General features: G+C 33.9%; 3 protein-coding genes and 1 long non-coding RNA gene across 4 annotated transcripts in view; all 4 read left to right on the top strand.

Annotated features, from left to right (window-relative positions):
- The window catches only part of LOC123665480 (cathepsin K-like), an 11,824-nt gene extending 11,687 nt beyond the window's left edge, over positions 1-137 (top strand). Inside the window, exon 13 of the mRNA XM_045599778.1 lies at positions 1-137. This exon is cut by the window's left edge and continues 806 nt beyond it. The gene's annotated coding sequence lies outside the window, so the exon portion shown is untranslated.
- A 12,232-nt stretch (positions 138-12,369) lies between these two features.
- On the top strand, positions 12,370-17,497 carry LOC123665521 (procathepsin L-like). The gene is made up of 8 exons (XM_045599812.1): positions 12,370-12,379; positions 12,564-12,651; positions 13,055-13,132; positions 13,461-13,690; positions 14,545-14,671; positions 15,039-15,144; positions 15,658-15,839; positions 16,881-17,497. The coding sequence occupies exons 1-8, from the start codon at positions 12,370-12,372 to the stop codon at positions 17,059-17,061; spliced, it is 1,002 nt and encodes a 333-aa protein (XP_045455768.1). The 3' UTR covers positions 17,062-17,497.
- Positions 17,498-26,509: 9,012 nt separating this feature from the next.
- Positions 26,510-28,604, top strand: LOC123665443. The gene is made up of 2 exons (XR_006745039.1): positions 26,510-26,843; positions 28,373-28,604. It is a non-coding gene; the product is annotated as an uncharacterized LOC123665443 (long non-coding RNA).
- Positions 28,605-37,794: 9,190 nt separating this feature from the next.
- Positions 37,795-49,933, top strand: LOC123665620 (pancreatic lipase-related protein 2-like). Its single transcript, XM_045599895.1, has 4 exons — positions 37,795-37,944; positions 46,486-46,633; positions 47,818-47,958; positions 49,255-49,933. Exons 1-4 carry the CDS (start codon positions 37,845-37,847, stop codon positions 49,931-49,933), a joined length of 1,068 nt encoding a protein of 355 aa, XP_045455851.1. The 5' UTR covers positions 37,795-37,844.
- The last annotated feature ends 22,156 nt before the right edge of the window (positions 49,934-72,089 follow it).

Genomic DNA, 72,089 nt, shown 5'->3' with positions numbered 1-72,089 from the left:
GTATTGTTGTTTCTTTTTTTTTTCTACGCGCCAGTATTCTGTAGAAGTGAAAAACTCAAAGCGTCGAGCGTAACAATTGATTCGTCTTTATTGTAAAAATACTAAGCGTAAATAAATTCTTAACGTGCAATCATAAAGATCTGGTTTTTTTTCACTACCACACGTATATAGTCATTGAAGTATTTATCAATACTAAATATGTTTATCTAATCTATCATCATCATTACAACCTATACAGTCCACTGCTGGACACAGGCCTCCACAAGTTTACGCCAAAAATAACGTGAACTCATGTGTTTTGCCCATAGTCACCACGCTGGGCAGGCGGGTTGGTGACCGCAGTACTGGCTTTGTCGCACCGAAGACGCTGCTGCCCGTCTTCGGCCTGTGTATTTCAAATGTAATCTATAATATTAGATAATTTTAAGAGATTTAAGCTGACAGGGATACGAAAAGATTCTATTATTAATACTCTAATATTACGGTTACTTGCTAATTACATCATCTAAATATTTATAGTATTTGTAAATAGACATATATAGTATTAGTATGAATAGTGAAAAGAACATTTATAAATATGAAATAGATATTTCTATCACTGTAAACCTCTCTGTCTTTTTCTCTATCCATCTAGCCTATCGCAGTCTACTGCTGGACATAGGCCTCCCCAACTCCGCACAAAACATCCTGGTTTTCCAAAATCGTCATCCAACCTCCACCCACCGCGTGCCTTTGCTTATTATCTCATTATCATAATAGTATTACTTTGACAAACGACGGCTAGGGTAAAATTTTGACCTAATATAGGCAATAATTCAAGCTTACATATTTATACTAGCAGCCCCGCAAACGTTGTTTTGCGATATATGTTATTAACCACCTTACCCCCTCCCCTCACCCCGTTGCAACTTAGGGGTATAAAAAATAGTTGTTGACCGAATCTCAGACCTACCCGATATGCACACAAATTTTCATAAGAATCGGTCCAGCCGTTTCGGAGGACTAACATTGTGAGACGAGAATTTTATATCTAAGACTAGCTGACCATGCAAACGTTTCTTTGCTATATATGTTATTAACCCGCTTAATCCCCCCCCCCTTATAACTTAGGGGTATGAAAAATAGATGTTGGCCAACTCTCAGACCTACCCGATATGCCCACAAAATTTTATTAAAATCGGTCGAGCTGTTTCGGAGGAGTTCAATGTTTAACACCAGGACACGAGAATTTTTATTATTATTATTAAACGGTTTTATTTAGCTCACCCCGTTTGTTTTATTTTTTATTATTCTTGGGTCAAATTTAGTAATTCAAATTTCACCCTCTTCCTGTCAACCGATTAATCTGAAATTTTGTATACACTTTGGATTTTGGTGACAATACAATTAAGTTTATTCTTTATCATTATAAATTCAAGATGGCCGCCGCTACAAAATGGCGGATAATTTATGTTTTATTAATCCCATCAATATGGGTATCAAATGAAAGGGCTCAACAAGCAGAATATAATATACTATAAAAAATTGAAATCCAAGATGGCGGCCGCTACAAAATGGCGGATAACGTAGGTTTTATCAATCTCATCAATATGGGTATCAAATGAAAGGGCTCAACAAGTAGAACAAAATATACCATAAAAAATTGAAATACAAGATGGCGGCCACTACAAAATGGCGGATAACGTAGGTTTTATCGATCCCATCAATATGGGTATCAAATGAAAGTGCTCAACCAGTATAATCAATGTACTATATAAAATTAAAATCCAAGATGGCGGCCTCTACAAAATGGCGGATAACTTAGGTTTTATCAATCCCATCAACATGGGTATCAAATGAAAGGTCTCAACAAGTAGAATACAATTTACTATGCAAAATTGAAATCTAAGCTGGCCGCCGCTACCAAATGTCTGATAACAATTTTTTATCAATCCCACCAATATGGGTATCAAATAAAAGGGCTTGACAAGAAGAATACAGTGCACTATACAACCTCAATATTTAAGATGGGCCTTGCAATAATGAAGCACTAAATGAATTAAACAGAATGCGAAATAAAAACTAAAAACTAGAAAATAAAAATAGGTAAAAAAACTTTTTAAGTTAAACGGTTTTATGTTAAACATACATTGCAATGTTTAAGATAAATGTACTAAAAACCAAAAAATAATAAAATAGATACAGTCGTGGGAATTATAAACATATGCATAGACTTGACTAAAATAAAACCGTGGGGCACGTCAATTGTCTACAAATTATCGACTTAATGTGCGATAGAAGAATCGTTTAATTCGTCGTTAAAATAGGCAGTTGGCCCGCAGACGGTGAGGAAATTACTTACTATTTTCTTGCTCATGGAAATTCCAATAGTTATACACTCCATGTAAATAAAAGAGATGTTTCAACTAGTTTATCGTTGGAAATTCACACTGCTGGCTGGCGAGGAATCGTTTCACTGCTCGTAGTTTGTCTTTAATCGACAAAACATATGATAAAAGTACTACTCGCTCACCACTATGAATCCCTAAAACTCGCTTATAATCGAGCTTGCTAGCTTGTTTCCACATTCTAGCCCTACTTATCACACGTCCATCGTTGTCGGTTGAACAACTGCCTAATTATAGTGTAACATTACAAAACAAACATTTTAATCAACGATTGTAGACAATTGACGTGCCCCACGGTTTTATTTTAGTCTAGTCTATGCATATGTTTATAATTCCCACGACTGTATCTATTTTATTATTTTTTGGTTTTTAGTACATTTATCTTAAACATTGCAATGTATGTTTAACATAAAACCGTTTAACTTAAAAAGTTTTTTTACCTATTTTTTATATATTAGATTATACTGCGTTGATTCTTTATTCAAAATACAAGTTATCTATCAGGCATTTTTTCTAATGAAGTATTCCAAGTAACTCTTGAATTTTGGTTCCGTTCATTATTAACTTTATTGTCCCTAATTATCTTTAATTTACAACAACTGTTAAGTAAGTTTTGTCAAAAAAAATTGTAATAGATTTGTACACTTTTTTAAAATGAAATTAAAACGATGCTGCAATTATTTGTCAATTTCAATCAATCTATAGTTACGTAAAATTATAGATATAAATAGTTAATTAATTTTAAGCCATTCATTTTCCTTTAAATTGAATATTTTTAAAGTATTGTGATCCGCTGTCTGTCTCTAATTTGATAAACAAATAACAAATACAGTGGTCTCGCAGTGGAGCAGCGTGGTGGATTAAGCTTTAATCCTTCCCCTACATGGAAAAAGAGCCCTATGCCCAGCAGTGGGACGTTACGGGCTGAATACAATAATCTTACATGAACACTTAAATGAGCTGAAAAACGCCTCCCAAAGCACAGACAGTCGGCGTTATTGAGCGTCAGCGTCAGTTGTTTCAGATGATTTCACTACCAATTTTTTTATACCATGGGTCTTATAAAATTTCTTAAGTAGTAAATTCCAAAAACTAATATATTAGCGCTGTTGCGCTGGTAGTAGCGGAGTCGATTCCCACACGTGGCAAAAATTTGTATTGGTCATACAGATTTTGTTTGCCACGGTCTGAGCGATTGTGCATGTGTCTTTTGTGTGTTTCCTTAGTACCTACATTGTAGTGGTTGAGTGTGAAGCATTTATTTATTATTTATCATCATGTATATTAATACGCTAAGGTTTAAGATGTTTGCCTCCCTTTTCTGAAAAAACCTCACAATCACTCCACATAAATTCTATATCATTTCATAGATAATTACTTGCTGTACCGGCGACATCAACTAAAAAATTATTATTGCTACTGTTTTTGTAAATTAGTTTAAATATTAAAATTGTATATATGACGGCTTTAATTTTGAAACAACGCGAACATGATTGACGGTCGGTAAATTTTTTACTTATTTATCGCGAATTATTCGCACGGGTGTTGCTAGGAAGACAATTGTATAATGACTCAAGTTTTCAAGCATACTCGAATATAATAAATTTTGTTCTGGTCTTCAATTAATTTAAAATATTTCTAAAAATAACTGTACCAATGTAAAAGTTTTGATAAAATTTTGCGGCCCCTGTAACTTATCAATTAGTGCAACTGTATTTATCAAATAAAATATCGATAGCTCTAAAGGCAATGTTCACACTCCAAACAGGAAGTGTTTTTAGTACATCAAAATTATTGATTAATAAATATAATTGTATTATAAAAAATCATAGTTTTAATAGTATTGAAAATATAGAAAGAGACTAACTTTTTAGCACTCCATAGATTCACCGTGCGGGTGCCGGGTCCATCGTGTGGCAGAAGGAGAAACTCAGAGCAGTTCCCAGGACTTGCGACCCAGGTGTAGGTTTAAGGAGCCCCCCTTTGAGATGCGCATCAACACTCACCTTCACTGCTCGAGTTTCCCGCCCTGCCTAGCAAAATTTGGTAGGAACCTGTTAGTGCAGCCTAGACACTCGTTCTAAAATAGAACTTACTGTAGTTCTCGATAGGCCAAGGTCTTTCAGAAGATTGTAGGGAGATTTTGCTGGTATACCTCTCGCTCCTACTTCTACCGCATATAAATGAACCACATAACTATTTTTTTAAGTTCGTTTGTTAGGTCGTAATATTTATTTAATTTTATTGTGTGGTCTTTAGGGATGTTACAAATCATGTGTCATGTCATTAATCTTACAAAGTCGTAAAAAATTATGAAAATATAAATATCATTATTACTATTTTGCATACGAACTTGAAGTATGACATTTGTATATTCTTGAAAACCCCTCTCTTCCCGTGGGTGTCGTAAGAGGCGACTAAGGGGTAACACAGTTCCGCTACCACCTTAGAACTTAAAAAGCCGACCGGTGGCGGGATAACCATCCAACTGCTGGCTTTGAAATACACAGGCCGAAGACGGGCAGCAGCATCTTCTGTGCGACAAAGCCAGTACTGCGGTCACCAACCCGCCTGCCCAGCGTGGTGACTATGGGCAACACACGTGAGTTCACGCTATTTTTGGCGTAAACTTGTGTAGGCCTGTGTCCAGCAGTGGACTATATAGGCTGTAATGATGATATTCTTGAAAATTCTCAAATATTATATTGAAACAACTTTTGCCGTTGACTCCCTCCCCCCTTGACCATAGTTTTTGTAAAGTATCCGAAACGTCGAGCATCTAAACCACGATAAAATCCAGAAAAGGTTGTTTCATTATAATGAGTGAAATTCGCGTAAACATTAGGAAATAAAGAAAATCTCAAATATTGACACATATTGATGCCTTTATTTAAACCACTTGCTAATTAAAACAAATACTTTTGCATAGTAACACACTAAGCTATTTTCAATAAATGTAGTTATATGTGTATATCACTTTTTATTCAATTAATTTAACAAAATAAGTATATAAATGCTTATCACAAAAATTAGCTCGCTAGAAAAGTTCGGTCATCGGGAGCCGTTATGGCGTCCCTGTACATGTTACTGCTATCAGCACTTGCCTTTAAACAAAATTTCGCCTTTGTTTTGAGTAAGTGTTTTTCAAGTACTTTCTAATTATCGTAATCTAAGTTGACTGAAGTAAAACTTTCTTAGCTCCTACAGTAATATACGAAACGACTCTCTCTCTCTACTACTCTATCTCTTTCTATCTTCATTAACTTATCACGCTTTTCGTAACGCTCTCGTCACGCATTCATCAGCTTACTCCCCAAGTAAAGCGCGAGTAAAAAAGTTTAACTTCAAAAATATCACGGATCAATGCACTCTAAAATCTCAGCATAACCTTTACTTAGGAATAGTTTTACTTATTTCTACTGCTGTTCTGTTAATGCATTTTCGAATACACGAAGTTGATATAGCATTTAACTTGGGATTATGAGCCACAGTTACTTATAATTACAGATATGTATAATGAGCTTCTTGATCTATCTATACATATAATAAAATGGTAGGAAAGTCAAAACTGTACATTGAATATTTTTTTTAAAGAATACTAAACTTGGGGTGTGATCTACAATCGATACCGAAGCCAAAAATATTATTATATGTTGTTATTATGTTAATAACCATGCTATAAGCCAGCTGCACACTATAAATAAAGACATTCTGTAGTATATTTAGTATCAGCATTGCAACCGTGCAAAGCCGGGACAGGCCGCTAGTATCGAATAAATTAAAACTATAGAAAACTTAAATTTATTGACTTAAGAGACACAGGAGAAAATATCTATTTGGAACAGCCCGACTGGGGAAAGACCTTACAGAAGATCACAGCTAAATAATTATTGTTCTGTTCCTGTGGTAAGTTACCAGAGCTCCTGGGGAGGGTCGAGGAGAGGGTCGGTAATGAAACAAACCAGTCGTTAGATCTCGATGAAAGCTAGCGAGCATTGCTACTCGTGTCGCAGGCGTCCATAAGCTACGGTATCCACTTACCATCTGCGGACCGTTTGCTTTTTTTCATCTCTTTCTTTTCTTCTTTGACAATGATATGTGTTTTTGTTGCGTGTATATTGAACCCCTACATAAATTTATGTTCTGAAGCCTTTGAGTTTTAGGTATTTATCCATTAATTTACATAATTTAGAATATCTTTGTTTTTTTAAGGATTTTGCTTGTTTTAGACAATAAACCAAAATTGACATGGGCAGCCGAGTACCACGCGAGGGGAGAAACGGTAAATCTATATACCGGGATCATAAAACCATTTGAAATGTGGTAAGTTTCGCCAATTTTATGACTACAAAATTGTTTTTTATTGTCAATAAAAACCCATACACCGCAATACACTCACTCTGTCCTGGTCACTTTGCTCCTCATCAGCGCAAAAGACCATTTAAATATGTGTATAGTATAATTTTTTGGACTGTAATAAAAGTTAGTTACTAGCCCACTACTGAGCGAAGGCCACATTTCCGTATAAAAGAACATTTGTTAATAATTGTGGACAAAGGGTTAAGTATCACCGGCAAAGTTGGTCTGACTCAGATTAGCGGAAAATTTCCCCATAAAAGGTCGGCCGGTTTCGATTATTATGACATGAATGTGATAGCAACTGAGACCGGCGGCTACGTGATTTTTAAGAGCAATAACCTACAATGGCAGATACTCAAACAAGATGTGACTATTTGATGTAAGTAAATCCATTTGATCTAGGAAATATCAAATAAATTTTTGTTTTTTTTTTTACACACACACACACACACGATCGTCGGTTCCTAAGGTAAGCAACTTAATGCTTGTGTTATAGGTAAAATCCGACTGTTATAGATAACTTTTTTTAAATATACATAAAAATAACACATATATAAATACAAATATTACACCCAGACTCAGGCGGGAATCGAACTCACAACCTGCGGAGCAGAAAACAGGGTCAATACAAACTATGACAACGGCCTAGTCTAGTTAATAAATGGCATATTTGAAAAAGGATAAGTCTTATACCGCATAGATGGAAAAAGACAGAAAACCTACAAAATCAAACAAGTCTGTTATTTAAGTCAAAGGTTTATTTTCATGTCAAATTATATAACCCGATAATAATCGTAATTTAGAAGATTACCTAATTTTTTTAAGAATTTATTTCTAATTTCTAAAAATATCTGAAAAGCGTCTGATTTGTGCCTATTACTTTTAGGTACAGCGCCGAACTCAATAAGTCTCGCATTGACTTTTATAATGGTATGGTGAAAGTTTATAGTATTGGAGATCAAAAACTTGGAAAGAAATATAGTGTAAGTTATAATAAAGTAGCTTTTGTCGCGTTTTTTATTATCATTATTACAACACCGATAAACCTCAATGTCTAGGTAGTCTACATGAATAGCACTCTTATGTCTAATCTAACAATGTGTTATAATTTATCTTAGTGTTGCTAAAGTATTAAATATGCAAAAATACATACACACTTACACGCAAATACGCGCGCGTAGACAAATATACCCTACATATCGCGTTCACACACGTATACAATATCGGTGTGTAATTATATACATATGTAGGTGCGTGGATTAGTATCCGGTAAAGGAATTGTTTATATAATTCTGTTTATTTTAGTTAAGGATAACTCGTCATTTCTCGATAAAATTTGAATGGGTCCACACGATAAGCACCAGCTTCGAATTTTAAAAAAAATAATAAAATCGAAAAAATGTATCGAACATCTAGTAAAAAGTTACGATACTCCTTTCCTACTTTTATTGAAGTCGAATAAAAATAAAATAAATTTAGTAAAGTAATAGATTTTTACTCCTCCCAAGACAGGATGTCCATTCTATAGGACACCGTTTTGTGTAAGACGTCTATACAAATTATATGTGTATATTACGCAGGTCCATCCAGTAACAACGGAAACTGTGACGAACCAAATATTCTGCAACCCAGAAAAGCTGAAGAAATTTCATAATTTCTTCCATAGGGCAGAAGAGTATGATTACCATGGTATGTGCATTTAAACTAACTTAAAACAAAAAACTAATTGATTTCTAGAACAATTTCAAATGATAATAACGAGAGCTAGATTTGTTTTATCTAAGGCAGTTGACAATAACGACAGTTGAGCAAAATTAAGCAAAAGCCGCTTTGCTGCTAAAGAAAAACTGTTGAATTGAAATCCGTCATATTGCTCCCGTCAGGTATATATCTCAAAATGTCTTCCTGGAAGACATAGATTTTCTTCCTAGATTTTCTTTCGATGTATTTTGTTAGCAACAAAACGATGTCAGTTTCAAACGAAAATTCAGCGCTTAGCACGTTGTTTGCTGGCAATAAGTTTGAAAACAGAAAACTTGACTGTCCTACGGTGAGGATTATTATTGTGGTATGTTTAACTGGGTCATTTCCAACAACAATCCAAATATATGCTAATGAATTATTTAGGAATGTACCAATATGACAAGAAGATACTTGATTCTAAAACTACTCGTACAATAAATACTAATATTTCTTTATTTATTGTCTGTTACCAATCGTCTTTTTGTAGTCATAAGAATTTAAATGATCACAACAACGACAAAAAAAAATTAAGAGATAATAAACCAGATAAAGAGACACGATATTGAAAAGATACATTTTGGTTAATTTTTATTTCGAAAAAACAAATGACAAACACTTCGAGCCAGATCTCCTTGTGTGCATTATTTTGACAGCAATGGTACGGCCGGCAAGTCGCTTGTTGCTCTTGGTATTGCAGATGTCTATCAGCTACAGTTACAACTTTATGCTGACCACCGTCACTCTAGTGGTCTAAATATTGTTTCTACTATAATTCTCTTAAATCTTCATCTTACAGGAGACACGATTTACAACAACAAAAATGTTCAAATTTGGAAAGTGGTTAGGATGTATCAAAATCAACAGAAGGAAGAAGAAACAGTGTACGTTTATAAGATAAAAGATGAAACCAGTGTACCAGTTTTGTAAGTAAATAAATTCATTCATTTTCACACTTCTATCACTTCAAGTATACATAAACGATAAAGTTACAAAGACCCGTACCGTACTACACTTCACGTAATTCTGGCGCCCCTATATGACTAACAAAGCGAATCTAATTCATTAATAATTGTGTTTACTTGCAAATGAAAAAAAAATGACTTCAATTACATTGATAAGTAATACACCGTAAGTAGACAAAAAAAAATAGTCAAGTAAATAGGCGTTATCAAAGATTACTCGAAAAGCTGTCATTAGATCTCAATCAAATTTAGATGGAATCACATGACAAAATCATTCGATCGAAACAAGAATTATTAAATGAGATATTTAATTCTAAACATTTTCGAATATCATATCAAAAATTGACCGCTCCAGCGGGGTTCGAACCCGCGCTTCGACTGACCGTGCCCGACACGGATATGATTGATATAATATTCAAAAATGTTTAGAATTCCTAATGTGTAGGTAACACAAAAATATAACGTCAGATTACATAAAATAATTTTTAACAAAAAAAAAAAACCGACTTCAAAAAGGAAACTAAAAAGTGAAAAATAAATTTACTTAGTACAAAGTAATTCGTATTTTGATTTAGTTAATCAGAAATGATTAAATAAATATAATTTTGAAGTCGGTGCCAAGTAAAACAATAAATACTCTAGTATCTACTCGTAAGTTGTATTCAGTTTTTTTTTCATAATTTGTTTCATTGACTATTAGGTTGAATACTGTTATTATTCTGTTATTGTTTTGACATATCTAATAATATTTTTTGTACTTGTTTGTTGTGTGTGTGTGTTGTTTGTATTTGTTATTGTAGCCAGGTTGTTGTAGTATTTACTTGGCACCAACTTCAAAATTATAAAATATTTATTTAATCATTTCTGATTAACTAAATCAAAATACGAATTACTTTGTACTAAGTAAATTTATTTTTCACTTTTTAGTTTCCTTTTTGAAGTCGGTTTTTTTTTTGTTAAAAATTATTTTATTTTACAATTTTTAGTGATGGGTAGACCTAACAAGGATGCTTTTTCTCTTATGTCGGGGGTTCGGAAACATACACAATACACAAGCACAAACACCCAGATCATGACAAACATCTATAGGGCCAATACAAATGTCTGTCGTGCGTGGGGATTGAACCCACTAACGCCAGCGCAACAGCCGGTGCTGTGACCGCTGCGCTAACGCGTCGACATACTGTGAGTAAAATTCGCTATCAGGTGTACGTAATAACAACCGGGACTGACAGCCTAGCGTTTTCTCCGAGGCTAGGTTGGGAGATCCACAAAGATTAACAACTAGACCGAAAATAAATATTTGTATAAACATAAATATCCACTTCGAGCGGGAATAGAACCCGCGACCGTCGGTGTTTAGGCGCCGCCGACACGGCACATGCACCATTATATCAAAGCGGTCGTCAAACAGCAAAAGGTAACTGCTGTAAATTGTTGAGAAATTCCCTCGAGTGTTTATGGGCTCCATCATCAAACCTGGTCCTGCGACACAGATGATCACACAGCAAGTAATTGCTATAAATCGTTAAAGAGTTCCCTCGACTATCTTTCGTCTCCATCATCAGACTGAAATGGCACTTATAACTCATACATATGCAAAATTCTCATCAATAGAAACGAATTAAGTTCAAACAGCGGGTAATTGCTATAAATCGTTAAAGAGTTCCCTCGACTAACTTTTGTCTCCATCATCAGACTTTAATGGCACTTGTAACTCATATAGGTGCAAAGTTCTCATCAATAGAAACGAATTAAGTTCAAAAAGCAGGTAATTGCTATAAATTGTTGAAGAGTTCCCTCGACTATCTTTCTTCTCCATCATCAGATCGACTCCAGACCTTTATTAAATAGTAGTGCTTTATAGTACTTAATGAAAACATGATTAAATTTACTAGTCACCCTTACGATTTTTGAAAGTTTCCCTCGATTTCTTTGGGATCCCATCATCAGATCCTGGTTTCCTTATCATGGTACCAAACTATGAATATCTCCTTTCCAACAAAAAAAGAATTATCAAAATCGGTTCATAAACGAAGGAGTTATCTCCGAACATACATAAAAAAAAAAAAAAAAAAAAAATATATATATATACGGTCGAATTGAGTAACCTCCTCCTTTTTTTGAAGTCGGTTAAAAATCGTACATATTAAAATATTTAATTATCAAAATCGGTAAACGCAGTGAAAAGTTGTGCGGTATTTATATAATGTAGGTCGACGAAAAAGTAGTCAAGTAAATAGTTCAAGTCAAAAGTTCTGAGTTAACATACATAAAATAGTAGAAGAAGAAGAAGAAGAAGAAATATACTTATTGTGCATAAAAGTTAAAGTGCATAGGTATCTTAAAAAATAAAAACTCACAAAATAATAATATGCAAAAAGGCGGTCTTATCGCTAAGTAAGCGATTTCTACCAGACAACCTTGGGGTAAAGGAGATTTTAAAACAAAACAGAGTAGGGTCATCAAAAAGGCAAAAAAAAAGTGAGTGTGTTCATAATAATAAATACACAAATAAATATATACATATTATATTATTTATTAAGTAGGCAATGGTTCACCATAAATATAAAATAATAAAATAGATAAAAAAATATGATCGATTTGAGAACCTCCTCCTTTTTTGGAAGTTGGTTAAAAAATCATTAAATTAAATTTGTGAAAATAAAGTGTCCAATAGCCTGATTTGACTACGAAATTTACGTAAAACATATTTTTTCACAGTCGTGAAAAAATAAGGAAAAACCTGTGGACGGGTGGAATAAACGGGCATGAAGTAAAACGATATTTCGACTTCGGACCAGTTCAAGCTGAAGACCTCGATATTTCACGAGGTAAGAAAGATGGTAACTCAAATAATACTTCCAAGCATCTGCTATTTATTAATTTTTACCAGATTATTCCTAGTTTATACAGCTATGGAAATTGGTGTTGCCAACAAATCGTATTTAACTTTACAAATTTTAGTGTAAAGAGTTTTCAAGCTACAAATCTTATCCTATATTATACATATCCTAAAGATATAGTCTATAAAACTTCATGCTACGCTCATTTCAGACACTATAAATGTTAACTTCGACTAGAGTGACTAATTATATATTTTATTTTTCAGTTCATGAGTGCCATTTAAATCCATTACATTATAAAAAACTTGTGACCCAGACTCAACCCTTTGTAGATGAAGATGATAATTTTCTAAGGTATGTGGTTGTTAAGTTTCGTCCTTTCTAGGTGTGGTTCGATAACGATAACTCAAATAACGAATCCTAATGCTAAAGATATATTTCTTTTACGAGTTCAGTACTTATTTCTAGAAGAATGACATTCAGATTAACATAATGTTATAGAACTATCAGCTAAGCTTTTGCTCAATTTTTTTCACCCTATCACTGTCCACATTAACATATAGGTATCTTCTCCGCAATCCACCTTCAGACTAAACCGGCGATCTTATGTGGATCGATAGTCCAGCGACTGAAGTGCTGCCCACAATGCGTCTAATGTATATTTATAGGAATAAGATATAGCATAAGATATACCCAAATTTTGATATAATTCCATGAAAAAAAAAAACAAACGTTATGAAATAATTGCTTGTTTCAGCTATAAAATACAACATAAAAAAGAATATACGGGAGATGAAAAAGAAGTAAGAAAACAAATTCTTAACGAAAATCTAAGGTAACATTTAGAAAAATAATTTAAATGATTTCATATTCAGTAAGAACTCAGCAGAAGAAGGAACAAAAGAGTGAGAAATTTATTTGTCACTTCTTACACAAAAGAATGATCGTTATCATACTGCAGGAACGCCTAGTGTTTACGCAAGCAGTTTGTATTAATATCTCATTTGACATGTACTAAAAATAGTATTATTATACAACAGCATGAGGTTTCTAATGTTATGTATTTTGTCCATAATTCGGTACAACATTTTTAATTAACTTCCTTAGGGTAAGTTATGCAATTTTTTCGACCTTATTCCATCAATATTTACTTATTATTCCAGGCAAGTAATAGAACATAACCAAAAGAATCTCGACTACAAATTAACATTGAACAAGTTCTCCGATCGAACTGAAGACGAGCTTGCGCATCTGTTCGGAACAAGACCTTCTGATCCCTTGCAGCATGGTTCGATTAAATTCCCCCACACTGAAGAAGAAGTAAATCGTTTAGCAAAAAACTTGCCTTCGAATTACGATATGAGATCAGGAGGTTTCGTCACCCCCATCAAAAGTAAGTTACTCTTATAAGATCTTGAGTTTTTGTTTCAATAAAAATTAAATAGATAAAATAGATAAAGCTTATTATTCGGTGCAGGATTAATAGTTGGTAAAGATGTGTGGACTTAATGACGCTGTATTTCATGCAAGATAATAATTTTGTAGTAAAACACAGTTTATTTATTATTTTCAAAGCAGTAACTGCGGAGTTTCTTGCCGATTCTTGTCTGCAGAATCTATCTACATTCCCAATCGATGGTAGCTTTACTTTTACAAAAATAATAATCACTTTAAAATCTTAATTTGTAAAATGACGATTCGAAAGTGCTCTTGAGGCCTATTTGAATAAAGTTGTTTTTGATTTTGATTTTGTGTACCTAAGCTAATTTTACGACATTTGGAAAACACATAAGCAGATTTATTGGCGTAAAAGTATCTGATGAAACTCAATTGTTTTCGCCATATGAAGAAAGGAAAAATGAATGACGTGACGTGGAAAAATGACTTGACGTCATACCGATGGAGGCGTGAAAATCGTTGTACTTTTTTGGTGTCTGAAAGCTTATTGATATCTTCAACTGCGTCTTGAGTACTGGAAAGTTACGTAGCTGTACCAAATATACAACAGCAGGCGAAGTGTTTAAGCTATTATACATTCGGGCAGTGCGTTGACACAGCACAGCCTGTTGCGCTTGCATACTTACCCGCTCATGACAAACATTTGTACTACCCATATATAGACGTTTGACGTGGTCTGGGGGTTAGTACTTAGGTTTTATGCGTATCCGAACCCCTGACACAAAAGAAAACGTTACTGGGGGTAGTTGATCGTGAATCGTTTGTTATTGTGTATTATTATTATTTTAGATCAAGGAAGGTGTGGCTCGTGCTGGGCATTCTCCACCGCGGCGGCGGTAGAGGGCGCGCTCGCTCGTACGAACGGCGCACGTGGTTATGATCTCAGCGAGCAGTCGATCGTCGACTGCGCTTGGGGGTAGACCTATTTAGTGTTGATTGACATTTTCTAAATCTATTTATCTGTTTATTTATAAATATATTAAAACGTGACTCAAAAACTTTGTAACCCTTTTTACGACAATTGCGCGGACGGAGGTGTATGAAATTTCGTACACTTATAGTTTATATGGAAAAGGAGTGCAGAATGCTAATATTTTTTTTTAATTATGCATAAAAATACATTAAATCAATAAAAAACGTTCTATAAGCTACGTCAATCTTACCATCAGGTGAGTCGTACGCTTGTTTGCCGACCTAGTGATATATATATCAAAACACATCAATCTTAGTATGATATTTAATGTTTTAAAAACAAATAACTAAAAGTAACTTTTTGTGTGCAGATTCTCTAACCATGGCTGTAATGGAGGTATCATAAGTTCCGCTTACAAGTATATCTTAAAACACGGTATAGCCTTAGAAAAGGACTATGGCTTGTACCTGGAGGAGGTTAGTATAACATGTGAAGATCACAGCTGAATAACAATATTCTCAAGCGCTGTTGCGTTTCTGCACATCTGAGTAAGAAAGTCAGTGATTCTAATGCTAGTGTTACAAACGTCTATATGCTACGATATTCGCTTACCATCAGATGGACGGTACGCTTGTTTGCTACCTTTATGTTATAAAAAAAAGTTATTGAATTAAAAAAACATGGCTTAAAACGAGTCAAAGTATCGACACATATAGCAAAAAAGAGCTTTGCTAAAAAAAAACTTCTTTTATAGTACGGTCTACTAATCATTTTCAGATGATTTAATTTACATCCATAAATAAGGTTTTTGACGTCAACAGATTTTTCAAAATCCTACCGAGGGATCTTGAAATGACTGCCTTCAAACAAAAATATCTAGTACAGAACATAATATATTTTTAATCTGTCGAAATGTAAAAGTTTTTTTTGTTTGAAAAACACGCCTAATGGTAAAAAATGCATTACGTTATATTCTGACGTATTTTTAGAATGGTTACTGCAAAATAAGAAACATGACCACTACCTACCGCATCAAGGGTTTTATCCGAGTACCACGGCTCAACGTCAATGCGATGAAGGTAGCTTTACATAAATATGGTCCAGTGTCCGTCGCGATCAACGCATCACCTCTGCTTCATTATTCCAATGGAATATACAACAACCCTAAGTGGTAAGGAACAATAATTATTCACAAACAATAAAACATGCTTGCTGTAACACATTTAAGATTCTGTGACCTATAATGTGACCTAACGAGCCATAATAGGGCTCATCAAAGAAATAAGTCATAACTACCCGGGTCGAGGAGGACTATACTACCTTCGACTTTTAATTTATACCTCAAAACTAATTTATAAAGATCTTTATGAAGTATAAATTCCCTTTTTTCTTTAACATTTTATTTTTATTTAAGGACTTACCTACAGCATATAATAAATATTAAATTACATTAGGTTATTCTTATCATTTAAAACATACTTCAACAAATATTTTTTTTACCTATAACGAATTTTTTTTATCTATATGTATAAGATATTAAGCTCTCCCGGTCATTTTCAATGATTTTACATATACGAAACTTACCGCGATTGTGATATTCCACTTCTGGGCATAGGTCTCTTTCCCCATGTACGAGAAGGATCAGAACTTTATCCGCCACGCTGCTCTAATGCGGGTTGGCGGATATATTCCCTACTATGAGTAACGATCGCTATCAGGTGTACATGATAACAACCGGGACCGACGGCTTAACGTGCTCTTCGAGGCACGGTATGGGACCCACAAGGACTGCACAAACACCCAGACCACGGCAAAAACCTATATAGCTAATAAAAATTGACAGTTGATATTGTTAATATGTACGATTTTATTTTTTGTGTTACCCTCACATTAGGAATTCTAAACATTTTTGAATATCATATCAAAAGCTTAAACCGAAAAATAAAATCATCATATCAAAAATTTCGCTCTAGCGGGTACATCGTTCCATAGCTTAATTGGCTAGAGCGCCGACACGGTCAGTCAGAGACGCGGGTTCGAATCCCGCTGGAGCGGTCAATTTTTGATATGATATTCAAAAATGTTTAGAGTTGATATTGTTTACTTAAATGTTCGTGTAAGCTTAAAATAATTTAACAATTTTACATAATATATAATATACATTAATTTAATAATTTAACAATCACCAATTATCGTGTATTTATATTTTCAGTAACAACGCGAAAGCTAACCACGCGGTGACGGTGGTGGGTTATGGTGTCCGAAACAATACCATGTATTGGGTCGTCAAGAACTCTTGGGGCGAAGACTGGGGACAGGACGGCTACTTCCTCATCTCAGCCAAAAACAACACATGTCACCTTTTAGAAAATGCCTACTATCCTCTTGTTTAAATTTGTAATATTGTTTATTTAGGTTTGTTGTATAAGTGGAATAAAAATGTATTTAAATAAATGACAATCACAAAAAAGGTTTTACTGATAATTCCAAATTCAGAAGATAGAGTTTACAAAAAAAAAAAATACTGGTTTGCATTTTTTTTTTAATGATGATTTCGAGACATTTAATAAAATTAGTTCTGCCCGAAGGATGTTCAAAATTCTTCCACTCCTCATTTTCTCTGACTCCTTTATCTCTTTTTGTAAATCTACAAATATTATGACAGTTATATCGACAGTTGCTATGTCTTCATATTGTACGCACTTCATTACAGTATTCTGAAATGAAATGAAATGATCTGATGATGATATGAAAAATTTAAAACGACGATTATAACGCTTGGTAATAAGTAATACTAAGCGTAAATAAATTACTAACGTGCAATCATAAGCATTCGTTTTCCTTTTTTGCCTCTAAAACAACTATTAAAGTATCGATAGCTTCTAAATTTGAAGAACATAGTTGTGATAAGGTTAGGGTTATAGTGTAGTAAAGTTATTTTAGAGGAACACAAAACAAAAGACAAAATGTTAATGTAAGTAAAGTTATTTTAGAGGAACACGAAACAAAAGACAAAATGTTAATGTAAGTAAATTTATTTTAGAGGAACACGAAACAAAAGACAAAACTGAAATTCATTTTTTAAAAATTGAGAATGTACTCTTGTGCAAAAATAAAAAAACAATTAAATAACGTCTATCATATTTAAGCAGATTTTTTTTTAAATTAACCTTCGATCAGCAATCATCACTTTAGTCAATTTGGTCATTATTCGATATTCGCATACTGAAATTTGATATCGCTGATTCCTTAATTTTAGCTAATAGACGTTTTCTATATTTATTCCTATTTATTGAAAAAAATAACTTTGTAATATTTTTTTGTCAATGTGTAAAGACGCCCAAAAGGATTTGAGGATGATTTTGTTACTGTCTAGTCAATAGAACACATATATAAAAAAATCAGATGAAACTATTGGTATCAAATTGTAAAGGTATTCCTAACACAAGCACGGCATAATATGAATCTGATTTGTATTCAAGTCCATCTTTTGATTCTAACTCGCCTTAGGGCTCACTCTTTTATTCGATATTCACAATGCTTCTTTTTAATCTGGAATCTTTAAGGCCAAGGTTACTTTATAACAAAATCCTTCTCAAATATAAAAAAAACTGCCCTCAATTAATCTGTTTAATAATTACATTACTACCAATACCTCTCAACTATGAAAGACAGTCGGAATAGATAATAATCTACGTAAATAAAAACGGGTCTTTGAATATAAACGCAAACTCAAAACTCAAAAGTAGTCATAAGTTTTCTACTATGACGAAAGTCACTGCCGAAATTTGAGGAATTCAAATTGATCAACAAACATAATAAAAATCCTGTCAAACATAATTAATATCCAGTTTACTTACATAATATAAATCCTAGCGCTAATCATCGGACCTATTTACTTAATAAATACCAAAAAAGCTAAACTAATATTGTATGCAATTTGTTCCTTTACCTATTTATGTCATCTTATCAGCATTTCTCTATTGAGAGAGATTGTCTATAACAGATCACAATTAAGACAGCCTTTGCACATTAGTTTAAGTTAAAAGATTATTTTTTTCTTTAATATTATTCTAAATATAATCTAATAACGCATTAAATAAATAAATAATTAATAAGAGCATTTTGATGACTACAAAAGCCTAATTTTCCATGTTTAGTAAGTCAATCTATCTAGACTTCGCTTACGCTTCGAAACGAAGACGATTCGAAAGTGCTCTTGGGGCCTATTTGAATAAAGCTGTTTTTTTGATTTTGATTTTGATATAGGACTATTTAACTGCACGCGGTTGACAGCAAGATAGAACAGCCTTTGACAGCTTAGCCACAGTAACAGAGTTGTAGACGAAACAATTAATTTTAAATAAATTTGCTTACGACTTATTTAGTTTTGCAAGTGAATTTTCATACTCTAAATAAATAAATACTTTAAAACACATGCGAATTTAAACAGACACAAATCAATTTAAAAATAATTTAGATTTATTATAAGAAAATTATTACATTTCATGTCCATTCGCTTACCGTGGAATTTTATTATTTATATTTGTATGTGACAATATATAAATATAAATGCAAGTGTATAAAAATCATTGATCATTTCTCAACCAGTTTCTGAGTAAGTGTTTAAGAATATACATATTATGATTACGTTTATTCTTTATTTGATTTTTTATTACTGTGATAGGTCTCCGTTAAAATGTTACCTTGTTACAGTTATATATATATACTAGCTGTGCCCGCGGCTTCGCCCGCGTTGAAATCAGTGTGTCACAAAAATTTCCCGGCAAACTTTCAGTGAAACTCTCATCAAAATCGGGTTAGCCGCTCCGTAAACCATCCTCTTGAAGCCCTCTCTCTATGGGTGAAACCACATGAAAATCCGTTCAATAGATTTTGAGGGAATCGATTACATACACTTTTGGGGACTTTGTTTTATTATACACTAACTGTTGCCCGCGACAACGTCCGCGTGGTTATAAAGATATGCGTTTCTATTAAGATGTTTAACGCAAATTACTTTTTTATTTCAGTCACTTGAAATGCTTATCAGACTGAGTAACTTTTTAAGAGGCACAATTTTGTATAATTTAATAGTTGTTTTTATAAAACCTCTCTATACACCACATTTTTAGTTTTATTTTCCGGCTGCAGTATAAATAACCTATCAGGCGAACATATGGGCTGCTACATATGTTTCATACAAACTATCAACCCCAGTTATCACCTTAGTGGTGGATATCGCAAAATCCGCTCTTAGCGGACGTCTACTAACAATAATCTACCTCTCTGCCAAATTTCATCTTTGTCCATCCTTGATGGATCGACCATCCAGCGGTTTTTGAGTTCTCGTGATGAGTGAGTCAGTAACCTTTCTCTTATATATATATATAAGAGAAAGGTTATAGGGACATATATATATATATATATATATATATATATATATATATATAGATTACGATGCATTATTTGGACATCTCCTTACCAAGTTTGTAGCTGTTATAGTTTCGGAGATTTCGTGATGAGTGAGTCAACCTCCCGTCCCCCGTTTTAACCCCAAAAGGGAGTTGATTTCTAAATATACATTATTTGGACACCTTTTCACCATCGATAGAGCTTACATTTTAAATTTCAAGTCTCTTACTTCAAGAACATAGGACATTCATACAAACATCCAACCCCCAAACCTACCTGCCAAATTCCAAGTTTGTGTTATAGTTTCGGAGATTTCGTGATGAGTGTCCTTTCGCTTTTATATATATATATATAGATGTATATATATATATGTTATCTGTATATAATATGTAATAATAAATCCTGTTCTATATTCTATTCCATTCTATTCTGTTCTGTTCTATTCTGTTCTATTCTGTTCTATTCTATTCTGTTCTGTTCTATTCTCTATTCTGTTAAGTTTTGTTCTGTTCTGTTTTGTTCTTGTTCTGTTCTTATTCTGTTCTATTCTATTCTGTTCTATTCTGTTCTATTCTATTCTGTCCAATTCTGTTCTGTTCTATTCTGTTCTATTCTTTTCTGTTCTGTTCTGTTCTATTCTGTTCTATTGTTTTCTTATTCTGTTCTATTCTATTCTGTTCCATTCTGTTCTATTCTATTCTATTCTCTTCTGTTCTATTCTGTTCTGTTCTTATTCTGTTATATTCTATTCAACATCCAACCCCCAAACCTACCTGCCAAATTCCAAGTTTGTGTTATAGTTTCGGAGATTTCGTGATGAGTGTCCTTTCGCTTTTATATATATATATAGATGTATATATATATATGTTATCTGTATATAATATGTAATAATAAATCCTGTTCTATATTCTATTCCATTCTATTCTGTTCTGTTCTATTCTGTTCTATTCTGTTCTATTCTATTCTGTTCTGTTCTATTCTCTATTCTGTTAAGTTTTGTTCTGTTCTGTTTTGTTCTTGTTCTGTTCTTATTCTGTTCTATTCTATTCTGTTCTATTCTGTTCTATTCTATTCTGTCCAATTCTGTTCTGTTCTATTCTGTTCTATTCTTTTCTGTTCTGTTCTGTTCTATTCTGTTCTATTGTTTTCTTATTCTGTTCTATTCTATTCTGTTCCATTCTGTTCTATTCTATTCTATTCTCTTCTGTTCTATTCTGTTCTGTTCTTATTCTGTTATATTCTATTCTGGTCTTATTCTGTTCTATTCTGTTCTGTTCTATTCTTTTCTATTCTGTTCTGTTCTGTTCTATTCTGTTCTATTGTTTTCTTATTCTGTTCTATTCTGTTCTGTTCCGTTCTGTTCTATTCTATTCTATTCTATACCATTCTCTTCTGTTCTATTCTGTTCTCTTCTTATTCTGTTATATTCTATTCTGGTCTTATTCTGTTCTATTCTGTTCTATTCTGTTTTGTTCTATTCTTTTCTATTCTGTTCTATTCTATTCTATTCTGGTCTGTCTATTATTTTCTATTCTGTTCTGTCCTTATTCTATTCTATTCTATTCTGTTTTCTATTCTGTTCTATTCTATTCTTTTCTGTTCTATTCTATTCTATTCTGTTCTCTATTCTCTTCAGTTTTGTTCTGTTCTGTTCTTTTCTATTCTGTACTATTCTGTTCTGTTCTATTCTGTTCTATTCATTTCTTATTCTGTTCTTTTCTTTTTCTTTCTGTTTTGTTCTTGTTCTGTTTCTATATACAGATAACAGGTATATAAAACATGTAAATATCTTCAACATACACACACGGTCGTCTATTACTAAAATAGCTAAATGCCTGAGTGTAAGAGTTGCTTATAAACGCTTAGGGAAATCACAAACATTTTAGTTATAATTAAACATCTTTTTTCGGATTTTATGAGGACCAGTCCTCCCGTGACCCATGGTTGCTGTAAACTTGTAAAGTATCCGAAACGTCGAGTATCTAAAAAACTGAATAAAACGCGATAAAATCCGAAACAGTTGTTGCATTATAGTGAGTAAAATTCGCGTAAAACTTAGATATAACAACATTTTAGTCATTAAGTAAATCAAAATATTCATTGTATATAAGACTATTTGACGACTGCTCTGGTCTAATGGTACGTGTGCCGTATCGGTTGCGCCTAAAAACCGACGGTCGCTGGTTCGAGTCCCTCTCGGAATGAATATTTGAGTTTATACAAATACCACCAGTGCCCGCGGCTTCGCCCGCATTGAAATCAGTGTGTCACAAAGTTTTCTCGGCAAACTTCCAGTGAAACTCTTATCAAAACCTTCCTCTTGAAGCCTTCTCTCCATTGGTGAAAACGCATGAAAATCCGTTCAGTAGATTTTGAGGGAATCGATCACATACACTTTTGGGGACTTTGTTTTATAATACACTAACTGTTGCCCGCGACTACGTCCGCGTGGTTACGAAGATATGCATTACTATTAAGATGTATAACGAAAATTATTTTTTATTTCAGTCATGTTATCACACTGAGTAACTTTTTAAAAAGCACAATTTAGTAAAATTTAGTAGTTATTTTTATAAAACCTCTCTATACACCACATTTTTAGTTTTATTTCCAAACTGCAGTATAAATAACCTATCAGACGAACTTATAGCTGCAGTATATGTTTCATACAAACTATCAACCCCAATTAAACCCCCTTAGCGGTGGAATATCGCAAAATCCGTTCTTAGCGGACGTCTACTAACTATAATCTACCTCCCTGCCAAACTTCATCTTTGTCCAACCTGGATGGATGGACCATCCAGAGGTTTTTCAGTTCTCATGATGAGTGAGTCAGTGACCTTTCTTTTTATATACATCGTAATCTATATATATATATATATATATATATATATATATAGATTACGATGCATTATTTGGACACCTCTTCACCATCTATACATCATACATTTTAAATTTCAAGTCTCTTACTTCAAAAACCTAGGACTTTCATACAAACTTCCAACCCCCGTTTTACCCCATTAGGGATCGAGTTTCGTAAAATCTGTTCTTAGCGGATGTTAACGCACATTTTAAATTTCAAGTCTCTTACTTCAAAAACATAGGATTTTCATACAAACTTGCAACCCCCGTTTTACCCCTTTAGGGGTCGTTTTTTGTGAAATCTGTTCTTAGCAGATGTTTGCGCCCTATAAGGAATCTACCTGCCAAATTTCAAGTTTGTAGGTGTTATAGTTTCGGAGATTTCGTGATGAGTGAGTGACCTTTCGCTTTTATATATATTATAGATATATATATATGATTTCCGCCTGAGTCTGTGTGTAATATTTATATTTATATATTCATATAGTTATGTAGTATTTCTATGTATATTTATCAAAAAATAAAGTATTTAGCCATATCGGCCGGGTGTTACCTATAACAAAAGCACTAAGTTACTTACCTTAGAAACAGACGACCGCGTGTGTATGTTATAAGACATTCATTTATCATTACATAGTAAAAAACAAAGTCGTTTCTGTATGCCTAGATCTTTAAAACTACGCAACGGATTTCGATGCGGGTTTCTTTAGTAAATAGAGTGATTCCAGAGGAAGGTTTATAAGTATAAAACATGCATAATATAGTAGAGGAACACTGATAGTTTTTGCAACCGTACAAAGCCAAGGCGGGTCTCTAGTTTATTTATTTAAATATGTTATAATAGCTATGGCATATGCCGGTATATATAAATATATTTGCCTTCCATTCCCTTGTTTGTTTGTTTGAAGGCACTAATTTCAGGAACTACCGGTTCGAATTGAATTCTTGTTGTATTGGATAGTGCTTTACCGAAGAAGGCCTCACTGTCTATAGGCTGCATAATATTTTAGTTACGTTTCTTCCTTAAAGTAAAGCAGGTGGAACCACGGGGCATGGCTAGTTACTAAATACGATTATTACAAAGTTATAGAAATTTTAATCTTTTTTTTTAGAATGAAAAAACACCTAACGCTGATGTTAGTCGTAATGTTAGCCGTGGTATCGGCTCAAAAGCGCCGTCTTCCTGACCCGACTCCTACAACAGAGAGTACTACCTTTTTGGAGGTATCAAGCGAAAAATGCGATCTTTTCACGAATGACTTCTGCGGTAGTGTCGAGACGACATCACCACTACCTTTAATTCAATATGGATAATAAATAAATTATGGCTGATATTATTTATTTCATTTATTTTAACATAACTAGACAACAGAACCTAACTGAGGTAGGACACAGTAGAAAATTTCTTACTCAAAAAATGGAACAGCCCGACTGGGCTAGTACCTCGACCTTATAGAAGATCACAGCTAAACAATACTGCTTTCAAGCAATGTTGCGTTCCTGTTGGTGATTACGATGACGGTAAGCACCTGGTGGGATTTGGGGGCAGGGTCGGCAACGCGCTTGCGATACTTCTGGTTCTGGTGTTGCAGGCGTCTATAGGCTACGGTATTCGCTTACCATCAAGTGATTCGTACGCTTGTTTGGAGACTTAGTTATATAATAATTGTGTTTGCTCGCAAACGAAAAAAACCAACTTCAATTACATCGACGAGTAATACAACGTAGATCGACCAAAAAATAGTCAAGTAACTACGCGTTATCAAAGATTACTCAAAAAGTAGTCATCAGATCTCGATAAAATTACCACATTTTATATGTGACCACATGATAAATATCGGCTTTCGATTAAATTAAAAATTATCAAAATCGGTATACCCAGTAAAAAGTTATTGCGGATTTTCGAGAGTTTTCCTCGATTTCTCTGGGATCCCATCATCAGATCCTGGTTTCCTTATCATGGTACTAAACTAAAAATATCCCCTTTCTAACGAAAAAAGAATTATTCAAATCGGTACATTCAGTAGAAAGTTATGCGGTATAATACAATATAGGTCGACGAAAAAAGCGTCAAGTAAAAACGCATTATTAGATATAACTCGAGAAGTAGTTGTTAGATCTCAAATAAATTTAAATGGGACCAATTGGCACACACCATCTTTCGATTAAAATAAAATTTGTCGAAATCGGTCTACCCGGTCAAAAGTTCTGATGTAACATACATAAAAAAAAAAAAAATACAGTCGAATTGAGAACCTCCTCCTTTTTTGGAAGTCGGTTAAAAAAAAGGAAAAAAATAAAAAAAAATTACACAATAGTAAGTAAATAAATAAATAAACAAGTAATGGAACAAACAATAAAAGTTACAAAGAAAATATATTCATACCTAGTAAAAAAAATTCTTTATTCTTTCATAATGTTTTATCTTAAGATAAGTCAATTTCAAAAAGGCAAATATTAAATATGAACATAATGCCGTTATATTCAAATAATTAATTAGAATTAAAAAGCTCTCCTTCTCCTAAATGGGGAATGAGGCCTATACACATCTGTGGGATATTACAATTTTCTAAAATATGGTGGTACAAAATTCTTCGGACCAGCTAAGTATGGCTTGTACCTGGAAGAGTATAACAGCATAAAGTGTGAAGATTACAGCTAAATAACAATGCTCTCAAGTACTGTTGCGTTTCTGTAGTGTGTAAGGTAGTCGGTGATTCTGGGGAAGGTTGGTGATTGGGTCGGCAAAGCGCTAACAATGCTAGTTTCGCAAGCATGTGTATGGTATAGTATTCGCTTAACATCAGGCGGACGGTACCCTTGCTTGCGCCGACTTCCAAAAAAAAATTTTTTATGTATTTTACATCAGAACTTATGACTGGGAGGACCGACTTCGATGATTTTTATTTAAATCGAAAGGTATCATGTGGTCACAAGTCAAAGCTGTCCACAAATAATCTATTTAATAACTGCATTACCACCAATATCTCTCAAATATGAAAGAAGCGGAACAATCTACATAAATAAAAATGAGTGTTTCAATATGAAACTAAACGCAAAACTCAAAAGTGGTCATGAGTTTTCTACTGTGACGAGAGCCATTGTCAAAATTGGAGGAACTCAAATTGATCAACACACATACTAAAAATTCAGTAAAATATATTTAATATTCAGTTTTTCCTAGATAACAAATCATAGCGCTAATCATCGGACCCATTTACTTAATAAATACCAAAATAAAGCTAAACTAATATTGTATGCAATTTGTTTCATTTACCTAGCTATTTCATCTTATCAGAATTTACTCTAATGACAAAGATTGTCTCTAATAGATCACAATTATTGTTAATACTACCTTTGTATTTTTTTAAAGTTAAAATGTTTTTATTTTTACGTATTAAATACAAAAATATCTAAATCATTAATAAGTGCATTTTGATTACAACAAAAGGCTAAATTTCAATATTTAGTAAGTCAATCTATCTGGGCAATTTACATTAACTACGGCATGGCACAGTGACGGCTCAAAGTAATCAACATCATCACACCACGTGCTCGTAGTCCCATACTGACCCCCCCCACTTCACTTTGTTATTCCACTCGCTTGTCACTCATCATTAATAGTAATAGCATCGTAAATTGGGCACACTCAAATGTTAGTTGCCAAAGTATTTATTTGTTTGCTGTGTCTAAGTTTCAAGACAGAGTTGAGGATATCGTAAATCGGGTTCATTTTATTTATAGTGAAAAAGAAAGTGCATTAAAATGAATTAGTGCGATGTTTAGAATTGTCAAGAAAATGCTCATCAGTTGACATTGTTTAATTAAATGTTCGTGTAAGCTTGAAATAGGACAATAACTTTGAAATGAACCATAACCTGAAGAAGTATAATATAAAGTAAGTAAAATGAAGCATTCTTGCAAATTTACACTATTAGTTTTAATCAACAAAATTAAATCAGAAAATGTGTTCCCGAAAACGGCTAAACCAATCCGATTGCTATTCCTTTTTATTTCTATCACGTCGTAGAAAGTTAAACGGAGTTAGGTAAGAAAATTGTTTAGAAAATCGGAACATTTTAACCGACTTCAAAAAATGAGGAGTTTTCTCAATTGGACCGATGTTTCTGATATTTTATGTGCATATCGGGTAGATCTAAGACATTTTTTTTGGCATTGAAAAATACATACATACACCCCTAACTTTTCTCCCTACTTTCACCATCCCCTATTTTGAACAGCGTTTAGCGGTAAAACGTTTGCCGGGTCAGCTAGTAAGTATGGATATATTTTTAAACTTTTAAACGCCATAAATATAATCAACAGCAATCCTTAGGTCTGCGTGAATACAATTAATTTAATTCAAACACGTGCCGCTTTTATGTTATTGAAGGCAATTAGCGTTCATTCACTTAATTGAATTAATGGCTTTCAATAGTGTCAAAAGAGCGCAAATGATTTCGCCAATGTTACATAGAATCGAGAAGACACGGAGGAGATTGATCGGTGCGGTTGAGAGTATAAGCTCCATAGAATTTTCAAGACGACAATCGCTATTTTTTTTAAATGTCTTCAAAAAAAGAATGAAGTTCTTAATGCGACTATTTTTTTGTGTAATTACCCTTTAAGTTTTTACTGGCTATACAGTTTTTAATGTTTTTTTTTTCAATAAATAAAAAAAAATGATTTTTTTAAATTAAAAGCTGGTGCTTGTTATGTGGCCCCATTTAAATCGGATTGAAATCTGACACGAGTACGTTTTGAGCTATTCCTAATAATGTGCATTTAATAAACTATTGCTTCGACAATCTACGTTGTGTTACTAGTCGATGGAATCTGAAGTTGGTTTGTTTTCTTTTACAAGCAATCACATTTATAGTATGACTAGCTGACCCCGCAAACTTTGTTTTGCCATATATGTTATTAACTTCTTATCCCCCCCCCCCCTATAAATTAGGGGGATGAAAAATAGATGTTGTTCGATTCTCAGACCTACCCAATATGCACACAAAATTTCATGAGAATCGGTCAAGCCGTTTTGGAGGAGTTTAACTACAAACACCGCGACACGAGAATTTTATATATTAGATAATTTAGAGGTTATTGACAGGTTCCATATACGAAATCAGTTTATTGTTTTTATGTAGTCATCGGCAGATTCTTATTCGTACTTGTTAGTCAGAGTACTAAATTCTTTGACGATGGAATCTATTGGTTGCAATTGAAAAATTCTTGTTGTGTTAGATAATTCATTTACTACAGATGGAATAAATTATTCTATTATTCCTAAAATTAGATAGATAATATTTTATTACGCTTCTTCCCTAGTGAAGTGGGTGGAACCACGGGGCACGGCTGGTTACCAAATAGTCATAGTTGATACAAAGTTATTGAAATTTTAATCATTTTGTATTTTATATTTTTTAGAATGAAAAAATACCTAACGCTAATGTTGGTCATAATGGCATCCGTGGTATCGGCTCAAAGGCGCCGTCCTCCTGACCCGGCTCATAACACAGAGAGTGGCTCTGTGGAAGTATCAAGCGAAAAATGCGATGTTTTGAAGAATGATTTCTGCGGTAGTCTCTCTGGGTCGGGCCCATCACACCCACCTGTAATTTACAATGGATAATAAATCAATTATAGCTGATTTTATTAATTTATTTTTTTAAACATCACTACACAACAGAACAATGGTTGCGCAAAAGGCGGACTAATAAGTGTCACACAGCCTTATCCACAAGTCAACCTTTAGACGAACCTACAAAAAAAGGGAAAAAATATTGAAATTGGTTTGTACAATAATAAGCAAATAAATAAGTAATTGAAGTAAGTAAAATATATAACTAAATAAAGAAAATATATTTATAATTATATTTTTTCTTTATTCTTTCATGTTTTATCTTGCAGAAATCAACTTCAAAAAGGTAAATCTATACATATAATAAAATGGTAGGAAAGTCAAAACTGTACATTGAATATTTTTTAAAAAGAATACTAGGGGTGTGATCTACAATCGATACTGATGCCAAAAATATAGTTTTTAGAATTTTTGTCTGTTTGTCTGTATGTATGCCCGGGATAAACTCAAAAAGTACTGCATGGATTTACTTCAAATTTGGCATGAATATTATTAAGAAGTCGGGTTAACATATAGGCTACATATTATCACGCTATCACCTACGGGGAACGAGCAGTGAACCTTTATTTCTTCAACGCATTCTGTAACAACGTGTAATCTAACGGACGCATATTTGAATGTTGTTGTTATTATGTTAATAACCATGTCATAAGCTAGCTTCACCCTATAAATAAAGATATTCTGTAGTATATTTAATATCAGCAATGCACCCGTGCGAAGCCGGGGCAGGTCGCTAGTATTAAATGTGAATATAATACCGTTATATTTAATAAATCAATAAAGTACTTTTTAACACAAAAAAATAACATTTTATCACTTTGTTCATGTCTCGTTCACATAATTATTTATTTGGCCCAGAAATATAGGAACCTCAACAAAACAATAAACGTGGTAAGCTCCCGAACAAATATAAATTTAAATATGAAAAGTGATCGCAAAAAACAAAATATTATAAAGCAGAAAAGTTTGCTTATGATCTTAGAGGACATCCATTAATTACCTGAGCTCAGAATGGGGGGAGGGGTCGAATGAAATCTCACTAAATCTCTTTAAACCGAGGGAGATAATCGAAAATCTCACATCAACATTTTTGAATATCATATCAAAAATTGGCCGCTCCAGCGGGGATCGAACCCGCGTCTCTGACTGACCGTGTCGGCGCTCTAGCCAATTAAGCTATGGAACGATATGCCCGCTAGATCGAAATTTTTGATATGATGATTTTTATATTCGGTTTAAGCGAACCGTGGCGCCGTCTATAGTGATTTCTTTACAGAAACGCGTAACTATTCAAAGTTTCATATTACAATGAAAATCTTTGACAAGAGACGACGCCATGCTATTTTTAATATGTACGATTTTATTTTTGTGTTACCCACACATTAGGAATTCTAAACATTTTTGAATATCATATCAAAAAATCACTCAATTTCACATCAACTTCAAAAAAATATAAAACGTTACAGAAATTACAAAAAAATATATACCTATATTTTGAGTGTTCATTTTGCCCGCTAAAATAAATCTCATGGCTATTAAAATGAACAGTTTATTATTTCTCGTCACTCTCTATTATATTCACGTCAATCTCACGTAAGCGGTGGGGGGGTCCAGTCAAATATCACTAAATCTCACCTAAGGGAGGGAGAGGTCTAAACTGTTCGAAAAATCCCCCCTTAGGAACTACTGGTTAGAATTGAAAAATTATTTTTGTGTTGGTTTTTTAAATGTGTTTATTTGTGGTTTTGTAATAATTAACGCCCAGCGAAGTGAGCACGGGTCGGCTAGTACGAAATAAAATAAATATAATATATAAATAATATATGCGCAAAATATGTTTATAATTTTACGATATCATATTAGAAACCTCTAAAACTTTGTTTTATACTATGTAGTGATGGTTTGCTAATTTTAAATAATTACTTACATCAATATAGACTCATTATTCGGTTAAACACCTCATCCTACTTATATTAAACAATCAATATTGTAGCTTTTATTTAAAAAATGAACTCGATGATAAATTTGAGAGCATTGTTCGTCGGTTATCTCGAGTTTCGGTTCCTTGGGGCGACATTCCCAAGGAAGCGAAACGAGTCTTCACAAATACAAAATGACAAGCATTGTGTAAATTCACGAAGTAAATATATGTTAAGGATACCAAATTTTGCCAAACTTTGGTGGTGTCCATATAAATATAGCAATACTTATGTAATCTGCTGTTCGAACCTGTCATTTAAAAACGCTACAAAAACATCTGTAATTTTGTAATTAATTTATTTACGTTTTACAGATTTATTGTCACAAGTCAAGAACTGCCTTAAACAAAGATTTAGTACTTTTTCCTGCCACCGCGGCGCTAGTGTGACTGACATCTTTTGAACACTTTGTCGTACCGCCAGCTGTATTGTAGGTATCTTTTAATAATTTTTGCCAAAGTAACCGATATAACCTTTTTTTTCATTTGTCAAATATCGTCTATTTATTTATTATATAAAATATTATTAATTATTAACATCCTCTGGCCCTTTAGACTAGATAAAAACATGTAAACAAAATTGTTTATTTGGGATGATTTCGCTCAGCGTGATTCAGTTGAGGCGTGTCAGTATACTTTAATCCAACACAGGATGTACGTCGCAATATTTTAATTTCTTATCTGATAGTGTACTACACTCGCATGTCGCCCCCGCTTCGCACGCATTGCAATCTGTTAAATTGTTATATACAGTGACTCTTTTTTTTTTTTTTGATATCGCAGGGTAACCCATTTACGGGTGATATCCAGGATGCCCGGGTAGGCATTCCTAGACCGTATGTCGGCTTAGCACTTGGGGGTGCACTACCGACCAAAACCCCTGCGGGAGCCTTCAGCCGCTTTAATTGGAGGGTCCCGGATCTGCAGGCAACAGGATCCCTCCAGCGACAGGCTGGCTTCGGCGAAAAGACCAGACTTCTCCTCCATGGGACTGTCCGGCTCACCTCTGAACAATCCCGACGACGCCATGTCTAGCAGGACCGGGTTCCCATCCCGGCCCGACATGGGCACAGGGGCGTTACTGGAAACGCATTAAGTAGCGCCTCCTAATATACAGTGACTCACCCGAATACCAATCAGTGAAAAAGTTGTTTTAAATGGCATGTTTCTTTGTTTCTGAAATTATTATCACCTTAACGTGTATATTTTTAAACACCTAGTAATATGATGTCATGAATTCATAAAATTAAAAGTTTGAAGAATTATATATTAGCACAAAAAGTTTTGAGCATTGTTTTAATCCCTTTAAGTTTATTTCACGATAAAATTTAACCTATATTCTTTCTCGTGGTCTTATTTCTATACAAAACCTTGTTAAATTTTTCGGTTTAGACGTGAATACAAACTGGATTGTGACGAACTTTACCTTTAACGTAAATTTAAAAAATATTGCCTACGGAATTACATAGATGTGTTAATTATAATCGGGCGTTCTGGTGTAGTGCTGAAAATAATTGTGTTTGCTCGCAAACTAAAAAAAAACGACTTCAATTACACCGACGAGTAATATAACGTATATCGATGAAAAAATAGTCAAGTAACTGCGCGTTATCAAAGATTACTCAAAAAGTAGTTATCAGATCTCAATGAAATTTATATGTGACCACATGACAAACATCAGCTTTCGATTAAATTAAAAGTTATTAAAATCGGTACACCCAGTAAAAAGTTATTGCGGATTTTCAAGAAGTTCCCTCGATTTCTCTAGGATCCCATCATCAATCCTGGTTTCCTTATCATGGTACTAAACTAAGGATATCTTCTTTCCAACAAAAAAAGAATTATCAAAATCGGTACACTCAGTAAAAAGTTATTGCGGATTTTCAAGAATTTCCATCAATTTCTCTGGGATCCCATCATCAGATCCTGGTTTCCTTATCATGGTACTAAACTTGGGATATCTTCTTTCCAAAAAAAAAGAATTATCAAAATCGGTACATCCAGTAGAAAGTTATGCGGTATAATACAACGTAGGTCGACAAAAAAAGCGTTAAGTAAAAACGCATTATTAGATATAGCTCGAAAAGTAGTTGTTAGATCTCAAATAAATTTAAATGGGACCAATTGGGACACACCACCTTTCGATTAAAAGAAAATTTGTCGAAATCGGTTCATCCAGTCAAAAGTTCTGATGTAACATACATAAAAAAAAATACAGTCGAATTGAGAACCTCCTCCTTTTTTGGAAGTCGGTTAAAAAGTTACACTAATTCAATGACGCTCGTGAATGCGATTCCTGAGAAAAACAAAATTTCTGTTAGTGTAAAAGTGTGTGTGTCAGCTCCGACGCACAACTGGAGTTTACTCCTTCAGATGACTGTCTAAATAGGCACAAAAAGGCTAATTTAAGAAAAAGATTAATACCATATCAAACGGTAAATAAACGAATCGAATAACGCCATCTATCGGAACCCTATTTAGAGAAACATAACGAGGTCATTCATTCAGTAGATTTTACCCCTGATATTTTGTTCATACCGGGGACTTTATAATGAAAATTGATTATTTAGGAATATACTCCAAACAATTTTGTCTGATTTCATATTTTTTCAGTTTTAGTAATATTAACGAAGAAATATTATTTATTACCACAGCCAATAAACCTTTCAATAAATACGATAAATATAGAAACACGAAAATATCGACTTAATGTCATATACAGACTCTTTACGTTATACTGCTGTTACTGTGTACAGTCTGTATAAATCTTCAAAAGTAGGCAGATTAATGTCATCAGTAGTAGAGTTGGTAGTCGGCAGTTTAATCTCAGATAATCGCAAGCAAATTAGGGTTTTTTTTTTTAAATTTAAGTACTAAATTAATAGCATGATTGAAATGAATTTGGTGTCAATTTAAACTTAATTGTTTTGTTATCTTTTTCGAAACTAGTAATTAACTACCCAAAATACTGTCGTTATATAAATTAATTTCTTACCTCATCAAAAGTTAAAAATTAACACATAAAAAGGTGCATTTTATTTTGTTCGTTACTCATTTATGGCGCGAAAATATTTCAAGTACGTGTTTCTAAAGCTTTTCTCGCGAATATATACGCAAATAGGTGTTTTAGTTAATTGAAATAGTGTATTAAGATGTATTAGTTAGTTTATTAGAAAGTGCGGGGGCTACACAAACAGTTGTCTGTCTGTCTGTATAACAGTATCGTGTATGATTCAGAAGACAGTATCGAGGCCAATAATACCCGTTACTATTGAGTATAAAAGGCATAGGTTGAGAAGTACATGCTTTGACTGTTAATTGTGATTGTGGTGCAGTATAACGGAAGGAAAAGTTGTCGAAAAATTAAAGGGAAAGTGAAAATTTATAATTATTAAAAATGAATTTTTTGGTAAGTTTTTATATTTTATTTATTATGTTTTTAATGTGTAATAAAAGCGTTTGTAGTATATTTTTTTTTGTTAAAATTAAATTTTAATTTATAGATATGTAGTGCATACCTATGTTTTGTTAAAATCAGCGAATTATATTTATTTTTGTAATCACCGAACTAAATATTTTTTAATGTTATTAAACGATAGGAAATAAACAACAATAAATTAATAACTCGAATTAATTAATGAAAGTAAACCGTTAAATGTTAACAGCACCTAATGTTAGTAAATTGAAATTTTCTTCAGTCAAAACTTAATAATTTTCTGAATTAATTAATTCATTCACGAAATAATCTCATACCATCACATTTGGTTAAAAACTTAAAAGTTCTATCTTTCGACAACACCTTTCAAGAAAATATAAAATTGAAACTGTTATTGAGATTGTTTTTTTTTTCTTTTCATACTACGTTTCCACCTTTTTTAAATCTAAATGCTACGAGTATCTTATAGCGTTGAACAAATATTTGTAATTCCCTTTTGCTGCTTGTAATTGGGAATCATATGAGCAGTATGTATATTTCCGCTGTAGCCTACCTCAGTTAAATATCTTACAATATTATTTGTTTATTTATTTATTCATCATCATCATCATCACAGCAGCCTTTCGCAGTCCACTACTGGACATAGGCCTCCACAAGTTCACGTCAAAACTAGCGTGAACTCATGTGTTTTGCCCATAGTCACCACGCTGGGCAGGCGGGTTGGTGACCGCAGGGTTGGCTTTGTCGCACCGAAGACGCTGCTGCCCGTCTTCGGCCTGTGTATTTCAAAGCCAGCAGTTGGATGGTTATCCCGCTATCGGTTGGCTTTTTAAGTTCCAGGGTAGTAGTGGAACTGTGTTATCCCTTAGTCGCCTCTTACGACACCCACGGGAAGAGAGGGGGTGGCTGTATTCTTTGATGCCGTAACCACACACATTTATTTATTAAATAATTTAATAATTTTTTCAGTTTACATTCATCCTCATCGCCTCCAGCCTACAATTCCTCAACGCGGCTCCAAGAGACAAAACCCATATAGCCCTAGAGCAATCCATACTGAACAAGCTCCACAAACCATGGCACACCATTGACATACCTCCTGAACACCCCAGGAAAGGAGAGTTCAAATGCAAGAATGGCATATGCAAGACTAAAGTGCCATGCCAGGACTGCCAGGGGACTGTTCCTCTTGATGTTAATTGGGAATATATTAAAAATTAAAAAAAAATGTGTTTTACTTTTCAAGACAATCCTCGTTTTATCGTGTATATATTAAATGTTGCTTTTCCTATGTGTCGTAATGAGAAGTCTCGTAGCCTAGATAAAAATGTATTTAATGGTGATATAATTTCTGAGTCAAATTTTCCATTTCGAGTCTAATGGATTCTGGTGGTATTATTATATATCAATACTAGCTGTGCCCGCGACTTCGTCCGCGTAGAATTTAAAAACTATTGTTCAGTTCGCAGAGCTACAAAATAAATAAATTTCTAAAATAAAAGTAGCCTATGTTACTTCTTATTACATCAGCTATATACCAGTAAAAGTTTCGTCAAAATCGGTCCAGCCGTTTCAGAGATTAGCCGGAACAAACAGACAGATAGACAGACAGACAGACAGAAACGGGAGGATCCTCCGACCAGACGGGTGTTGTGTGGTGTGCTAACACCCCTCCCCCCTCCCGACGATTGTTGTCGGGTTATTGTATATATATTCAATCGCTGTGATAACGTTGATGTCGCATGCAGGCTACGTCAATTTTCTCTAGTTTGTATGTCGTGAGATAGATGCCGCCACAGATATTAGATATAATTCATATTATAAAAGTAAATAAAATAATAAATGTAATTTATTTTTAAATAATAATAATAAAGTACCTATGTATTAAAATTGTTAACCACTATAAATCGCGCTGACACGTTTGGTTCTACGAAATTAATATATAGATCTCCATTCAAAATTATTTAATTTTTCTTAAATAAATGTCATATTACCAGTATCGCCTTGCAACGGCGTATTTAGATTATAAATCCTGTAGTGTAAGTTAGTCTAGCTAATGCCACATAAAATAATATATTGATAATTGTATAAAAAATGAAAATGTAAGATAACAGTCAAAAACCTCAAATCATTGTTTCGCGTTTGTTTAAGTTTAGCAATAAAAAAGTTATAAATATGGTGTTTCTGCCTTATTCATTTTATTATTCTGAAGTCATCATGTCGTTGACCCCTGAATAATGTATTGGTACATTGATTGGTTAGCGTTATGCTTGGCACAGTCAACGAAATACAGTGAGAACTGTTGGTGTGACTCTTTCTACAGCTTAAAGAGTAATCTAGCGTTTCCATAAATCTGAATACAATCTGGGAAGACCAGGAACAGGCCGAACAAAGTGCAGGGTGGATCGCTATATGGTGTCAACAATATTGAGGTAACGCTTTCTTACGGCTGTTGAAGTAAAGAATCACCGTATACGAGCTGAAGGAAACAATTGGAGTACGGATACAGTAAGGCGGCGTCTGCAAATGGTCTAAAACAAGAAAGATACAACAAAGGCTCAAGGTTGAGTTATGGTAGAGAACACGAGAATTTAAACACTCTGAATGATTGGTCAAGAGATTTTTCAGACGAATCTAAATTCTGTTTATGCAAGTACAACTGGGTGAAATCCCTTTTTCTTTGCGGTCCAGTGTAAACGTCCTACATATTTTTTTCACCAAATGTAATAGTTCGTTTTTGTTTTGCCATTGTCAGGACGAGGTTTGTACAAATAATAATTAAAAAGACACACAACAATCTTACAAGAAAATTAAAAAAAAAAACGATAAATTCAAAACAATATGTTGGTACCAAGTTAGTTAGCATAAATTACGAAGTCATAAAATATTTTGAAACATGCAATATTCCATAGAATAAGCAAGTATAAATACGTGCTATAGCTGACCTCTTAAAAGGGTTTTTAAAAAAAAATTCACTACAGGCACATAACACAATGTGTCAAGTTCTGGTAAAGCTTGTTTGTATTTTACTACTTATAAATATGGATTGTTATGCCCCCGCGGATAGAAGATAAGTGAAACTAAATATTTGTGAATTAAATATCATTGGTACCGCCGAAATTTCTAGTGCTAATTTTTTTTTTTTTTTCAATAATAATTGTCCTAGATTGAGAATGCAAACGTTGTAAGGTTTCCTTCATTTTCAAGAAGAAATTTGAGATTATGTTCGTCAATCTATAATAAAATAGCGTAGTCAATTATTCAAAATTTTGCCTTCATAGGCGATAAAGCAAGACAGGGCTGCAGTTTAATAAAATTTAGACTATTACTTTTTTACTTACACTAGGTAATGTTTAAAAATAACCGTATAAATAATATATTTTTTAATACAAAAATATCTCTACTCGACGTGTTTTTTATGATACTCGTAACAATAATTTTATTTTGTCACATCAATTTAATTTTTTTTATTAGTATCAACGTAATAGACACGATCTTAACATACTCATACCGAGATACTTTCTTAGATATCGTTTATCTTATATCTATTACACTATTTCGTTAGGAAACACGACGAAATATGTCCGACATATTTTAACTTACAAGTTAGTAAACAGGCGACTGCTTGAACTACAGGACGTGTCACAAAAATTATAAAAGTAACAAATGTTTTTTTTCGCGCTTTTACCTTCCGCTGAAGGTCAAAGCCCTTGTACGTGTTTTGTTTTTAATTTTTTTTTATGACTGTCATTGTTCGTGGAAAAATTTAAGCTTTATCAACTTCTAATTCTTTTGTTATTTACGATGAAACGCTTAAGTAATATTGTAGTGTGATTAGGGTAAAATGGTTTTGTATTTGTTTTTTAGTGTGTTTGTGTTTTTATTATCTGTGGACTGTAATTCGAGGTCGGAAGAAGGCTACCCTAGAGGATTTATGTCAGTATGTATGTATGATGTTGTTTTTTATTCTGTATTTATTTAAAATTTTCTTAGCGAAAGTAAATTTAGGAAAAAGGTAAAAGTAGTAAGATGTATCGTATTTAAATTAAACGTTTCATAATACTGAACTACTGACCCTTTTTATAAAATTGTTCTAGTTGTATAGTATTCGCAAATAAACTCGTTTATTTATTTATTTATTTATTTATTTTTTTGATGAAAGACTAACGGAATAAAAAAAACGCTTTGGTACCTTTTTCATTATTTTCTATTTTATAAGCGTTTGACAAACATGCATATTTATACTGACATGTCCGCGGCTACGCTCATGCAAAATTTTTTACTTTTTGTCGTGTCTAACTTCTAAATACCTATTTGAAGAATAGCTTGGACTGTTGCGACTGCACATCATAAAGATTTAATTAGGAATAAACGGAGATAGGGTTTAAAACTTTTTAAGAAGAAAAAGTTTGAACAATGTCAATGTCACATTTTAAACTTGACTTGATCATGTGTGTGACTTAAACATATTTATTTACTAGCTGTGCCCGTCACTTCGTCCGCGTAAAATTAAAAAAAAAAATATATTGTTCAGTACGCATAGTTACAAAATAAATAAATTTTTAGAATAAAAGTAGCATAAGTTACTCCTTATTACATCAGCTATTTGTCAGTGAAAGTCCCGTCAAAGTCCGTCGAGCCATTTCAAAGATTAGCCAGAACAAACAGACAGACAGACAGATAGACGAAAATTGTAAAAAATCTTATTTTGGTATATGCACCGTGTATACATACATCCATATGCATTTAGTAAAAAGCGGTTATTTTAATATTACAAACAGACACTAAAAATTTTATTTATTTGTATAGATATTTTATATAGTTATGGAATTATTGTTATTATTAGACGAAACAGTTTGCGTTGTGATCACCAAATTGTTTGATTCGCTAGCAGCTGAGCATACGAACTAGCGATTATATGAAAATTTTATGGAATAGGTCTGAAAAAAAAAAGTCAGCCGAAAAAAAATCAAAATAAATTGTCAATTTTATTGATCACTTATATTTTTATGAGTGGCAAATATTATTAGCCTGGGGTCGCTGAATCTCAAAACGATAAAACCCTTAAAAAAGATACAATAAAACTCCATTTACTTTATTTATGTAAGTAACTATCAAAATTTTTGTAATTATTAAATTGTGTAGTATTACATTTATCATAATTTTTGTACAACGAATATGCATGGTGGTAGGAATTTCACCACTCTGAGTAAATTAACTGCTATTACATTGCGTCCTCGGGCACTTACAACCACTTAAATTACACTAATAGATATACGATTATGTTTGGTATGTACGGTTTTAAAAAGTACTAGGCAATTGAATACAAACTCTTATAAGATTATGACAGTCAGTTATCCTCCGCAGACATTACTACCACAGGAACGGACGACGTTGTAATAACATATTTTGAATGACGGATGAGAGAGACTAATATAGCATGTGGAAGCCATTAATTCATTAAGAAAATCTATATATTAATGGTGGAAGCGTAAGATTTAGGCCTTATTACATCACGTTATAACTCATTAGGACGGCTTATAAAATTAACTGTTTTATAATATTAATGTTATTCAATAATAAAACGTTACATCAATAATGAATTTAACGTACAAAAGACAAAACGAAAATAAAAAGAACCTAAAAATACTTAGCTTACCTTTAGATTCACTTTAATTGATAGACATTTAAGTATTGCTACGTGCCAACACGCCATGCGCCAACACGCCAACACGCTAATGTGCCAATACGCCAACACGCCAACAGTCCAACACGCCAAAATGCCAATACGCCAATACGCCAACACGCCAACAGTCCAACACGCCAACATGCCAACACGCCAATACGCCAACACGCCAATACGCCAATACGCCAATGCGCCAACACGCCAAAACGCCAACACGCCAATACGCCAATGTGCCAATACGCCAACACGCCAACACGCCAACACGTCAAAACGCCAATACGCCAACACGCCAACAAGCCGGTGTGCCAATACGCCAACACGCCATTGTGCCAATACGCCAGCATGCCAACACGCCAATGCGCCAACACGCCAACACGCCAACACGCCAATGTGCCAATGTGCCAATACCCCAACACGCCAAAACGCCAACATGCCAATACGCCAATGCGCCAACACGCCAATGTGCCAATACGCCGACACACCAACAGTCCAACACGCCAACATGCCAGCACGCCAATACGCCAACACGCCAACACGCCAATACGCCAACGCGCCAACACGCCAATGTGCCAATACGCCAACACGCCAATACGCCAACACGCCAACACGCCAACACGCCAACACGCCAACACGCCAATGCACCAACACGCCAATGCGCCAATACGCCAACACGCCAACACGCAAATACGCCAACACGCCAACACGCCAACACGCCAATGCGCCAACACGCCAACACGCCAATACGCCAACGTGCCAACGCGCCAATGCGCCAACACGACAGGACGCCAACAAAAATAACAAACCTGTTTAATAACGAACCGTTAACATTTTTGAATATCATATCAAAAATTGACCGCTCCAGCGGGGTTCGAACCCGCGTCTCCGACGTACCGTGTTGGCGTTACCGACGCAGAGAAATAACGAACCGTTATTTATGATATTATATCTGTCCAGGTCCGGAAGAAGCCACTTCGCCATCTAAGGACATCGTGGCAGGATAGGAAATTGACTTACCCTTTTTGCGCTTGATAAAGCTCCAAAAAAGTTTAGGGTTTGAAGACAAAGTTGTTTCCAGGCTATTCAAATACAATTTATAGTTTAGATTATGAAGCTTCGCGCCACGCTCCCTGAGCAAGTTAAAATTAATTAAATCACGAGGGTTGCCATTTTTACAATATTTAAATTTTTCATTGATGACTTTTATCAGTGCTGCAGAAAACCATAGCGGATATTTACTAGACCGTGTTTTGGATTTGGGCACATGTTTAGCAATGATAATTCTCAGAACAGCAATCATAACTCGACAATTTCTTCTCCCAAGAATATTATTCAGGGCACTTGTAATTTTGTCATAGTCAGCTTTGTAGAAGCGGAACCTAGCCCCAATACAAGATTCGAGCTTTTCCTGAAAGTTAATTTTAACGGAAAACTCAATAGGAGGGTGTAATGGTTCTATCCCGGAAAGAGGGTCCTTGTTTTCGCTCAATTAGGAGATAACCAGAGAGCTAATTACTAGGTCTAAAACGCATTTTTATTATTTTTGCAACAATTATACTGTGTAAGAGCATTTAATGACATTAAATCAGTAATCATGTTATTCAACAAATTATTCGTTGTTATCGGAGTCAGTGCAGGGCCAGTCGCCTAGTTCCAACACAGACCACCCAAGTTAAAATCCCTAAGAACGATTTTTTTTTTTATATATAACAATATATATCCACGGGCTTATAATGCCCGTGCTTTTGTTATTCCAATTATTTGTTTGTTACTCTCGATACCTTGGTACTTACATATGCAACTTAGAGTACTAATTAAACTAAGCTTAGTATCTCTAATCCCCAAGAACGATTATGTTAAAGGAGCTAAGTTTATCAATTACATATATGATTTGTATTTAAAATGAAGTGTTCCAAGATATGATTCTGTACCGGAGGGGAAATATAAACGGTGCAAATGTACAGATAATCAGTTTGACCATTGGTATTTAGCAGTTCAAGTTTAACCCATAAATCCTCACAGTGCGATATAAAATTTATGTGGAGTAATTGTGAGATTTTTCCCATATAAGAAGGGAAACATCTTAGTAGGTGTGTTAATAAAGTGTATTAATATAATATATGATATGATATTTGAGAGCCAATTCATTGACGAAAGTAATCTATAAAATATTACTCTACAACGATTAATAAAATAAAAATATTCCAAAATCGAAAAAATGTATCTCTTTTCGTAGCATAATAGATGAGATAATATAAAAAAAATATCCCAACTGTTATGATAAAAATAAGACATGATAAATATTTATAATATTTTTTATACAACTAGGTCGCCAAACAAGAGTACGGCTCACCTGATGGTAAGCGATTACCAGAAGCATTGCAAGCGTGTTGCCGACCTTACCCCGAATCTCCCCCAGGAGCTCTGGTCACCTTACTCACCACAGAAACACAACAATCATTTATTGATACTAACCTATATAACCATTTATCCATTCCGTACTCTGAGTTATTTTATGATATTGAAAAATTAAAACGAAAAAGGTCCAATGAAAATAAAAAAAATACATTTAAGTTGTTACATACGAATCATCACTCATCACGAAATCTCCGAAACTATAACAGTTACAAACTTGAAATTTGGCAAGTAGGTTCCTTATAGGGCGTAAATATTCGGTAAGAACGGATTTTACGAAACTCGACCCCTAAGAGGATAAAACGGGGGTTGGGAGTTTGTATGAAAGTCCTATGTTTCAGAAGTAAGAGACTTAAAATTTAAAATGTATGCTCTATAGATGATGAAAATGTGTCCAAATAATGTATCTTTAGAAATTAACTCCCTTTTGGGGTTAAAACGGGGGATGGTACGTTGACTCACTCATCAGGAAATCTCCGAAATTATAACAGCTACGAAATTGAACTTTGGCAGGTAGGTTCTTTATAGGGCGTAGACATCCGCTAAGAACACATTTTACAAAACTCGACCCTTAAAGGCATAAAACGGGGGTCGAAAATTTGTATGAAAGTCCTATGTTTTTGAAATAAGAGACTTGAAATTTAAAATGTATGCTCTATAGATGGTGAGGAGGGGTCCAAATAATGCATCGTAATCTATATATATAAAAAAGCAAGGTCACTGACTCACTCATCACAAGAACTCAAAAACCGCTGGATGGTTAATCCATCCAGGATGGACAAAGATTAAATTTGAAATTAGATTATAGTTAGTAGACGTCCGCTAAGAACGGATTTTGCGATATTCCACCGCTAAGAGGCTTTGATTGGGGTTGTTAGTTTGTATGAAACATATACAGCAGCTATAAGTTCGCCTGATAGGTTATTTATATTGCATCCTGAAAATAAATCTAAAAATGTGGTATATAAAGAGGTTTTATAAAAATAACTATTAAATTATACTAAATTGTGCCTTTTAAAAAGTTACTCAGTGTGATATAAGCATTTCAAGTGACCGAAATAAAAAAAAAATTGCATTAAGCATCTATTATGCTATTAAGCAATACATATCTTCATAACCACGCGGACGTAGTCGCGGGCAACAGTTAGTGTATTATAAAACAAAGTCCCCAAAAATGTATGTGATCGATTCCCTCAAAATCTACTAGACGGATTTTTATGCGGTTTCACCATTTTTTGATGAGATGGATTTTGATGAGAGTTTCACTGGTAGTTTGCCGGGAAAACTTTTGACACACTGATTTCAACGCGGGCGAAGCCGCAGGCACAGTTAGTTGTTACATATAACTAGCCCATTGACGCAATATGCACTACCCAGCTGTTTGCTCCGAATGTTGTTGTTTCGATTCCCGCCCCGAGCCTGTTTGCTTTATTTAAATATATACTATTTAAATGTGTATTTATTGTATCAAAATATTTATTTATATCAGTCAGCAGTTACCTACAACACAAGAACCCAAGGATTAAGTTACTTATCTTGGGGACAACTGACTTAATAAAAGATAGATTTACTTATCTACTGTATAATAATGTGTACTAAGCCGACAAATCTGAAAGGATTGTATGTGATAATTATTTTTTGTTAGAACCGTTCGGATATTTGGGTCAAACATACTTTTTATAAAAGATTTAACGTCTAAGTCTCATGCTGGTTCCTTGTTCCCCCTACTGCTTCACTGTGTTTTTTCATCTAGTTTTTTACCTAGAGTACCTAACGATCTCTCTCGGGTAGGTACATGTTTAAAACAAAATCAATTCCTAATAATTTCTACTGTCATAACCATCTATCTATCATCATCCATTATATCCATCATCCATTTTTCTAACTCAAAAAATGAAAATTGACATATTCAATGAACTGGAATTAATGATTTCTCCCAATTAAATAAAAAAATATATATTCCCATAAGGCAATTATGAATCAACACTTTTGTCTATGACAGTTCACACGGTAAAAGTTTTTATTAGTAAGTAGGTACCTATTCAAACAATCTGTAGCGGAAGGTAATAATTTTACTCACAGATTAATTAATCAAATTACTATATAAAAAATTGAAAATAAAGAAGTTGTTATATGGTATAAAGCCTTGAGGCTTGAAAAGATTTAAATTTGCTTTTTAACTATACCCACATTTTGTTGTCTATTGTATACGCGAATTTCGCTTATTATAATGACACAAGTTTTTCGGATTTTGTCGCGGTTTACTAAGTTTTTCAAATGCGTTTCGGATACCATGATTACGGGAGGACATTTTCCAGTCCTACCGTGACATTGTTGCTATGAAGTATAAAAAACCGCGATAAAGTTCGAAGAAGTTGTTTCATACCCCCATTATCTACCCATTACAATGATCTCAAAAGTATGTTAGAGGTTTTCACAGAGGATAAGGAATATCCAGAAATCAACGTATACAAATAAATCAAAATTAACTTAATTTTACTGTAAATAAACAATGGATGGTATTTCAAATAAAAATGACTACTTCAGTGATTCAATGTATGTTTTTATTATTTTTTTTCCTGAACCTATCTCAAAATTATAAGTAAGTACTTTAGGCAACTTCCCATTTGTCACCCTGTATATATATATATATATATATATATATATATATATATGTGTGTGTACATGTGCCCGCGACTTCGTCGGCGTGAAATTTTAAAAAAAGTTATTGTTCAGTTCGCAGAGTTATGAAATAAATAAATTTTTAAAATAAAAATCGTCAAAATCGGTCCAGCCGTTTCATAGCCGGAACAAACAGACAGACAGACAAAAATTGTAAAAAAAAAAACATTTTGGTATATGTACCGTGTGTAAATCCATATGCATTTACTAAAAAGCGGTCTTTTTAATATTACAAACAGACACTCCAATTTTATTTATTTGTATAGATATTTCATAACTTAAAATGTATCAAATACGTCGAGTAAAAACGCGAGGAACATTTAATATGTACATAAGTATATTTGTCATATTAATGCCTAATTTTTAAGCAACATAACAAATTATACATAAATAATAACCGTCAATCAAGTACCAACTTGCTTAACTATGCCATTATGTCGTTTGCAAAGATATAATGTGATATTACTTAATATCTTATTATGGTTTCGGAAATTATAAAAATAAAATTGCTGTCGCTGATTATAACAATGACAGCAAGGTCTTTTATGAATAATTCGTAAGTAGGAAAATTATATTTAACCTATTATTTATTCAATTTTAAATTCAAAACAAAATCTTTTATACACAGCCATCTTTTATAAGTTTTAAACTTTCTGGATTTTCAATCTACCTCCATATAAAGCGTTGCTTACCGTGTCTGTAGTGAGTCATAACTTACGCTTCAGCCTATAATATCCAACTGCTGGGCATAGGCCACTTTCCCTATGTCCCAGGAGAAGTATCAGAGCTTAATCCATCACGCTGCTCCAATGCGGGTTGTCGGATATATACTATGAGTAATGATCGCTATCAGGTGTACATAATAACAACCAAGACAGACAGCTTAACGATTAAGAACCAGACCGAAAATAAATATTTGTAGAAAAACAAATATCCGATGCCGCCGACACGGCACATGTACCTTAACATCAGAGCGGTCGTCATAACTTACCTACCGATAAACTAAAACCGACTATTTTGAATATAATTACGTATTTACTCGGAGATAAAACGATACCTTTTGTCTTGAGAGCATATCAAACAAATAGAGAAGGCGTTGTGTGTTAGACGATTATCCACTTACCCCAAAAGATGGCGTTTGAGAGCGGATATTAAAATTAAAAAGTTTCGTTTAATAAACAATAATTTCCAACAGATATATAGAGCATCCGGTATTCCGGCACTGCCACAAGCTACATACATAGTCACGAATACAACCTTTATTCTACACTTCGTAAAATTAATTTCACAAAAACTAAAATTCAATCTAATTTCTGATGGTTTTGATGTGTTTAATAACTAACTGTGTTTGCTCGCAAATAATAAAAAAACGACTTAAATTACATGGACTAGTAAAACAATGTAGGTAGACGAAAAATAGTTAAATACGCATTATTAGAGATAGCTCAAAAAGTCCTTCCAGTAAAAAGTTCTGAGGTAACACACATAAAATACAGTCGAATTGAGAATCTCATCCTTTTCTGAAGTGGGTTAAAAAAATGTTTTATCTCATTGAGAGATTATATTGAACAGTACATACCGCAAAAATTTTAGATAAAACTACATACACATACATACATTCGAAATCAGGCTAAAATCATCAAAAAATTATACAATTACATCGAGTTAACTTACTTAGTCGTAACGGAATATTCTATTTTTCTAGGTCCAGGGTCAACGAAGCCAGCGTCGATTCCTAGGAGTCAGCTGAAGTACCTCTACTTCGTAGTGCAAGGGAAGGGAAGAACGCGACAAACTTACAACTACTGGGATGCCAAGAACATCGCTACAGACCCTAGGATAGACTTTCGTAGGTAATTTATCTAATACCAGTTTTATATTATAGTTTAGCCTATATTTTAAATGGCAACAATTTTATTCGTTTATATGAAAAACTCCTGTTCAATTTATTTAAAAGAAATTTAGTTTTCCCCATTGACCATGACAAATGATTTCTGCTAGTCTGCATACTAACTAACAGCTAACTGATTTCATATCTATAACCAAGCAGCTTTCAGTTAGCTCATTGACCGGATTGGCTGATTCGCATATATCGTATGTATGTAATGTTTACGCAAAGCAGCCGCTAACTAAATTAAATAATACCAACGAACACCTCTAAACATACGCTTAAGATGAAAGGATACCGGCTCTTTCTTCATACAAACGTAGTCGACTGTTTCCTCCCTGGATAATAACACTAGATCAAATATTCTTGTAACATAAAACCTGTAACAGCTATGACCATGCCCCTATGTCTTGGTTTTTTTCATACTCTTATTATGGTAGGGAGTAGGAGTCTTCAAAAACTAGAAATACTGCCTAATTTATTATACATTTTCAGACATTTATTTCAAAAATAGTACGCATATTTATAAAAAACCGAGAACATAGGAGCATAGCTGAAGGTTTCTTTTAGTTACATAAAAAAACATTAAAAAAATTTTGCATGTTTTGGTCAATAATTATCAACGTTTTGGTCAATAATTATCTACCTAAAACGGTCCGAGGTGCAGTTGTCCCTTTCTTGCTTCGCGGTGCGGCGGCGGCATACAGTGACACAGGAACATTTTATTCAAATACCTATTTCTCAAAAGTCCATTAGGTACCCTTTCCTCTAAAGTTTTACTTAAGAAAGAACATTTAATAAGGCTATTAAAGTTCAAACAACTGAGGTAGGGCACAGCAAGAAATTTCCCACTCAAAATATGGAGCAGTCAGACTGGGGTAATAAGATAAAGTGGTTTTCTGGGATAATACTTGCGATGCTTCTGGTGTTGCAGCCGTGAGCCGTGTATAAGCTACGGTAATTGCTTACCATCAGGTGAGCCGTACGCTTGTTTGCTGACCGAGTTGTATAAAAAAAGATTTTTTATTCTACCGAACTTACCGCGACTGGTATTTTGAATCTCCCAATATTTTGGTGACGTTACAGCCGCTATGGCCGCAGTGTATGTTGTAATATAATTGAGCATTATTTATCACTTGAATTTTTCAGAAAAACGATGGTGGTGGCTATTGGATACCTGGATAGCACAGCCTTCCCAATTTCCGCAATGTTCGCAAACGAATACGAAGCGAGGGGTTACAACGTGATCCTTATTGACAACCAGCGTTTTGCAACCGTACATTATTACTTGTAAGTTTATTATTGTATTAATAAACGTCTTACTCTCAAAGGTCTCCACTAGAAACCTCTCCTGTGTCGGGGCTCCAGAAACACAATACACAAGCATAAACGCCCAGACCATGAAAAACATCGGGGTGGGCAATACAAATGTTTGCCATGTGCGGGAATCGAAACCGCGACAGCATAATCGTAATTGTTCTAATTGTTCCTTACCTCGTATGATTAATTGTGAATGAGCCACCAGTAGATGACGGACATTTCTGTTCTGATGCACTCGACCCAGGAAGTATGAAACTGTCCCAGAAAATCGACGACCAGTAGAATTTCATTTTTAATCTAAATAATGAATATTATTTTGTATAGTTCCATTAGTTTTTTATAGATTAAATTACTGATAATTATAATTTTCTTAATAGTGAAGATATGAAATAATATTTTATTCAGTTGTAAAACTATTAGCAAATAAAAATTGTATGAAAAGTAAAGACAAAAGAACAGAGAATATATAAATAGCCGCGTCGGTGGTAAATTATATTTGCACCGGAATCTTTTCCATCGCTTGCCAAATAGCGGCAGCTGTCGTTCGATTTATTTTCGATCGGAAGAATAATTCATATTTTTCATATCTTCGCTTATTATTACAAACTTAGAACACTATTTTAAATATTAGTTTTTTATTTAGCTTCTTGCGCACTTTATTTAGTAGACACTACGTTGGCGCAACGGTCGCAGCTCTGTTTGTGGCTTCGATTAATATTTTATTCAATACTAGCTGACCCGGCGAACTTCGTATCGCCTAACACAAACTTTATCGTATGGTATTAAAGTTCAAATTGACTTTTAAGTATTATCACAAATCTTTTGTATGGGAGTATAGAAAAGTGTTGTTTTTAGACTTTTTCAGGAAATTTAATTTTTTTTTTTAGAATTTTTCTCTCCGTAAGAACCATCCTCGTACTTCAAGGAATATTTTAAAAAAAGAATTAGCGAAATCGGTCCAACCGTTCTCGAGTTTTGCGCTTAGCAACACATTCAGCGACTCATTTTTATATTATAGATAATCGACAATTATTTTATTTCGATCAAAAAGTATGTATGTAATAAATGGCTATAATTATATGGCTATGTCTGTAAATATGTATTTCATAATTACATATAGACTCTTGATTTTCGAAGTACCATTTTGTTGTAACATAGCTTATTAAGAGTTCTTAAATTCGCAATTTCTAATACCATTTTATTATTATTCTTGGGCTTAATAGCTTTCAGTGTGCAATAAATGCTAATACCATTTTACCGTTTTAGAGCGTCGCGCCTGATGCGTCCAGTTGGCAAACACGTAGCAGAAATATTAGTGGAATTAACAAAAGCTGGTCTAGACCCAGCCAAAACCGAGCTCATAGGCTTCAGCCTAGGTGGGCAGACCGTCAGCTACATAGCAAGAAACTACCAAAACATGATAGGGAAGAACATATCCAGAATAACGGCTTTAGAACCAGCTGGACCATGTTTCAGGACTTTATCATCTCGAGAGAGATTAGATGCATCAAATGCTGACTTCGTTCAAGTAATACATACTAATATTGACGGATATGGAATGGCTACTAGGATGGGGCATGTGGATTTCTATGTAAATGGCGGAGAATTCCAACCAACGGACTTAAATTTATTCCCCTGTACTTCGACTTGTAGCCATTTCAGAGTATTGACGCTTTGGCTATCAGCTATGAAGAATCCTAGGAAGTTTATAGCTATAAAGTGCAATAGCATACAGGAAGCAAGAGACGCTGCGTGCTACAATGAACATCCAGTCACGAATATTATGGGTGACGGTGTCAATGTCAACAATCATGGGATATTTTACTTGTCAACAAGTAAAATGTTTCCCTACTATTTGGGAAAAAATGGATTAAAGCCGGAATACGCCTCATGGAGAAGAATAAGTGATATCAATGAGGGTAATGAAACGGAAGTATACACGTGATATTTTTTTTAATCTAAGCTTGTGTGGATAAGACTTAATAATAATAAATAATAAATAATGATAGACTTAATAATTTTGTAGAAATAGAGATGTTGAGTTTTTTACTTTTTATCATAGCTTCTTGATTGTTTTAAACGGAGAATTGCACGAGGTTTTAACTAATAGTATAAAAGATACAATGAACATGATCATCATCATCATCATTTCAGCCTATCGCAGTCCACTGCTGGACATAGGCCTCCATAAGTTCGTGCCAAAAATGGCATAAACTCATGTGTTTTGCACATAGTCACCACGCTGGGCAGGCGGGTTGGTGACCTCAGGGCTGGCTTTGTCGCACCGAAGACGCTGCTGCCCGGCTTCGGCGTGTGTATTTCAAAGCCAGCAGTTGGATGGCTATCCCGCCATCGGTTGGCTTTTTAAGTTCTAAGGTGGTAGTGGAACTGTGTTATTCTTAATCGCCTCTTACGACGCCCATGGGAAGAGAGTGGGTCACTATATTCTTACTATCGTAGCCATACAGCGTACATGATGAAACATGATGGAAAGAGATAATTATCACTTAAAGAAATGTACTTTAAACATTTAACCTTCTAATTTTAAAAAATAATAGAATTTTAATTAAGCTTTAAAATTTATTGTACGACTACTTTTTCATTGTGTGTTAATTTTTTTTTTAACTTCTTCAATTGAAGTCATAAACGTCTAATAAGACTTAAAAATAAAACGTAAACTTATCTACGTAAACGTATACAATCTTGGCAACTAAAATAAGTATTATTATGTATTTATGTGTGTATGTATGTATGCATTTGTGTGTATTCTGTATAAGTATTGTGTGTATGTATTAGCATGTAAGTTTATCATATTATAACCAACTATCCTGTGTCGAGATTATATTAAATTTATTCCTCCTTTAATTGGATTGTCTGGAAGAAATGGCTAAATAGCCATAAGTCCGCCCATTGTACTTCACAGTCTGTAAATATTTTTTTAATGTGTTTATTGTTCAAAATGTAGTTGTGGTGTACAATAAAGTATAAATAAATAAATAAATAAATAAATAATTGTGTATTTTTATAAGAAAAAATATCACAAATTAAAAAATTGCAATAGCATTTTATTTATCACCCTTATTTACGACCTACATAAGAATGACGGTGTAGGCTGGATGAGGATTGCGGAAGATTGAGATGTGTGGCGCGAGCTTGGGGAAGCCTATGTCCAGCAGTGGACTGCAACAGGCTAAACTGACTGACTGACAACCCTTCTTTAAAATTATAGCAAACACTTGTATGTTATAGCTTAACTAGTGCTATATCACCATCATTTGTGTAAAAGATATTTGAAATAGTTTTAAAAAAATAATTGTGTTTGCTCGCAAACGAAAAAAAAAAACCGACTGCAATTACATCGACGAGTAATACAACGTAGATCGACGAAAAAATAGTCAAGTAACTACGCGTTATCAAAGATTACTCAAAAAGTAGTTATCAGATCTCAATAAAATTTATATGTGACTACATGACAAACATCAGCTTTCGATTAAATTAAAAATTATTAAAATCGGTACACCCAGTAAAAAGTTATTGCGGATTTTCAAGAGTTTCCCTCGATTTCTCTAGGATCCCATCATCAGATCCTGGTTTCCTTCTTATGTCACTAAACTAGGGATATCTTCTTTCCAACAAAAAAGAATTATCAAAATCGGGACACCCAGTAAAAAGTTATTGCGGATTTTCAAGAGTTTCCCTCGATTTCTCTGGGATCCCATCATCAGATCCTGGTTTCCTTATCATGGTACTAAACTAGGGATATCTCCTTTCTAACAAAAAAAGAATTATCAAAATCTGTATATCCAGTAGAAAGTTATGCGGTATAATATAACGTAGGTCGACGAAAAAAGCGTCAAGTAAAAACTCATTATTAGATATAACTCGAAAAGTAGTTGTTAGATTTCAAACAAATTTAAATGGGACCAATTGACACACACCACCTTTCGATTAAAAGAAAATTTGTCGAAATCGGTCCACACTGGCAAAAGTTCTGATGTAACATATGTTACGCTCAAAGATCGAAAACGCTCATTGAGCGGAAAAATAGCTCACAACGCGATGTGGTCACAGTAAAACATCAACATAGCGAAATTCGTGTTATGGCTCTAATGAAAACGCGCACGATGCGTTGTGGCAATCAAAGAAAGACCAAATAGCGAAATTCGTGTCGTGGCTTACATGCTATTCGATCTCAACGCGTTGTGGCAATGAAGAAAAGCCATGACGCGTTCTGAGCATTCATTGTGTTAACCATATAACACAGGAGCTCACAAGTGCTTAGACTGTCATGAATATGTACACGTTATCTGCGGAGAAAGCAATGAGAACGAAGGATTTGGAGCAAATGTAACTTGTAAGCTCTGTTTCAGAAAGAATAGCATAAACGTTGAAAGAGAATGTGCTAAATGAGGTCTACAGGAACAGGCAAACAAAATGGTTTCATTGTCTAATTTGAAATTTCCCTGTGTTGAAATTGGTACTAACGTTTCGAATTGAGAACCTCCTCCTTTTTTGGAAGTCGGTTAAAAAGTTCGAAATATTTAAGACTACATGCTATTAGTACACGCAAAATTTTCATCTGAAAAACAACAGGACATTAGAAAACTCTTAGAATCGTATCACTAAATCATTTTTATAAATCGAACCAATTCAGTTTTACATTTTAAACCTTTTTTATTTCCGCGAAAACGCTATCAGCCATTTTGGTGACGTAATATGGTTAAAAACAAAAGTCGTGTTTGACGTATTTAAGACCGAACTCGTTGAATACGTGAACGTCAATAGTTCAATACCTTATATATGCCTTATATACTCTTTGCCGTTTAACGTTAACAGCTACAAATATTTGGTGTTTTTGTGTAAAATAACGAATTACAATAGCCATCGTTGGTGTACAACCATCATTGAATCTATTTTTGGCAGATTCGTACTATCTGCTCTCACAAAACCGGTTTGCATTTTGATAAATAAATTTTAAAGAGTTCGTTTCTAAAATATTTGATTGCAAAAATCCTTCAAAACTTTTATTTATACGACATAAATCTAAATGAAAATTTTTAGTACTGCGCATTTATTCTATTTAGTATGAATAAACAAGAGTCTACATCAAACATTAAAAAAAAATAACTTGTCACAATGACGTAAGGGTTGACAAATGCGAAAAACCTTGACGGATTGTCGAATAGTCGAAGTCGATCTATCCTCAATCTTTCAAAATGGTGCTTCGTTCTCGCGGGTTTCTTTCTAAATTAAATGAATTATCGTTAATATGAAAACAAATTAAAACTTGTCAAGTGTAAATATATTAACGCAGTTCAATAAAATTTCAAGTGTAGTGCCGTGCGTATTTTATTGAGTCTGATATATATTCGTGTTGAACACAGGTTCAGATTTCTTCTGTGATATAAAAAGCTAAATTGTTATTTACTATCTCTTACGTAAGTATTACGATTTTTTTTTTTTTGTTATTAAACATAGTAGTATAAGCGTTGTTATGTCCTCTCCAAGTTGTATGTACATAGTATATAAATATTTTTTACGACACCCATTTTTCTTATTTTTATTTAATATGTGTATTTACTATCTGATAATTACTAATTGGAAGTGCTGAGGTAACGACAAACCAGTTTCTTTCAAGGTTTTTATTATGCGCATTTTACGTTTATGTTACCGAAAACGTCTTTACATAATATTGGAGTTAATGCTTGTCATTCTTTTTTGATAATTGAAGAATATTTTACATATTGAATGAATAATTCAAGTTTGTCAATTGCTTAATGTTATTAGCAGAAGTCTTAAATTATATCCTAAACCAGTTGTTTTCTATTATTTAAATAATATTCTTTATTTTAGTTGTCAATGGAATTAAATTTACATAATCTAGTAATTAAAAATAATACAATGCTAAATCAATTGAGTTTTATTATTTTTTTATTAAAATTAAGCAGCTATTGTAACCTTCATGTTGATCACATGAATGGATCCATATTTGAAATAGAACTTTTTATATCTCTTAAGAATTTATTTAATTTATAATCATAAATATTACAAAGACTACAACCACAAGACTAAAGTAAAAATTACGAAATGTAACTCTCTCTCTCTTTCTATATACATTAACTTATATCTTAGTCTCAACTTCCGTTCGCCTCGCCCAATCACAGTTTTCGTAACGCTCTCGTCACACATTCACCAGCTTACTCCCCAAGTCAAGCATGCATAAAGTTTCACTTCAAAAAATGGCAGCAATACATATATTTACACTAAAATATATTAACTTGTAATTCTGTAATCTAATAATTTAATCAGTAAGGCTTTAGATTAAAAACCATCGAATTATCTAAGCTCAAAACTTTACCGTTTATCGACATAATTTCGTTACAAAAAAAATAATAACCCTAACCTACCTAACTTCAAAATGACGGTTCTTAAGCTAAAGCCTAGCCATTTAATCAATTCTATAGATATCAAAATAAAAACCAAAATATCTTTAATCTGTAAATGAAATTTCCTTTAAATAGATAGACAAACTTGTCATACAATACAAACAGTTTCTATAAAACATAATATTTAGACATTCCTCACTAAACCAGCTAAAATTGATAATTGAAACAAGTAAAAATTATTGTTAGAGTTAAATGTTTGAAAACCTCTCTTAGCACCAAGTTATGTAACTACTACATTGTTAAAAATTAACTTAAGCTTAATAATTAGTTTATTTTGATAAATGGCTTTAGCTACAGCTTAGTTAGGTAGAATTATAATGGTATTGCACCTCGAACTGCTGAGGTCGATATACGGTTTGGGACTGCCTACCCGGGCATCGTGGATATCACCCATAAATGGGTTCCCCTGCATACCAAAAAAGAAAAAAATGGTACAATTATAATATGATACGTTTAGTTAAGTTTGCTGATGTTATGTAGAAATGAAAAGACAAAAAAAAAGAAAATATAAGGAAATTAAACAAAGCGGTAGAGATAACAACCTCAAAAGACTTTTGACAACCTACTAATTACAAATACCTAGTATCATTAAAGTATTCAAAATTTTATTGACATTGTTATCACAACCACTTTGATCAATTTCCATTGTGTCTTCTCTATTTGTGACACAGCTGAAATGTTTGCTATTTGGAAACATTAAAAGCCATTGAGGATTTATGTAAAAAATACTTGTCTCACTTCAGCCTATGGCAGTCCACTGCTAGACATAGGCCTCCCCAATTTCGCGCCAGACATCCTGGTTTTCGGCAATCCTCATCCAGCCTACACCGGCAATCTTACATAGATCGTCGGTTCAACGGTCCGGAGGACGCGGTCTCCACTCCAGGACCTGTCTACTCCAACGGCCATCGCTCCTGCGACACAGATGACCAGCCCACTGCCACTTCAACTTGCTAATTCTGTGGGCTATGTCGGTTACTTTCGTTCTCTCACGGATAGTCTCATTTCTAATCCTATCTTTGAGAGAAACCCCAAGCATAGCCCGTTCCATTGCACATTGAGCGACTTTAAACTTGTGGATCAGTCCCTTCGTCAGTGTCCTCGTCTCGGCTCTGTATGTTAACACAGGCAGGACGCATTGCTCAAAGACTTGTCTTCAAGCATTCCGGAATACTTGTCTAACTTTCCATAAATTGGAAATATATAATAGAGTTTATTACACTGTATTGATTGAAAAAAAAGGCACATATACAGAACTAAAATGATAAAAAGGTATATATATTGTAGTTAATGCACAGCCAAAAAAAAATATATTTTCATAAACATTAAGTTTCTAAACTACGTTTTTTCATTTTTTCGCGAAAATAAACCAGTAATACCAATGTCCGATGGGTGAATGAATTTTATTAAAAATCATAAATTAATAAACAAAATGACAATTTATTTATTACAAATTATAAAATGCAAACAGAAATTATTCAGCATTGACATTTCAACATGAAAATTAACCTTAAAAAATAAATAGAGGTACTGCGGATTTGACCTTACATACATCCTTAATTCAAATTAATAAATAAGAGATTAAAGCAAAAAGGTCATCAAAAAATGTCCATCAATATCAATAGCCATGAATCATTTAATAATATATTCCTTATACATTTCAAAATATATAATAGTCACAGGTGAAATTTTTCACACATTTCAACCTTTTACATTAGGACGGGTTACCTGTCAATGAGTCGGAATTAGGGTCTTATTAGGTAACAAAAATAACTTTACATTTGAAATAAAGTACAGAGAAACCTTTCGAAATATTACATACCATATATATACTATGTATGTTATATGTTTCTTTACATAGAACACAACTCATTACAAAAAAAATACTAGCTGTCCCATGCAGTTTCACCCGCGTTAATTTGAAGGAAAACCGTGCTAAAATATTATATAGCCAGAAAATGATTTTTGAAATTCAAACCTGAGATTATTGCATTAGAAAAAATGAATTCTTCGGTTTGATTATAGTAGTATAGATTATACTATTATATGTTATAATGCGAAAGTAATCCTGTCTGTCCGTTATGCTTTCACGCCTAAGCCACTGGACCGATTTTGATGAAATTTGATACAAAGATAGTCTAAACCTTGAGATAAACCTGCTCTAGAGAATCAACACGACTGTAGTGGTAGATGGTAGCTTCGTTATAACTATGTTTAATTAATAAAAACGAATATAATTTTTATTTATAAAATGCCAACTCAAAATTGCTTTTGTAGCCTATTTGGATAAAATAATTTTAATTTTGATTTGTGAAATAGGTCAAAATAGGTAGAATAAAAGTTTGTATGGAAATTCGTCATTGTTGAAGATAAAATCATGAAACATTGTTGTAATGTATTTTGTTATGTCCTGCTATTATTATTAATACAATCGTTTGTGAGGATGGATAATAGTTTTTTTTTACTAATTCACTCACTCAAACAATAACTGTAAGTCTAAAATTCGGTACAAAGATACTAGAATCCAGAAAATCCAGATTTTGGCTAATTTTTTTCCAAACATTCACAGGACCTGTACTTATGTAGGTGAAACAGCGAGTTGCAACTAGTAATATGCAATTATTAATTGTCATTGGTCATTAGTATAACTTGTCCCTCTTTTCTTTTTTATTCTTTATTAGTCCTTTGCCCAAAGGTTGTCTGAATCGTCTCTTTTAGCAATGAAACCAACGTTTGTATATGTGTATATTTTGTATCTTTTGTTATTTTTAACCACTTCCAAAAAAGGATGTTCTCATTCCACTGTTTTTTTTTTTTGTATGCTAGTTACCTCAACTTTTTACTGAGTGGACCGATTTCGATGATTATTTTTTTAATCGGAATCGTGTCATATGGTCCCACTTAAATTTAATTGCCATTTAACAGGTACTTTTCGAGTTAAATCTAATTTTGCGTATTTGCTTGACTGTTTTTTCGTCGACCTACGTTGTATTATATCGCATAACTTTTCACTGGGTATGCCGATTTTGATAAAAAAAAAATTTAATCGAAAACTGATGCTTGTCTTGAAGCCTTATTTAAACTTGATCGAGATCTGGTGACTTGACTATTTTTTCGTGTACTTAAGTTGTATTACTTGCTGATGTGATTTAAGTCGGTTAATTTTTCGTTTGCGAGCATTCACAAGTATTGTTTATTTGAGTACATTAATAAATTTTTCTATTTTATTGTATTGTATAATAATAAAAAATTCTCAATTATTCTTTACATGCCTATCTAAAAGGAGTTATGTTCAAATATGTATGTGAGTCTATTTATATTATAGTATTAGTAGTTATATTATAAAGTAAATAAGCTTGGTTATCCTGCTAATTATTTAAAAATGTTTTTTGACTATAGTTGTAATTAATTCGTACTAAATTTCAGTTGACTCATCTCATTCAGCTTGACTCAATCGATTACTACCACAGTCCTGAGCCATAGCTTGTTGTTTTAAAGCCTGTAATCTACTTAAATGAAGGGCCTTTTTTGTAATAGAAATTTTTAAATTGTAGTAATAGATTCTCCGATTAGCACTTGCATATAAACAGTATAGCTGAAAGCAAATACGTAACCCTTTTTTTGTCAATTTCTATTTGCAGTATCATCTGCTAATTTTGTTTATTGCCTAATGCTGTATATTATTTATATTTTTCAAATTACGAGCTAGTCATTATTTGTAATCGATAGTTTGTATGAACCGCTCTGATGTATTGGTGCGAGTGCCGTGACGCCAACACACCGACAATTTGCGGGTTTGATTCCCGCTCGAGATGGATATTTGCATACACAAATAGATCTTACTGTGTTGGATGTCTGTACTTGGGTCTCCCAGCGTACAGGTTGTTATCATGTACACCTGATAGCGATCGTTACTCGTAGGAGCAGCGCGGTGGATTAAGCTCTGATCCTTCTCCTACATGGGGAAAGAGGCCTATGCCCAGCTGTGGGACATTACAGGCGGAAGCGACTCTGTAAGATGAGGTAGTTCCCCTGATCATAATTATAAACTGCTAACAAATACATACATTAATCATCTATAAAACCTCATCCTTCACTTATAATTTAAAATTAATACACAAAGGACGTATAAAAGAGTGTTATAAACATCATTAAAGTTTTGATAAGGATTATCGTAATTATTGTAATCATCTACTTATCTCTTAGCAGTACAAAGAAAAAAAATAATGTCATAAAGCACATCCATTATAAAAAAATAGTCTGCTGTAGATATCTATATAAATAAAATGATTCACCGAAATGTATGTACACGCATAATTTCTTACGTTTCGTCGTTTCCTTTGTTACGTTGGTAATTTTGAAGTTAAACTACTTAGAATAGTGATTCGAAAATCGATGAAACGAAAATGCGTCACGATATAGAAATAAATAAATGTATAGGATTAAGTATGTACTATGTGGCTACGGTACTAAAGAATATAGCCACCCCCTCTCTGCCCGTGGGTGTTGTAAGAGGCGACTAAGGGATAACACAGTTCCGCTACCACCTTGGAACTTAAAAAGCCGACCGGTGGCAGGATAACCATCCAACTGCTGGCTTTGAAATACACAGGCCGAAGACGGGCAGCAGCGTCTTCGGTGCGACAAAGCCAATACTGCGGTCACCAACTCGCCTGCCCAGCGTGGTGACTATGGGCAAAACACATGAGTTCACGTTATTTTTGGCGTAAACTTGTGGAGGCCTATGTCCAGCAGTGGACTGTATAGGCTGTAATGATGATGGTAAAAAATAAACACACTCTCTAAGTGGGTATAGACCCGCAGCCCCGGAGCGGAAAGCAGGGTCACTGAAAACTCTTTCAAAGGGCTAGTCAAATATACATACTATACAAATAAATAAAGTTTGAGTGTCTGTTTGTAATATTAAAATAACCGCTTTTTACTAAATGCATATGGATGTATATTTTATTATGGATTTTTATATCCCTAAGTTATAAAGGAGGGGATTAAAGGGGTAAATAACAAATATGGCAAAACAACGTTTGCGGGGTCAGCTAGTATACATAGGTGCATATAAATATTACACTCAGATTCGTAGCCATAACTAATTCCACGACCGTCAACCGGAAAACAATTGACTAGTCAAATAGTGATTCGTCAATGTCACGTAGGATGAAAAATACATGATTAATTGGTTTTTTATTATGCCTGTTCGTCGTCCCCGTGAATGACGACTTAAATGGTATATTACTATTAACTATCTGATCTGACAGACGTTACCCTGTATTACGAAGTATCGAACGAGGGTAGTTTGAATAATTGTTGCGTTTTCTAAATGTTTTTTTTTTTGCTAAATTTTCTAAATTTTTTTACTTGCATAAGAATTTTTAACAAAGTATTAAAAAAAAACTTGGGAAAAAATTGCTACACATTTAGCGATTCATGTTTATTTATGTAAGTTGATGATGTTATCTACTATATTTTAGCCTACTTCGATTGTACAATTATTAAGTCTGCGCTGTCCGTTTTTTTCCGGTTAAAATATAGCCTTAACTACTCAGTTGGTAACATAATATTCTCTTTGAAGTTTAAATATCAGTCCCAAAGTTTTTGGGTAGACCATTACAAAAAACAACCAGAAAACAAAAAAAGTCGAGTGTGCTTAAGACCACGCGACTGAAGTCAAACTTCTTTAGCTCCTACAGTAATATACTCCATCTAGACTTCCGTTCGTCTCGCTCCATCACACTCTTCGTAACGCTCTCGTCACGCATTCACCAGCTTATTCGCTACGTCAAGCGTACGTAAAGAAGCTTTACTTCATTAAATTCCAATAATTCTTTATAATATTAGTATAGTTATGCGCTAGCCCTGACTGAGGTGACGTCAGGGTGACATCACCTGTACCCGACACCTGATTCACGACGCTTCGTAATCTTATTAGTGCACTAAACAATCAAATATGTGTACGATAAGGTGTTACATTGTTATATTTAGAAATAGGTTCTTTGCGAACTCTTTTTATAAATAAATATGTTTCATATATACTCACTCACACACATGCTTCAGCCTGTAATATCCCACTACTGGCCATAGGCCTCTTTCCCCCATGTAGGAGAAGAATCAGAGCGTAATCCACCACGCTGCTCCAATGCGGGTTGGCGGATATATTCCCTACTATGAGTAACGATCGCTATCTGGTTTACATGATAACAACCGGGACCGACGGCTTAACGTGCTCTCCGAGGCACGGTGGGGAGATCCACAAGGACTGCACAAACACCCAGACCACGGCAAATAGCTGTATGGCCAATACAAATATTTAGTAGGAGTCTGACATAACCCTCTGGCGCCCTCGCGCTGGGTATCCATGAAGGATTTTCCCCGCGTAAAAAAAGGCGATTTAATGATTGTGTTGTGGGTAATAGAATGCTAAACGTTGAAATCCAACGGTCACGGCACTTTTTTACGCCTGTTGCGCTGGCGGTTGCGGGTTAGATCCCCGCACATGACATACATTTGTATTGATTGACATGGGTTAAACTCTGATCCTTCGCCTACATGGGGAAAGAAGCCTATGCCCAGACGTGGGATATTACAGGCTGAAGCGTAAAAATCCACTGAGGAATTATATATTTAGTCATAGAGTGATTTTTTACAGCCTATAATTGTCTCAGCAAATAGGTTATCAAAAACGAAAATAATGTATCAAATCTGACCTGTAGATTGACTAATAAACAAACGTAGAGTTATTGTACCCACTAATATATATTTATGCGGTAAATTCTCATATTATTATGGAATTCCATCGTAATTCAACGAGTTAATCCAATTCAATAAGTAATTCCAAGAAACGTGACATAATCATTATAAGTATTGTATTATGTATGTAAAAATGTAGGCTTAGCTTAGTTTTTTTTAAATCTTTTCAAGTATAATTTGTTTTAATATTATGTATGTACTTATACACATATTTATATATGTACCTATTACTGTAATATAACATCCTGTTTTTGGAATAACAAAGGCATTTTTTGCCTAAATAGTCTCTTGTGGGTAAAAAAAAAATTATCTAGAACGAGCTACGATAAAGAAGATGGAATGATAGTTCCAAAATGTTTCCAAAATGTTTTTTTTAATGAAGACATTCTAAGGTAATAAACCGACTGGGGTAAAACACTGCTCTCAAATAGTATTGTGTCCCTGTGGTGAGTAAGGTAGCCATAGCGTCTGGGGAGGGTCTGGGAAAAGGTCGGCAACGTTCTGGTGGTACCGCTGGTGTCCATACGCTAAGCTTAACATCTGGCGGTCCGTACGCTTGTTTGCCGAGTTTATAGTAAATAAAAAAAATTTGGAGTTTACTCCTTAAGAATCGATTTTCACTTGGTACTGCTGGCGTCCATACGCTACGCTTAACATCTGGCGTTCCTTACGCATGTTGGTCGCGCTTATGGTAAATAAATAAAAAAATTTGGAGTTTACTCCTTAAGAATCGATTTTCACTTGGTACTGCTAGCGTCCATACGCTACGCTTAACATCTGGCGTTCCTTACGCTTGTTGGCCGCGCTTATAGTAAATAAATAAAAAAAATTGGAGTTTACTTCTTAAGTATCGATTTTCACTTGGTACTGCTGGCGTCCATACGCTACGCTTAACATCTGGCGTTCCTTACGCTTGTTAGCCGCGCTTATAGTAAATAAAAAAAAATAATTGGAGTTTACTTCTTAAGTATCGATTTTCACTTGGTACTGCTGGCGTCCATACGCTACGCTTAACATCTGCCGTTCCTTACGCTTGTTGGCCGCGCTTATAGTAAATAGAAAAAAATTGGAGTTTACTTCTTAAGTATCGATTTTCACTTGGTACTGCTAGCGTCCATACGCTACGCTTAACATCTGCCGTTCCTTACGCTTGTTGGCCGCGCTTATAGTAAATAAAAAAAAATTGGAGTTTACTTCTTAAGTATCGATTTTCACTTGGTACTGCTGGCGTCCATACGCTACGCTTAACATCTGCCGTTCCTTACGCTTGTTGGCCGCGCTTATAGTAAATTAAAAAAAATTTGGAGTTTACTTCTTAAGTATCGATTTTCACTTGGTACTGCTGGCGTCCATACGCTACGCTTAACATCTGCCGTTCCTTACGCTTGTTGGCCGCGCTTATAGTAAATTAAAAAAAATTTGGAGTTTACTTCTTAAGTATCGATTTTCACTTGGTACTGCTGGCGTCCATACGCTACGCTTAACATCTGCCGTTCCTTACGCTTGTTGGCCGCGCTTATAGTAAATAAAAAAAATTTGGAGTTTACTTCTTAAGTATCGATTTTCACTTGGTACTGCTGGCGTCCATACGCTACGCTTAACATCTGCCGTTCCTTACGCTTGTTGGCCGCGCTTATAGTAAATAAAAAAATATTTTGGAGTTTACTCCTTAATTGTCGATTTTCATATAAGGCCTCCCGGTATGAAAAAATATGAGGAGTAAAATCTACTGAACGAATGGCCTCGTTACGTTTTTGTGCACCATCTATCAAACCCTATTGAATTCCGATAGATAGCGTTACGACATTATTTGATTCGTTTATTTACCATTTGATATGGTATTCATATTTTTCTTAGACTAGTAAGCCTTTTTTTGCCTATTTAGATAGTCGATCTGAAGGAGTAAACTCCAGTCGTGCGTCGGAGTTGTGTCAATTTTTTTTCAGAGTTTTTGATTAAAAATTATTTATTTAATCTATCTCAATACATAAACACTGAATTATAAAATAAAATCCTCGACCTTACAGAAGATCACAGCAAAATAATACTGTTTTCAAGCAGTATTGTGTTCCTGTTGGTGAGTAAGGTGACCAGAGCTCCTGGGGGATTGGGGATTGGGTCGGCAACGCGCTTGCGATGCTTCTGGTGTTGCAAGTGTCTATAGGCTGCGGTAGTCGCTTACCATCAGGTGAGCCGTACGCTTGTTTGCCGACCTAGTGACATAAAAAAAAAATAAAATAAAAATTGAATTTTTTTCTCTTAACATAGATTCATAAAATCGAGTGTCCAAACAACGAAATCAATAAGAGGCGTACCGAATGTACTAATTCTAACGAAACTGTTGAAATATTTTTGGCTCGAAGCCATGCTAATGTATATTTGTACGATTTATTTCATTAAACATTTTTAGATGTCTCTAAGTCGGTTAGTTCCAATTTTATATTTGTGTTAGGAATATACACACCACAGTTAATAAGCGAAGCGATCGCGAATCGGATTATATAGAGTTTTTTTTTTACCTGACAACTTTAAAATATTTTTTTTTTTAATAAGGGTGAACCACAGCAGTCCGACAAACAAAAATGCGACGCTATTGAAAGAAGAATCTTATAATAAAGAATAATTAAAATGATATTTTAATTATTTATTCAAATAGTTATTATTTCAACGACTTCAAATCAAAATATACTTTTTTCCTGAAGGTCTTTTTTATGTACCTTACAAGTCGTCTCTAGTGTTCCAAATAGTTTCCAAATAGAGCTGATAATTTCGCCAATGTCATGTAAAATGGGAAAAAACCAATCCGTTGACTACTGTTCTGCTCTTTGGTATAATGGCTTCCATCACAACACAATCGCTTCGCTTGACCATACATATATGCCCAAACCCTAAGAGCAATTTACATTTCCTTAACATTTCAAGAAATTTTTTTAAAACAAATATCAGAAATAAAAATATCTTTAGCATCGTATGTAATCAGCCTAAATAAACATATCTTATCACAATGATAAGCCAATCTATAAAGTTTAGTTTGCGATCACTACTTACAGATCAGCACGTGTCTGAAAAAAACGTGCCTTTAAAAAAGTTTGTTACAAAAAAGTTTTTTTTTTTTTTTATTGCGAAGTGTCCGTGCCAAGCTCGAGAGTGTTAGTGTAAGGAATCGATATCGGATAGTGTCGTGTGTTTTGGGTCAGAGAACTGGGGCATTAATAATGTACCTTCAAGATCGACGGTTACTGACCGCGGTCATACGCGAGTACTTTAAAGATCAATAGAATTACGTTATGCTAAAACCTTTTTTGATTTTAGTTTTTTTTTTGTTTTTAAGTTGATTTAAGTCTCATCTACGTATCTATATTTATAAATATTGACATCGTGGCGATACCTATTTTGCATATTTCTTTTTGTAGGTACAGAATTATAATTACTTATGATGTTGTGTCCAAAATGGTTCCATTTTTAATCATCATTCATTACAGCCTATACAGTCCACTGCTGGACATAGGCCTCCACAAGTTTACGCCAAAAATAACGTCAACTCATGTGTTTTGCCCATAGTCACCACGCTGGGCAGGCGGGTTGGTGACCGCAGTACTGGCTTTGTCGCACCGAAGACGCTGCTGCTCGTCTATTTGTCCATTTTTAATAACCTACACTAATTTTATACACTACTGAATCGTTTTAATACTTTTTAGGATATTAAATTATACATACGTGAGCTCACGCCATTTTTGTTGCGTTACTCGTGGAAGCCTATATCCAGCAGTGGACGATGTGAATGATGGTGATGAGTGATGAAATTATTTACCTGCAATAATTAAGACTATAAATTATCACTCTAGTTCGTACTTGTGGATCAGTAATTATTTACATCGACGTCTGTGGCTGTCAACGTGTGCAAAAGTTAGCTAGCTTATATATTGTACACATCTCAAGCAATCGCAGAATTAACTTTTACATATATGCATTCCTTAAATTTTCGTAAATCAGTACCTTAATTATAGCTATATTATTTGTATAGGTCAAGTATGGCATCCGACTGGGTAATCTAATTATTGTGGCAAGGTAATAACGACTTCGGAAAATCCGTAGGGTGTTGTATAGATTTTATCAAAGATATTACAATGTAATCGTATATTGCAATATACACTCATTTGCTTTTATCTACAATGCTAATGTTTATTAAGATAGTATTATTAAAAATAATCAAAATGTTTGGATGTGGTGGTCATTCTATGTAATTTTGAATGACACACGTGATTGTTCTGATATTGTGACGAGAAATCGGAAACATAGAATGATATCGGAAAATCTGACATTACCCCTTTTTATGTCTTAAGTCGATTTTGTTTAGCTAAGAAAAGGTATTTTGTAAGAATAATTTTTAACTACGACTAACCGATGAATTATTATAGGTGTACGAATGTTATTAAACACTTCAAGCATTCCTATATAAGGAATTAAAAACTACAAGCATTACACATTTATTGTTAACCACTATCCTTTCTATTTTATTAATGACTAGCTGTGCCATGCGTTAATTTAAGAAATAATTGTGTTTGCAGGCAAACGAAAAAAACCGACTTCAATTATATCGACAAGTAATACAACGTAGGTAGATGAATAATTAGTCAAGTAAATACGCATTATCAAGGATTACTCCAAAAGTTGTAATCAGATATCGATGAAATTTAAATGTGACTACATGATAAATATCGGCTTTCGATTAAATTAAAAATTATCAAAATGGGTATACCCAGTAAAAAGTTATGCGGATTTTCGAGTTTCCCTCGTTTTCTCTGGGATATATATATATATATATATATATATATATATATATATATATATACGGTCGAATTGAGTAACCTCCTCCTTTTTGAAGTCGATTAAAAAATGCACTAAAATATTCGTTCCCTGTAAATGGACTAATCAACGCATAAATATATTTTCATTTTGAACCAGTTGTTTTGAACCTGTGATTAGCGCGTTCACACAAACGAACTCATCAGCTTTATAATATATATACTAATAAATAGAGAGCCAGGTCTTTTGGTCGGTTATACTGCAAAAAATACTGAACCGCTCGGAATAATACTTATACCATAAGATGCAGCGTGTTCCGGTGAAGGTTTTAGTGTATGATGTGTTGGTGATTACTTATCATGTAAAAATATGGATGGATAGTAATAATAATAATTAAAACGTAATTCCAAGTTAACAATGTAGTTACTTTATTAATTAAAAAAATAAGTTTTGACAACGATATTTATGCGCATGCGGCCCGCGGGCCACAGGTTGATTATAGCGGGTACAGATTAAAAACCACACTAGGATGTTCAGATAGTATGGACTAACAATAAGTTTTGTATTACGCATAACCTATATAATTTTGACTAGCCCGTTGGCGCAGTTTGTAGTGACCCTGCTTTCTGCTCCGGGGGCTGTGGGTTCGATTCCCACCCCGAGTCTGGGTGTAATGTATATATTTATTTATATATATAAACATAAATATAAATAATACATATGTATTATTTATATTTATGTTTATCGAAAAAAAAATGTAGCTATACCAGTCGGCTGTTACATACATATAACACAAGCATTAAGTTGCTTAGTTTAAAAACAGACGACCGTGTGTGTATGTTGTAGATATTTATTTATTTATATACATATGTAACTTTTATGCTCTGACCTTTCAATGATGGAAAAATTCATCAACCAATGCTTTTCTAAACAAATCGTTTTTTATCTTGTTTTATAGTAACTTGATAGTTTGTAACTTGATAGTTATTTGACCCAAAATCACGATGCAATGTTAAATGGTATCAGGCTATATGGACCTTTTTGAATCAATAAGTGAAAAGTGTGACCAATCATCATGAAACTCAAGAACCCCTTCTCTGCTTTTGGTATGTGTATTTTATTAAAACCAATTTTTAGACATAAATAGAACTATCACTATCCAATTATTGGTAGTTGAAGATATAATTTAAAAGCAAGAAGATTTTTCCCAAATTATAATTCAGTCTGTAACATCCCACTGCTGGGCATATGCCTCTCCATGTAGGAATAGGATTGGAGCTTAATCCACTGCGGGTTGGCGGGAGTTTCCTCCTATGAATAAGGATCGCTATCAGATATTTATGATAACAACCCAGACCGACGGCTTTACATGCCCTCCGAGGCACGATGGCGATGGCTTTACGTGCCCTCCGAGGCACGATGGCGATGGCTTTACGTGCCCTCCGAGGCACGTTGGCTCTCCAACGATATCTACCCACAAAGATAGACATCCAAACCGGAAAGTAATATTTGTACATAAAAATAAATCCATCCCGAGCGGGAATCAAACCCGCAAACTGTCGGTGTTTTAGGCGACTACTCGCACAAGTATACCAGAGCGATTTGTTAATCGAAAACCTATAATTACAAATTGTTGTTACAAGATATTTATTTATTTCGAGTGAATTTGTGATTTTCCCGAAAATACTTCTTATTTTTAACACTTTAAACGCCGCCTTGAGTTTTTAATTTTTCTGTTTGGGCCATGGGCGACACCATGTAGTCGACATACAATTGTTCCTTTGGTGACGCAAGGGAACAAATGACCGCGAGTCAGAGTCAACTTAAAAAATATGACTTGAAAAAATATGTCAGATAGTGTAAGTAAAAATAAATAAGTTTTTTATGAATGGTTTTGGATGTGCAATAAAAACTTATCATTGAAATTTTGTAAATAAACACTTTTAAGCTGGCTCAAACGACTAAATAGGTAAATGAGGCCCAATAGGTGTCTCCCTTAATTGACGTTCAATGTGTTAATTATATTATGTCGTGCCTTTGATATAATTAAGTTTTCATTGAAACAAAACAAGATATCTTCTGGATGTTTCAAAAACCCTTCCCGGTCAACCCCGAACGATTCGAAACTAGGACAAATCCGGAGAAATGTAGCGCTGCAGGAAATCTGGCGCCACACAGTCAGACATGTTCTGTATGGTATACAAACACCAACTAACTCTTAACTAGTGACGATGCAGCTTGTAATTTTACATAATGATTTGCTTTTGACTCCTTATAATATACTAGCTGACCTGGCGAACTTCGTATCACCTTATTTTTTTCTGAAATATAATAATAACATAATATATCAAAATAAAATATAGCCTATCTTTTAAGTTGGATCAAACTGCACACGGTGTGCAAATTTGACTAAAATTGGTTAAGTAGTTTAGGAGTCCATTGAGGACAAACATTGTGACACGAGATTTATATATATTAAGATATTCAAGATCGATTTGGAATATCATGTATTTTTTTTTTTATATAACTAGGTCAGCAAACAAGCGTACGACACACCTGATGGTAAGTGATTAGCGCAGCTTATAAACGCCTATCGCTGTGTGGCTACGGCATTAAAGAATATAGCCACTCCCTCTCTTCCCGTGGGTGTCGTAAGAGAAGACTAAGGGATAATACAGTTCCCTACCACCTTGGAACTTATAAAGTCGATCGATGGCGGGATAACCATCCAACTGCTGGCTTTGAAATACACAGGCCGAAGACGGGCAGCAGCGTCTTCGGTGTGACAAAGCCAGCCCTGCGGTCACCAACACACACGAGTGCACGGCATTTTTAATAAGCTGAAATGATGATGATGAAAGACGCCTGCACCATCAGAAGTGTCACTGAACTCACCAACAGGAACACAAAACTGCTTGAAAACAGTATTATTCAGCAGTGATCGTCTGTAAGGTCGAGGTACTAACCAGTCGGGTTGCTCCCCGTTTTGAAAATGTAATGTAAAAACTAAAATCAAATCAATAACTAACAAATCGTCAAAAATTGTATTTCAATCGAACGCCTGGTTAACGAGGAAGATTATAATATATTTATTCATTTCATACTTGAAGAAAACATTAAAGAAAATAAAAATAAATACGCTATGTACAATAACTGATACTCGATATGATTTTTTAAGATTGAATTATCTATAAACGTTTATCTTCTAGATAAGGAGACTTAGATCAAGTAAAACTATCATGATATCTGTTTAGTAAGTTACTTACGACTTAAGCCATGGAACGAGTTGGCAAATTACTAATTTAACAGATGAGAGAAGCGCTTAGCAAAACATTAAGGTTGCTTTCCAATTACACATAAAGCGACACTGTGTATCGCAGCGTTATACAAATCGCTTTCCGTCAACGAATATATTATTAATAATCAAAATTATTATTATTATTATTATAAAATAATTATTTATTGTGAAACTGTAAGAAAATAAAAAAAATAAAAACACTATAAAGAAACTGTGTTTGAGTAAAGTTAAATTCGTATTGAGAAAATTACACCATAATAGTTAAAAAGTCTTCGACAAATACTTTCAGTAAATTTTCTTTTATCCAAAATCAAAAATATGCTTATCCGATAATATATATAATATAAATATGCTTTTATAAGCCGAATCTGAAATTTAGAATAAATCTATTATTATCTATACAAATAAATAAAATTGGAGTGTATGTTTGTGATATTAAAATAACCGCTTTTTACTAAATGCACATGGATGTACACGGTACATACACCAAAATAACATTTTTTACAATTTTTGTCTGTCTACCTGTCTGATTGTTCCGTTGTTTGTTCTTTTTTGACGGGACTTTCAGTGGCAGATAGCTGATGTAATAAGGAGTAGTTACTTAGGCTACTTTTATTTTAGAAATTTATTTATTTTATAACTCTGTGAACTGAAAAATAACTTTTTCGTTAAATTCCACGCGTACGAAGTCGCGGGCACAGCTAGTGTTATATATATATTAAATACCACTGATTCGGAATGTACATTCTACAGATAAGAATCGTCAAGAAACTCTTTTTTAAACTTGTGTTTCTTTAATCTCTGACAATTATAAGCACAATCAAATAAATACTAAGCATAACACAATATATTAATGGTTATAAGCTATGTTATAGATGTCGAACATACGCAAAAATTACGGCAAAATAACAAATCGTAAACAAAAGCCTACATATCCCTTAAGTAGACATTACTCTAGACATAAATCTAGTAGTTCAATAGATACAAGCATTATATATCAACTGAGCAAACTTTAATATAAAAACAAAATAGGTGTTGGTAGTCTCAAATTTTATGGATTGGTAGAAGTTTTCCGTTGAATGGCGAAATCGAATCTCTAGAATTCTTAAATTAAATATTTAAAAAATGCAATACTATAAATAAAGTAAAAATCGATCATTCACAGGCCAGTACGTTTTTAACAAAGTAGTTTTTATTCATAACTAGCTGCCCGGACAAACTTCGTTCTGTCAGAAGTTAATAGTAAAAAAAAATTATTTTTTATTTTTTAGTGTTAAAACCTTCCGTAGGCCTTACACAAAAAAATAAATTAGCCGAATTGGTCGAGCCATTCTCGAGTTATGCGCTTAGCGACATTCATTTTTATTTATATAGATTTCTTACAAACTCTCTCCAGAATTTTTTAAATACAGAGATTTATTTCACTAATAATATAGATTAATCAGATGTCGAATTTAAGTAAATTACGTATATCATTATAAATAATGAGTTTACCTTAAATCTAACTGAATAATACGAGTACAGTAAATTAAACGAATTACGAAGAAATTATCGAAATAAGTTTTTGGATACAATAAAAAGAAATGAAATAAACGTTTAAGTAAACTCTTGCAAATACATTTTCTACATGACACATGTCTTAGTGACCTAGCTAATATTTACTCGCATTGAATACTAAAGATAGATGGAAATTACGTTCGGTCTGACGTAAGCTTGGTCTTGTGGCTGTAATCTTGGTTAAGCTCATGAACACATATATGTCTTGTAGAGATTTTCCCAGAGCTGTCTAGGAGGCTATTCTTAACGAAAAAGAATTATTGTTACTAGAAAAACGTCGTAAATTCCTTATAAAAAATTTATTTTCATAAAAATCTTACAATTAATTTAATGTGACTATTGCTTAAAAATTGGAGCCATCTCAACACGCTAAGTCACGCAACAAACAAATTTTATTTAAGTGATCAGGAGACATACGATCAAGTGGGTATTGCTTTTGTATATGTATAAGTTATTATCACAGTAATGTTTGTAAATCTTTCATTCATTTGGATCAAGGGCTTAATATCCGATTAATTTTGATGTCTTTCGAATTGATATTACAAGATCACTGATTTAACTTCACTGGTTCTTTAAATAAAGTGTATATATAAAAAGTATCAAACGAAAGTATAATATTGTTAGTGGTTTTTATTAGTGACGTGATAGCACAGATAATTTCGCCAATACGACGTAGGGTGTAGTAAACACGAAGAAGATTGATCGATATTGAGGTAGGGTACAGCAGGAAGGTGGCGAATGCTAGCGCGACCCCATCTCGCCCCACCCAGGCGGACGACTCACACGTGGTGGTTTTTTTAGTCAGTAGGAGTACTGACGTAATCCTTTGGCGCCCCCGCACTGGACGGTTGGCACGGTTTCCATGGTGGATTTTCCCTACTTAAAAAAAAGGGGGTACAACAGGAAGCGGCTGAAGGCTCCCGCAGGGGTTTTGGTCGGTATTGCACCCTCAAGTTCTGAAGCCGACATACGGTCTAGGAATGCCTACCCGGGTATCCTGGATATCACCCGTAAATGGTTTCCCCTGCGATACCAAAAAAAAGGTACAGCAGGAAATGTCTTTCTCGAATTTTCGTAGCAGTCCGACAGAGAGAAGTGCCTCACTCTTATAGAATTCGTACTTTAATCGTAATTTATTTACTGGATAAATTTTATCCAACAACTGGCGAAACGGGACCTAATAGTATTAAGAAAAAAAATACAACTTATATATATGTAAGAAGTATAGAAAA

Source organism: Melitaea cinxia, chromosome 24 (genome assembly GCF_905220565.1).
Source record: "Melitaea cinxia chromosome 24, ilMelCinx1.1, whole genome shotgun sequence".
Taxonomy (NCBI): domain Eukaryota; kingdom Metazoa; phylum Arthropoda; class Insecta; order Lepidoptera; family Nymphalidae; genus Melitaea; species Melitaea cinxia.
This window is presented reverse-complemented; position numbering and strand designations above follow the sequence as displayed.

What these genes read in the sequence shown, in the direction of transcription:
- LOC123665521 (XM_045599812.1), top strand. An exon ending in GAAGATGATAATTTTCTAAG is followed by an intron (nt 12,652 to 13,054) that starts GTATGTGGTTGT and finishes TGCTTGTTTCAG; the next exon opens with CTATAAAATACAACATAAAA. An exon ending in ATCGTCGACTGCGCTTGGGG is followed by an intron (nt 14,672 to 15,038) that starts GTAGACCTATTT and finishes TTTTGTGTGCAG; the next exon opens with ATTCTCTAACCATGGCTGTA.
- LOC123665620 (XM_045599895.1), top strand. Translation starts at nt 37,845, where the DNA reads ATGGTTTTGTATTTGTTTTTTAGTGTGTTTGTGTTTTTATTATCTGTG. An exon ending in CCTAGGATAGACTTTCGTAG is followed by an intron (nt 46,634 to 47,817) that starts GTAATTTATCTA and finishes TGAATTTTTCAG; the next exon opens with AAAAACGATGGTGGTGGCTA. An exon ending in GCAACCGTACATTATTACTT is followed by an intron (nt 47,959 to 49,254) that starts GTAAGTTTATTA and finishes TTACCGTTTTAG; the next exon opens with AGCGTCGCGCCTGATGCGTC.